At 37.5% G+C, this 72,089-nt stretch overlaps 1 protein-coding gene across 3 annotated transcripts; it reads left to right on the forward strand.

Annotated features, from left to right (window-relative positions):
- Positions 1-23,123: 23,123 nt before the first annotated feature.
- LOC132151944 (trinucleotide repeat-containing gene 6C protein-like) lies at positions 23,124-53,012 on the forward strand. Of its 3 annotated transcripts, XM_059560512.1 has the most exons (20): positions 23,124-23,148; positions 32,656-32,976; positions 36,603-38,801; positions 39,451-39,657; positions 40,315-40,472; positions 40,610-40,687; positions 40,803-40,860; positions 40,963-41,105; positions 41,222-41,368; positions 42,685-42,831; positions 44,606-44,725; positions 44,929-45,012; positions 45,160-45,403; positions 45,574-45,738; positions 46,381-46,569; positions 48,382-48,531; positions 49,970-50,185; positions 50,389-50,462; positions 51,108-51,247; positions 51,643-53,012. In XM_059560512.1, the coding sequence occupies exons 3-20, from the start codon at positions 36,815-36,817 to the stop codon at positions 52,028-52,030; spliced, it is 4,695 nt and encodes a 1,564-aa protein (XP_059416495.1). In that variant the 5' UTR covers positions 23,124-23,148; positions 32,656-32,976; positions 36,603-36,814; the 3' UTR covers positions 52,031-53,012. The 3 variants fall into 3 exon arrangements, with proteins under 3 accessions (XP_059416495.1, XP_059416494.1, XP_059416496.1); XM_059560511.1 differs by lacking the exons at positions 23,124-23,148; positions 32,656-32,976 and having other exon boundaries at positions 36,668-38,762; XM_059560513.1 differs by lacking the exons at positions 23,124-23,148; positions 32,656-32,976; positions 39,451-39,657 and having other exon boundaries at positions 36,668-38,762.
- The last annotated feature ends 19,077 nt before the right edge of the window (positions 53,013-72,089 follow it).

Genomic DNA, 72,089 nt, shown 5'->3' on the forward strand with positions numbered 1-72,089 from the left:
TATTGAATTTTGTTTTTTTGTTTTTCGTTCTGCTGCCTTTTTGGGACACTCTCGGAAGTTCAGTACAGTGTTACTTGGCTCTGTCAAAGCTCGACTTGTGAACAAAAAGGTAAGTTGATCCATCGTATCTGTCTCAAAACCTCGACTGACTCTTTAACATCTACACAGTATGACCAACCAATGTTGTCTAGGTAGGCAGCTCACTAGGTTACAAAAAAAAAAAGCTGCGAATTCAATTGAAGTCTAATCCGTTGGAGATATTTGTGTGTTGTGACATGACATAAAATCTGGACTGTCTGAATGCTTGTAAATTAATTTAGCAACGAGATTGACCATAGACACGCTTTTGTTAAGAATTTTTTTTTATATCAGTTTCTTAGATCTAGTCAAGATTCAACAGACGTCAGCTGTTTATAGTAACATACTCTGGGTCATTTGCCTTCCCTTGTGAAAATAAATAAATACATTCAATATTATTTGCTAAATACTTAAAAGCAGTTAGATTTTTTTTTCATGTAGAAATCATTTTATTCTTCAATCTATTTTTCTTTCTTGAAAATTATCTCATACTTGACTGATGCCATTGAGAAAATGAATATGGCAATTCACTTAAATTCATAACCCGTCTACCCTTTGAGTGTGTGCTGCTCAACCTTAATTATAAATCACACCAAAACGAGGAGCTCCTTTTTTCTAAATACACCAGATTCAGCGCGCCCCCCTTTCGTCTCGGTCTAGGAAACCAACACTGCAGGGGATTGGGGTCAAATCTTGGAGGCGTGAGACGCCAGTGTTCAGCTTGTGTCAAAAAGGGCAAGCAATACAGATGAGCGATCTAAAGGAGTTTATAAAATCAGAAAGATACTGGGCATTCCTTTTATTTCATGAGATTCCATGTGTATGTTGTGGCTTTCTATATGGTGTCAGCCCCACTTTATAGATGGACATAATTTACTATTGGCTTCTGTGGTGTGTGCAGACTGCCTCTGTCTTGCTCTATACAATTAGAGCACATTGTTCTTGTCTGCACAGATTTCAAAGGCTGGCTGTGGTGAACTGTCCTTTGCCGGGGTTCAGGTTGCATTTTTTTAACGGTAGAATTTGCCTGATTTATGGTGCCTTATCTATGCCTTTCCTGTGCATAGAATTTTGTATTATTTAATTATTATTATTATTAATATTATTATTATTTTAGTGGAGATATTTTTCTTCAGGCTTTTGGGTACTATCTAACCAAATTTCTGTAATTTCCAAAAATAAAATATCTCAAAGTTTAGACAGTGCTGACCTGACATCAAAAAACCCTGTCTGGTTATTAGATATGTAGTGTCTACCTGAATTGTTTTTTAGTCAAATTTTTAAGATAGTTTAAAAAGGAAATAACTCAAATTTAAAGAGGGAAAATTTACGAGATCTTTTCACCCATGTTTCTCTCATTACCTCATCATCATACTACAGTTCAGTCCAGTTCAGTTTAACATTGTACCATCTGATGTAAGAGGCTGAAATGCTCTTGTACATGTGAAAGGAGAATGGTGCGTCACACAGCAGGACAGGATGGGGTACGGGTTAGGGAAAGAACTGGAGAAGAAAGCATTTGTGAGTGTTGGCTGGTGTCCCAGAAAATGTCCCTGCTGTGTTGCAGGGTCCTTCCCCCAATCTTATGATAGCATTTTGCTATAGACTCTAGGTAGAGTAAAGCTTCATTTCTATGAGATTTTGATGTTGTGGATGGTTCTTGCTTGTGGATTATTGCATTTCAGATTACAAGTTTGGTTTAACCCTTGTTCTGTTTCCGTATTAATAGGTCAGAAAGCATAAATCTTAAAACACTAATTTAATGACTTCTGCTAATATTTTGAGAACTGATACTTCAAATATCCTTTTTAGAAAAAATATATTTAAAAAAATATATTTTATGTTTGTGTTCTCAGAGCCTAGGTAAACCAACATGAATAAATGCACCAAGCAACCATAGCAATGAAAGGTTGTGTCGGAAGAACACAAATATTAATATTTTATATTTTTATTTGTGGTTTCTATGTATAGTTATAGGACAGTTTTGTAAAAAAAATAAATAATAATAATTCTGCTTAGTTGTGCCAATAGCACAGATTTTAGTAGTGCAGTAGTTCCAACATTTTATTCTAAAAAAATATTTATTCCACAAAAGAATATTTACATAAATATAAAAGGCTGTTGTAAAATAATGGTTTCAAAGCAAAACATCACTGGTTGTGTTATAATTTTCAACATATTCTAATTTATATTAAAACTAGAATATAATTTCTAGCCAGTTTAACTCCCCAAAAACAAGGGATAGAAAGAATAAATGACACGTATTTGATTAACGAATTTCAGTGACAACACAGAATTGGCCTATTAGGGCAAGTAACAGTTTTGTTAATTGTCAGCCAGCCGTCATTACCATTCAGTCCTAATGAATGTGAATAATGGGGATTTGTTGTTTTGAGGAACCACAAAGAGAATGTACCTCTAAAATCACCATCATAAATTATGGCTTTAACACTCCAAGAAAGTTGTAGTTCAAGATGGTTCAAGGTTTCTATTGTTTTATGTTTTGCTATAATTTCAGGTTTCGAGAATTTAAACAGATTTCTAGCTACAGTAGTTGTACTGTCTTGTGGATTGATTCAGTACTGCTTGATCTCTCAGGTGTACTATTAAAAAGGAGTGTCTGGTTTTAAATTCTTGTTTGCTTTTATTGTGCATTGTACCCCTGACAGGCTGTCAGAAGCAGTTGTCTGTTCTACTGTGTGTGGCCCCTGTGCTAGCTGTCAGTGTAACCTTCACGATGAAAAGAAGAACCATTCGGGAATGATACTGACTCCATCTCCTGGAGCTGTGTTTTTGTATAGTGTCTTATCTGATTTCACTTTGATACATTTAATCAGAATAGAGCTGGCATTGATGTTTTGACAGTTTAGAAAAAGCTATTGTTCCTCTGTAGGACAATCCTGGCTTGTATATCTTCAATTCTGCTGTATGCCTGACTTCTTAAACATCACATGGTAAGCCTGGGAGACAATTTAAGGCCTAATCCCAATTCTATTTTATACCCCTTCCCCTGCCCCTCCGCCTACCCCTTCCCCTTGTCCCTTGAAACAGAGTGTCAAGGGGTAGGGGAGAAAATATTCCCCTAAGGATTGGGACACCACTACCATGACGTCACACATCATCATTCGTCGTCTAGCTCTTACAATACACACATATACTGGTGTGCATTAGAGCCTTTAATTATCGTTTTGTATTAATGAGCTGCTTACTGAACACATATCAGAAATCACGCAGCTCACACATCCAGGAGAAAATAAACTTTTATTAAATACTGTGTAAATACTGGATCGCTACATTATATTTTCCAGCGACGAGAGGATACAATCGCTGTTTTTAAGTAAACTCACTCTAAAAAGATAAACGCACAGATGCGAATACACGCAACTTCCATTTATCTCTCTCTCTCTCTTTCTCTCTCTCTCTCTCTCTCGAATAGGCAATATTTGAGAAAATGGTTTAGCGATTTCTAATTATTGGGGGGATTAACCCCCATCAATGTCTATGACAGTTATCGCCCTGATCAGACATATGCTGTGGCACTATCATGCAGTCTGTAATGATATGACGTTAGCAAATATTAGCGATTTTTTGCAAACATTAATTTGAGTAACATGACCATTAATATGAACTCACAATTGAATGTAACATAAAACAAATGATTGATTTTCTTTAAAATCTTTATTTATGCCAAAAAAGCTTACATTTATTTGTCTTTTTGTTCGCTGTAGCAGCCATGTTTGCCGAGATAGTTCATACCCCTTCGTTTGAAGTGTGGTCCCAAAAAAATCTTCGTTTGAAGGGCTATCTGGCCCTTCCTCTTACCCCTATCCCTTCAACCAAAAGAGAATCGAGAAAGGGGAAGGGCTAAGGGGTAGAATTGGGATTGGGCCTAAGGCTGTTTCTAATTTTAAAGGTGAGGTATTCACTGATTGGTCTCTATTTGGTTGTGAGTTAAGAATAGTTTACTCAAAATTTTAAGTATTACTTGCCTTTGTGTTATTCTAAGCTATTGGGAAACGCAACAAGAGAGGTTTAGCAGAATGTTGTCACTCTGAGAGCACTAAGAGTACTAATTAAAGTGAATGCTTAAAAAAATACTAAAGCACCATATATTCCAAATCTATTGTAGCTGAACAATAGCTTTTTTGTGGAAAATAGAATGAAAATTTAAATTGTTATTTACCAATAGTAAATGTGGTGTGTCCAAGACCAGGTCTGCTGAGACCAAGGCAGAGACGACGGCCTTATGATGCTGGCTGAATGGGTGCCCTAAGCAGGATTGTATTGTTGTGCCCCCCTTCCTTAAATATGATGAAAAAAAAAATACTACAGGGGTCAAAATAGATCTTTAATAAAATAAAAAAGAAAGAAATATATAGTATTATTTATAAATTACAATTGTAGCGCTCGATGGTTACCCATGTCTGTGACTTTATTAATACAGTTGTCTAATTTATTTTGTAGTCTCAAGCATTCAGAAATCATGCAAAAGAAAATTAAGCCGTTTTATTATGATAAAACCATGGTTTATTTTTGTAAGGGTTGTGATGTCCACATGTTTTTTGTTGAAGAAATTATAGGGACTGTGTCATCTATACCAAAAAGCTGCCCAAAAAATGAAAGATTAAGTCAATATTTGAATTAAATGTTTGGCCAATAGCCTAAACAAGGATTTGATCATCCTCTAAGTGTTAGAGCAGCAATTACCCTTTGGCTCCCTTTGCAGGCATTTGTAATAACATGTTATGTACATAAATTGTTTATTTTTTATTAGCCTACATTATGTATTTTAACAGTGTTATTAACCGATCATTATTTCCTCATTGTCTTTATTTAATGCATTTAATGCATAAAGTCATTTTAAAGGCTATTGATGGCTTAGATTTTTATAACCAAAAGAAATTATCATCTTAATACTTAATACTAAATTATTATTTGAAGTAACAAAACCATAGCTATTTTGCAGTTACCATGGCTAAAAGAACGATGATTTTTGGTGTTATTCGTGTTAGAACCATGGCTAAGGGGAACATTTCGTAAGGGAACATGGGAAGTCAGAGAGAATATTAGATGTGTTGGTGGTGGTGGTGAAATTATTTCTGACATTAAAACACGTTATTTGCCACATGCCACAAGGGCCAGCTGTATCGATATTCGTATTGTCAAATCTCTGTGACGATACATTTTCGTATCGATATTTTGAACACAGCACTAATAAGTAGTGCCTTAAATGAAATTCTACCTGTCACAGAATTGTGTGTGACTTCTCTTATAATTTTTTTATTTTTTTCTGTGTAAACTCCAAAAATAGATAAATCTATATCTAGGATCTCAATTAATGAAACTAATTTAAGTTCCAGTCTATGTTTTCATACAGTTAACTAACTTGTTATAGTAGTCTAAGCAGTTAATGCAACAAATCACAGATCATTAATTCAATGAGTTGAAGTCATGTTTCAAAGCAGTTCATTTGGAATCAGGTTGTAACGACCGAAATCTAACAGGTTGTGCCTATTCCCCCCAGTCCCACAGATCCTTAGCACTTATTGTACTGTAGAATTTACAGGATTTTACTGGCAAAAAAGTTGCCAATAAAATCCTGTAAAAATGATGTTAATTGCTGTAAAATGGATTACAGGAAATTACTGTAAAGCAAATTACAGTTAATTGCTGTATGTGGAATACAATTGTTTGTAGTATTTTTTACAGTAACATTGAATTTAACTTGTAGTTTATTTTACAGCAATATTTTGTAATTTCCCTAAAGTACAGTATTTACCTGGCAAAAAAGTTGCCAATAAAGTCCTGTAAATATATTTTACAGCATTTATTTGTGATTTCATTAAATTACAGTATTTAACTGGCAACTAAAGTTGCCAATAAAATCCTGTAAATACCCCTAAATACAATATGATGTTGTAATAATTTAACAATGAAACTGCTTTAAAGAATAATTTTAACAGTAAACTATAAAATACTGATATAAATGCATTATCATGAGCTCTATCTTAATACATTTACAAATGAATAAAAATGAATAAAGTCAATGATGTTGCAAATAAGTATTTATTAAAACTGGCAGAAAGACATTGCAAGGCTTTTACTGGTAAAATAAAAATTTCAGTCTTTCAACAGTTAAAATTTTATCATGAAAATAACATAGCATCACAAATAACTACAAATACATGTTAAAAAAAATAAGCCATATTCAGAGTAGAAGATTAACTTTCTATAAAAATGAAGGTCAATCAACAGAATTTGTATAATTTTTGTAAAAAAAAAAAAAAAAAAAAAGAAAATGATTAAAATAAAATGCTGGAATCAACATTAAATCACAAATTCTGTTGTTTGAGCTTATGTTCTATTAAATTAAGAATATTCCTGCAAAAGACAATTTAATAAATACATACTGAAAGTCCATCAACTTTCTGAGATGAGCACACAATGAGGGTTGTCCCTCTTCTCTGAGACTTTTCCACTTGTTTTGCCTCCATGCATCCGTCATGTATCCAGTGAGTGTTGTGATTCCAAGAAAACATCTGCACATAAAAACAAGCAAAAGCATCAGGATAAAGTTAAGCATTGAATGAAACTAGCTCAATAAAATAAATGTCAAAATGCCACTTATACAATACAATCAGCATTTACCAGTACTTAAAAGGTTACTCCACCCCAAAATGAAAATCTTGCCATTAATCACTTACCTCCATATCATTCCAAACCCGTAAAAGCTTCATTCGTCTTCGGAACACAATTTAAGATATTTTGGATGCAACTGGTAGGATTGTGACTGTCCCACTGAAAATACCACTGTCAAGGCCCAGAAAAGTATGAAAGACATCATCAGAATAGTCCATCAGTGGTTCAACCGTAACGTTATGAAGCGACGACAATGCTTTTTGTATGAAAAGAAAACAAAAATAACGATTTATTCAACAATTTGCCTCCTCTACGCATCAGTGTAGCACCATTTTGGAGTGTATCTGTTGGACACAAACTGCAGCTGCTGTGTCAGCTGGGTCACATGGACACACTTTCTATGTTCATTTCCGCTTTGATTTGAACAAAAACAAAAATAACGTCTTTGTTGAATAAAGTTGTTCTTTTTGTTTTCTTTGCATACAAAAAGTATTCTCGTAGCTTCGTAAAATTACAGTTGAGCCACTGATGGCAGATGGACCATTCTGACGATGCTTTTCATACTTTTCTGGGCTTAGACATTGTTAATTGTTTGGCTGTCAGTGGGACAGATGCAAGCCTCCCGGTTCTCTGTTAATCACGTTAACAGTGATTAATGACTAAATTGTCATTATGGGGTGGAGTAACTCTTTAAACTAAATAAGTAACCTTTTCCCCAAATGAAATTACTTAAGTAAAACTTGTTACCTTTGAAAAAATTCAAGTGTGCAAAAGATGCCTGCTCCTGGGACGCCAGACTGAAGTTGTAATAAGACTCCAAATCCAGCTACAAAGTTGAGGTATGAATTCACAACCATCTGACCCTCAAATAGTCAAAAGCCACTGGGTGGACCTGAAATTAAGAAATATAAGCAATAATGTAACCTACAATGCAGTATTTCAATATAAAATGTAATCTAAATTACAAGTTTATCAAATTATTTAAAGAATTAATACATTACCTAATAAAATCAGCTTCAGAGTCTTGAAGCATCAAACATTTCTCCACATCAGCTGCTATTCTTTGCACCTACAAGACATAAAGAAAATAATCTTGTGATTTCTTTAAAGCATTTACATAAATGAGACCAAAATTAACACCGAAAATGGCATATATTTTAGAATAAACAAACTATTATAAATTATATAAATTATAATTATAAATTATAATATTACATTGTAGAACTGTACCACCAATCAAATTAAATAATTTACAGTGCAAAATTACAACTGTGTAATGACATTAATGTTTTACATTAATTTTTGAAAATTCAATTAATAAATGTTGGAAAAATGCAATGATACTTTTTAAACGTGAAACTAATCCGCCATTAGGTGGCAGCGAATAACTTAATGAGTGAATCAACTGAGTCATTCATTGAACCGATCTGTTCAAAAAGCTGAATCATTCAGCAAAAACAACGCTTACTTTTTGTTTGAGGATGAGCAAAATAGTTTTGATTGGATCGTTGTTTGGAACTATTTTCGTTGGTGAAATAGAACAACAGTTAATATTGTGTCTAAAAAAGTAAGTAACTTGTTAACTAATTGTTTATTGAACTATGTATTTGCAATCGTGATACTCACGCAAACAGCTCACTTGTGATGCTAACGTTACTTATATCATATGTTATAAATAAACTCAACAGTTGAACATTTACCTCATGTATTTTCCGTGAGTTTATGTGTGTGGTTTAGCTTGTTTTGATGTTGAATGAAACGTTAATATAATCAGAATCAGTCTCGCGTTTCGATGCTTCCTCAGTCTTTTTTTTTTTTTTTTTTTTTTTTAAATCAGGCTAACTTGTCCAGTCGGGCATATAAAGATGTCTTTCACTTATTATAGTAAGGCGCACGTCAATATGGGACAGTTGAACACATATAAACAAATGAACGCATATAAACAAATGAAATTTCACATATTTTGCTGTTTGTCAGTTATTTCGACAGATAACGTTAGCATAGTTACTATGACAATCGTTCGCATTGGGCTTAATGATAAAAGTTAGGTAAACACTACTTTAAATGCTCTCAATAAGAAAATGTAACTTCCAAAAATCAAAAATTTGGCCTAACTATGCTATGATAGCAATTCCCAGTTTACTGCACAGAAGTTACCAAGGCCACTTCTCTAAATGTCAGGATAGGAGGCTATTGTGACATGATATCGCTTATACATTATAAGTATATACTCAACTAAATATAAAAAGGATATATTTCTCAAGTATAATTAAGTGAACTTACCAGTAATTATGAATAAATCCCCTTATCTTCAGTCATTCTCACGCTGCTCCAGTCGGCTGTGTTTCAGATTTGAATGATGCGCGCGCAATCCCATAATGCCACACTACAGTAAATTAGTGTAAAAAGCAGGGACTACAGTGACAACACCTGCTTCTTGTAAATGAATTACAGTTGACGTGGAAATATACTGTTAACAACTGTAAAACTTTATTTGACCCATAATGCATTGCGAATTACAGCTGCATCTTGTAAAATGTTTATACAGTAAAATTATGTACAATTTTGCTGTAGAAACTACAGCAATTTTTTACAGTGTAGGAAGTGCTAAGCTGCTCTTTAGTTGTTTGAGAAGGCATCTTGATGACCCAGTCAGTGCAGTGAACTGCAGAGGAGAGCTGCAGGTTGCTAAAACTCTATGGCAGGAAGGCCAAAGATTAAAGTTTTTTTCTTTCCCCTCTGCTGTGGCCTTCCAGAAGTCCTTTTGAGCACACAAGCCTCTGCTCACAGCCTCCACAGGTCTGGATATTAGCCAGCCCACTCCAAAACACACTACCTTTTAAGTGTGTTTTTTCGTATACCTCCCCATCTTGCCCCATCGGTGAAGAACGTGTGCGAAGGGAACTCGAGGGCATGGTGGAAAAATGAGGTTTCTGAGAGGATGGCTGCGGAGGGGTTCAAACTGAAATCCGAGCAGTGCAGCATTAAATGCAAAAAGCTGTGGAGTTACTACTGGAAGTTGAAAGACCAAAAACCAAAGGAATTGGAAATAGTTTGATATGATGGATGCCATTTATAGAAACAGACCAACGAGTTTGGGAAGAGAAGACATCATCGATATGGACACCTCTCCACTGAAGTAAATGATGGAGTCTGCCGGTAAGTTCTTATAGTTGTAAAGCAAAGTATTAAAGGAAAACGGAAAAACTCACTTTCAGGGTACAACTTTAGAGCAAGCCTATTGTTAGTTTGTTGTTTGCTAGCCAGTGTGGTAGCACCCAATTATGTGTAAGCTAGCAATACACTAGTTTATTAGCCAGTGTTGGATGAAGTACAGATACCATAATGAAATATTACTTCAGTAAAAGTACTCATTTGAAATATTTATTTGAGTAAAAGTGCATAAGTATTTAATTTTTATGTACTTAAATACTAAAACCAAAAGTACTAATCGATTCATCTCAAATTAGAATATTTATGCAATTTTATATCCATCCTACTGCTCAAGATAGCTATTAAGGAGAGACAGGTGTAATGATAGAGCTTTAGGTCTGAAATTAAGAAATGAAGATAGAGATGTGAGAATGTGTTGGGCTTAAAACATCTCACCATTTTAAAGCAATGTAGTGGAGCAAAGTTCAATATTATTCTTTGGAATGTAGTAGGCAATATGGCCTAAAAACAAACCCATTTGATTTACGATTTAAATATTTTTTTTCCCTCCCTAACTAAAATAAATATTCAGAATACAAAGAAATTGTTCAACACAAGTTTATCTTTATTTTGTTTTGATTTTACCTTCTGAGATTTGATTTGGATTCCCCCCTTGCAATCAGAAACAACAAGCCAAAAGACAAGATGGCAGGCCCTGCTATTGTAAACAGTAAAGATGTAAACATAACATAAAATGTAGCATAACATTCTTATCATACTGGATACAGTTTTTAGTAAGACTGTCAGGGGTCTAAAAAAAATCGATCAGTATATATATATATATATATAAGACTGCACGATATTGGGAAAAAATATTTTTCTGCAAAATATATTGCGATATGAAATCTAATCTAATTTTTTCTTACAAACAAAAATGAGGTGAGCACACTTACATTCTCATTTTTAATGATTTAAACATCAGAGTATTATTTAAATTAGAATAAATTATTTGTTTGTAACTTTAGGATGATATGGTTTGAATTGTTAACATATCAACTAACATGAACTTACCACGAGCATTACTTTTGTTGCTATATTTATTTATCTTTGTTTATCTTAGTTTATAAAAACACTGCTGTTCATTGTTTGGTAATGTTACTTCACAGTGCATTAACTATGTTAACAAATACTGTACATCTTTTGATTTCAACAATGAAGTCTATAGCCTAAATGTTGAAATTAACAATGTTGTAGAAGTGCAGTTTAGTAATAGTAAATGTTAAATAATGTAGTTAAGTAGTTTAATAAATAGAACATTATTGTAAAGTGTTACAGATTTTTTTTATACAGTCGTGGCCAAAAGTTTTGAGAATTACATAAATATTAGTTTTCAAAAAGTTTGCTGCTAAACTGCTTTTAGATCTTTGTTTCAGTTGTTTCTGTGATGTACTGAAATATAATTACAAGCACTTCATACGTTTCAAAGGCTTTTATCGACAATTACATGACATTTATGTCAGTATTTGCAGTGTTGGCCCTTCTTTTTCAGGACCTCTGCAATTCAACTGGGCATGCTCTCAATCAACTTCTGGGCCAAATCCTGACTGATAGCAACCCATTCTTTCATAATCACTTCTTGGAGTTTGTCAGAATTAGTGGGTTTTTGTTTGTCCACCCGCCTCTTGAGGATTGACCAAAAGTTCTCAATGGGATTAAGATCTGGGGAGTTTCCAGGCCATGGACCCAAAATTTCAACATTCTGGTCCTCGAGCCACTTAGTTATCACTTTTGCCTTATGGCACGGTGCTCCATCGTGCTGGAAAATGCATTGTTCTTCACCAAACTGGATTGTTGGAAGAAGTTGCTTTTGGAGGGTATTTTGGTACCACTCTTTATTCATGGCTTTGTTTTTGGGCAGAATTGTGAGTGAGCCCACTCCCTTTGATGAGAAGCAACCCCACACATGAATGGTGTCAGGATGCTTTACTGTTGGCATGACACAGGACTGATGGTAGCGCTCACCTTTTCTTCTCCGGACAAGCCTTTTTCCAGATGCCCCAAACAATCGGAAAGGGGCTTCATCGGAGAATATGACTTTGCCCCAGTCCTCAGCAGTCCATTCACTATACTTTCTGCAGAAGATCAATCTGTCCCTGATGTTTTTTTTTGGAGAGAAGTGGCTTCTTTGCTGCCCTTCTTGACACCAGGCCATCTTCCAAAAGTCTTCGCCTCACTGTGCGTGCAGATGCGCTCACACCTGCCTGCTGCCATTCCTGAGCAAGCTCTGCACTGGTGGCACTCCGATCCTGCAACTGAATCCTCTTTAGGAGACGATCCTGGCGCTTGCTAGACTTTCTTGGACGCCCTGAAGCCTTCTTTACAAGAATTGAACCTCTTTCCTTGAAGTTCTTGATGATCCTATAAATTGTTGATTTAGGTGCAATCTTAGTCGCCACAATATCCTTGCCTGTGAAGCCATTTTTATGCAACGCAATGATGGCTGCACGTGTTTCTTTGCAGGTCACCATGGTTAACAATGGAAGAACAATGATTTCAAGCATCATCGTCCTTTTAACATGTCAAGTCTGCCATTCTAACCCAATCAGCCTGACATAATGATCTCCAGCCTTGTGCTCGTCAACATTCTCACCTGAGTTAACAAGACGATTACTGAAATGATCTCAGCAGGTCCTTTAATGACAGCAATAAAATGCAGTGGAAAGGTTTTTTTGGGATTAAGTTCATTTTCATGGCAAAGAAGGACTATGCAATTCATCTGATCACTCTTCATAACATTCTGGAGTATATGCAAATTGCTATTATAAAACTTAAGCAGCAACTTTTCCAATTTCCAATATTTATGTAATTCTCAAAACTTTTGGCCACGACTGTACACCAATTCAGATGTCTAGTGAGTTCAGTGTTGGACAGGTCAGTTGTTTAAACCATTCATTAAATTGAATCGGTTCAAATGAATCTTTAGTTCGCGAATCAGACGTGTATGGCATGCGCTGTGTAATTATCTCTGCAGATTAGGATATCGCACAAGATTTGACAACACAGAAAACATTTCATCACTGGATAGTTTATTTATTTTTCTCTACACCATCGTGTGAATTGATTTTGATTAATATGCGCGAGGGAGAGAGAGCAAGACAGCACTCGTGTTGTTTGAAGATGGTGAAGGTGAGCGTGCGCTCGCGGCCGGGGCTCTCTCGCGCTCGCTCGCTCTCTCTGCTCATTCTTATATGCGCCCTGTTAAACTGTTTAAAATTGCTGTGCAATTAATCCGCAAATCACATTCGTCAAGGGCCGGGGAGTAGCTGGCCCGTACAGTTAATGAATAACGGATCAACTATGACAGCCTACATCGCACATCCTGTGATGTGACAATCGCGGATTCGTACATCGCGATATCAATGCTTAAACGACACATCGTGCAGCCCTAAATATATATATATATATATATATATATATATATATATATATAAGGATAACGTTAGTGCAGATGTCTCTGCTCACCTCATTTGATCTCAAGCTAGTGTCTACTACAGCGACTCACAAATCAGGCAACCAACTGGACCTCATCTACACGCGCTGTTGCTCTGTGGACAACTCTTCAGTTGCTCCACTGCACACCTCAGACCACTTCCTCATTACTGCTAACCTAGCACTTACTCCTGAAGTGCCTCACACTCCAACGCAGGTCACCTTTCGACGGAACCTACGCTCCCTCTCTCCATCTCGCCTATCTTCTGTGGTTTCATCCTCGCTTCCTGCTCTCTCTCAGTTCTCTGCTCTGGACACGAACAGCGCTACGGACACTCTTTGCTCCACTTTAACATCTTGCTTGGACAACTTTTGCCCACTGTTGTCTAGACCAGCACGCACCGCCCCATCTGCCCCCTGGCTGTCTGAGGTTCTCCGTGAACATCGCTCTAAACTCAGGGCTGCAGAGAGGAAATGGCAGAAATCAAGAAACTCTACAGACCTCAGTGTGTATCAGTCTCTCCTCTCTTCCTTCTGTGCAAATGTCTTCACGGCTAAAACATCCTACTACCACAACACAATTAACAGCTGTTGTGACGCTCGGACACTCTTCAAGACTTTCTCTTCTCTTCTTAATCCGCCGCCACCACCTCCTCCATCGACTCTTACAGCGGACGACTTTGCAGTTTTCTTCACAAATAAGACAAGATCCATCAGTGACCAATTCTCCACACCGCAGACTGAGGACAACTTCACAATGACCGACGCACACTCTTTCTCCAAACTTCTCCTGTCCAATCACCCTACTACTTGTCCACTTGATCCGATCCCCACTCACCTACTTCAAGCGATCTCTTCTTCAATCATACCTTCACTTACTCACGTTATCAACTCCTCTCTTCACTCTGGAACATTTCCCTCAGCATTCAAGCAGGCTCGGTTAAGCCCACTGCTCAAGAAACCATCTCTAAATCCAGCACTTCTTGAAAACTACAGACCGGTATCCCTTCTTCCATTCATTGCAAAGACACTTGAGCGAGCTGTGTTCAACCAGTTTTCTATGTTCCTTGTACAGAACAACCTCCTGGACAGCAACCAATCTGGCTTCAAAAGTGGCCACTCAACTGATACTGCTCTGCTCTCGGTTACTGAAGCCCTGCGACTAGCAAGAGCAGCTTCAAAATCCTCGGTACTCATCTTACTGGACCTTTCTGCTGCTTTTGACACTGTTAATCACCAGATTCTCCTGTCCACCCTCAGAAAGATGGGCATCTCTGGAACAGCACTCCTGTGGGTTAAGTCCTACCTCTCTGACAGATCCTTCAGTGTGTCTTGGAGGGGTGATGTTTCAAAGTCACACCACCTTGCTACTGGGGTTCCTCAAGGCTCAGTACTTGGACCACTTCTCTTCTCCATCTACATGACATCATTAGGATCTGTCATTCAGAAGCATGGCTTTTCTCATCACTGCTACGCTGATGACACCCAACTCTACCTCTCATTCCGACCAGATGACCCGACGGTAGCTGCTCGCATTTCAGCCTGTCTGAGTGACATCTCTAGCTGGATGAATGACCATCACCTTCAGCTTAACCTTACGAAGACAGAACTCCTGGTGATGACAGCTAACCCATTGCTTTATCACAACTTCTCTATACAGCTTGGCTCATCAACCATTACTCCTTCGAGGACAGCTAGAAGCCTAGGAGTTGTGATGGATCATCAGTTAAGCTTCACAGACCACATTGCTACAACTACCCGGTCCTGCAGGTTTGCCTTATACAACATTAGGAAGATTAGACCCTTCCTGTCAGAGCAAGCAACCCAACTTCTTGTCCAAGCTCTTGTTCTCTCCAGACTGGACTATTGTAATGCTCTATATATATATATTTTTTGGGATTGATCGTAATATAGTATAATTTGGACATTGCATTGGACTACTATAGCTGTCTACCCCTTATATATCTGCATGACTGACTTAAGTTGGCTCAAATAACAAGGATAAAAACACTTCACAATGCAATATTCCTGTCCGTTTTGCATTTAGGCCCTGGTAAAGATGCAGGGAGCTGATTAGAGGCAGCAGGAGTGGTTGGAGGATCATCATGACTGGAACTTTGAGATGATGCTGGAGGATGCCCGTAACGCAAGGCAGCATGAGGCTGAAGTCACTCTGCATCACACGGAGCAGTTTGCAAGTTTCGATCAGCCTTTCCTCTGCACACTCAGTCAGCTGGTGCAGATGTTGAGTAGTCACCTTGACGCTGTGCCACCATCCAGCCACTAGTGCTTTGCACACAGCACAGAACTTTACACTTTTTCTTTGCACAAAACAGTTTTTTCTGTTGTTGCACAAGCACATTGTATTTCAAGCATTTGTTTGACTGTTTTCAAATTAAAGTAATTTCCTGCCATCAGGTGTTAACAATGCCAGAGTGTATGGACCTTTTGTTTGCTACCTTGTTATAATCACCATTTGGGAGATTATGCTCTAAGATTTGTTAATGTGTTACTTTACATTTACAATAGCTGATCTTCAAAGATTTTTCTCTGTAATCTAATATGATTTTTAAACTAGTGATGGAAAAATCTTAATTTCTCTCTACATTTTATTGCAGAGCCAGAGACTAATAAGTCCTCACTTTTACAAAATATGAAGAGGCAGGGTAAAAGTAAACATGATTTATTTGTTCATTACAATATCAGTCAAAACAGGTAAACAAAACATAACCTAGAATTTACACAGGTTCTGCTTTTGCTACAACTGCCAAGACAAAAATATTTAACTGTTCAAATACCTCATCAGACCCACACATACACCCCCCCCCCCCTCCTCTGTACCGCTGCTACCACCACAGGCTCTGCTGCAGCAGGTTTGTCCCATTCATGTTGGTAATCCTCTTCATGACTTTCATAAAGATTGTGCAAAGCACAGCAAGTCAACACCATGGATTTCACCAGTTCAGTGCTGTTATCATTCCTCTTCAGAAGACACTGCAACCTCTTTTTGAGTCTCCCAAAAGCATTCTATGACCTCCCAAGACCTGCACATTTATAGGTCTATTGTTCTGCTGTCAGCTGGCCATTGTCAGGCAATGGTTTTAGGAGCCAATTCTGCAAAGGATAGGCTGAGTCCACTAGCACATAATAGCCAGCATTCACCCCACTGGTTTTCCTGGTACAAGCTGGATACAGTCTTCCACGCTCAACACCCACAATGTGGACAGTCTCAGATCTCGAGCATCATGCAAACTCCCAGCCATTCCCACAAATACACTCAATCCCACAAAATAATCATTTTCCTTCTGTACGGATGATTTTTCATGTTCAGCTTTTTCTGTTGAAGTATTCACAGTGGTACTCCTTTGGGGCTAAAATGGATATGTGTGACCCTTCAATGGCACCAACACACTGTGGAGGCCCCCATCGTTTCTTAAAGTAGGTCGCCATTTCTTTAATCTGTTCTGGAACTAACAATAAACAGGCAGTCTTGCAAAATTCCTGCACACACCACCACACTGTTGTTTTGATGACACCAAAAAGATGCCCAATATTTCTGTAGTCAGTGTTGGTTGCCAGCTTCCATAGTGCAACTATTTTCTTCAGGGGAACACACATTCGGAAGTTTGTGTACTACTTTTCCATTGCTGGATGCAGCTTGGCACAGCTTATGAGTAGTGGTGGAATGAGTACTAAGAAATTGTACTTAAGTAAAAGTATTGCTACTTAAGGAATAATTTACTTGAGTAAAAGTACTGAAAAACAATATGACTCAAGTAAGTAAAAAAGTAGTTTGCTGGAAGACTACTCAAGTTACTGTTGTATTAAATGTTATTTCACTGGCACTGGATTATTAATATTATATTATATATTATAATTATATTTATTACCTTGAAATGAATGGAAATGACCTTTTATAGCTGCAGCAATATACCTTTGTCCATATTACGGATTTCCTGCACATCATAAGTTATTACTTATACTGGGCCGTTTTGGACTTTCTGCTCGACTGCGCCTTCCGGCTTCGAGTTTTTTTGATCACTTCACAAAAAGTGTTTTGTGCTTCATTATGTCACATCATCTAGTTTTGAATATGAATAAATTGTCCGGTCATACACAAACTATCTTGTTTATATGTCCATGTGCTCTCACATCTAAAGCACGCACACAGAAGAAGTGATTTTAAACGCATCTGATTGACAGATAAATCATGGCTGATCTATTAGCCAGATGCAAGAAAAATGCATGCACTCTTATTTCAGTGTTGTTAATGTTGAGATTATTTTTAACTTCGTACATTTAGTTTAACTGCACTGAGGGTGATTTTCACCATTCAACTGAACTATGTGGATGTATTTTAGACACTTACATTGTTCTTGCTCCATCCATGAAATAACTTCTTCCTTCTATCAACTGAGTGTAATATCGACAGTATGACCCATTTCAGGAGCTGACAAAATTATGATTTAAAATCAGAGCATAGCTCACATTCACTAAAATACTGAAATGCTAATGATGCTGATTCAAAACAACAACGCAGGTGTCAAAGCAAAGTACAGTTTGAACTGGAAGTTTTGATTGGTTTTTAAAACAGTCTTAAGTGTCAATTTTTTTTAATTTAGATTTATACATCATTTGAAAACTGAAAAAATAAGCTTTCCATTGATGTATGGTTTATCAGGATCGGAAAATATTTGGCCGAGATACAACTACAGTAGCAAATTTACAAAATATCTTCGTGGAACATGATCTTTACTTAATATCCGAATGATTTTTGGCATAAAAGAAAAATAGATCATTTTGACCCATACAATGTTGTTTTGGCTATTGTTAAAAATATACCTCAGCGACTTAAGACTGGTTTTGTGGTCCAGTGTCATATATATATATATATAAAGATTAAATAAAAGTAAATCAACAAAAAGTAAATCAACTAAAGAAAGCTTAAAAAAGAAAATATGTGTTTCCCTGATGCTGTGGCAAAACCTAGAGATGGCTGTACTAACATGACCGCTCAGATATATTGATAAACTAAAACAGATTTGTAGGGAGGGATAGTCCAATATTGGTCAAGAGTCATGTAAGCAACTACAGAAATAAAAAGATTTCTAAACCTAAAAAATATTTATATTAATAAATATTGACAAATGGGCAAAATGTTTAATATATTACTATACAATTTTGTATATGTACAGCATATCATCACTGACAATGTAATTTTACATTTATTTGAGATGTTGAGCAAGTAAAATCTGGAATAAATTATAATCTGTGCCATTGAAAACAAATGGATGAGAATCAAAGAACACAGTATGTTTACATAAGTCCTAATGGGACTGAATCAGCTTGAGTGTCTGGAGCAGGTTATATTTTATCAACAAATGAACTTAGGCTTTGGAAAATTCCAGCGCACAAAGGGTGTGGGATATTTATAAAGCCGTTCAGTGTCCACCTCCACAAAATGTGCCGGGTAATTTCAATATGATCCTCTGCAGTTTCCTATCTCCTTTCTCTGGAGCTCTGTCAAAAGGCAGTGTGAAAGGCAATCGCTCAAACACCTGTGTTCTGATTGGACAGCAAAAGTGGGGATAAGTTTACTAGCCAATGGGAGGGGTTTGAGCCAGAGGGTAAATCAGGACAGCTGATTGTCATCTCTAAGCATTTGTCCAGCCACACCATGGCTCTCTGCCAGTGTGTTGTTTCTAAGTGCAATGCACTGTTGTCACTTGCAGTTTTACTGATTGACAGCTTTTCATTTATAAAACTGGCAACACAGCAGGACACCTTGGCCATTATTTTTGGTGACTTGTGTTTTTTGGTATTTTTTAGTGTCTGACTTGTGACTTATGTTTGCATTGTCAGAGGAATGGAGATATCGTTGTATGTTGTTGGGTGGAAAATGCATTTGGATTTTTTGGTCTTACATGGTCTTACATTTGGAAAGATGAGGATCATCTGTCCACTTGGTTTGGTCATGCTGCTTAAACAGTACATGAGTGAGATGAGTGATGTGAAAATACCCACTGGCACTGACAAAATGTGGACGGACCCCTTGAGCATGATCGTTTTTCAAATCAATGCACGCTAAAAGTTTTACCAAGGCCTTTACGATGATTTTGTATGGAATTTGGGTCACTGTTGAACTTAACTAGACTTACTTTAGAAACTGGTGCCCTCAAATTGGCCACAGGTTTCCAGATACATTAAATAAAGGCTTGATTAATCATTCACCCTCCTCCCAATTTTGCAGATACTTTTGTCCACAAGCCTTTGATTTCATTTTAAGATCTTGTATGGTCTCATGGGATGGGTCTTTCATCCTGACAGTTATTAACAATTCACTTGTGTCTGTCGTCTAGCTAAGAGAAGGTGAACATCACAAGGAGAGAACCAATTGATGGAAGAAAATAAAAAGCAAGAAGAGACAACGAAGGATACTGCGCAGAAACCGTTCAGTGTGTTTTAATTCTGTTTTAATTTTAGTTTTAATTTAATTCCTTTTTTTATGTAAAATTTTATGTAAACAAAGAAAGGAGGGTTAAAAAGAAAAAAAGGGGGCGTAGCTCGGGAAGTTGGGGCTCGGGTGCAGTCTGGACCAAAAAGACATATTATTCTTTTTAAGATAAGGCCAATATCATGATGGATAAGTATCCAATATTGACAGAAATTGATACATTTGAGAAAATCTATTTAATTTGGACATTAACTGATATGCTTCAGATTAGTGATGTGCGGGTCGGATTTTGTTCCAACCCGCGGGTCCCGCTTTTCTGAAATTATTTGGCCCGCCCCGCAAATAAAGTAAAATTTCTTTACGGATTTTGGCCCGCCCCGCAAATAAAGTAAAATTTCGCACTATTTATATATATATTTTTTAATATATATATATATATATATATATATATATATATATATATATATATATATATATATATATATATATATATATATATATATTAGTGCTGTCAATCGATTAAAAACTTTAACTAGATTAATCACACATTTTTTCTGTGATTAATCGCAATTAATTGCAATAAAAAAAGAAATGTTTTTGTACGTTTTTAATATATTTTTTAATGTAATAATTTCACAGTTAAATTTAAATACTTGTTTAAATGGCATCTTTTTATGAATGAAGGCCAGTATTACTGATATTAATACATCTACACGATGACCACGATGACCACAGGTCCGATTACGTGCCAGTGGTGGTAAATCACAACTTAAAACATTTTTTCATAAAAATATTAATTGCTAATGAACTTTAGTAATTGTACAAGGTGGCGCGAACACAGATTTTGGATAAAATATTTGTCATTGTTTGCAGACAGTAACACCATCCAAACAGTGAAACCACATAATAAATAACCGATCTACAAACATTTCTAAATTCATGTAAAACACACAATTTTTTTTATTATAATTGGTAAGTTAATCTATTTTATATAGTCTATTGTTAATTCTACAGTAGCCTATTTAATAGTGCATTCATTTAAATTAGTTAAGTTGTTTATTTGCTACACTTAGGACCTATATTTTTATTATTAAATATATCTATCTTATCTCTTATTAAAATAATGCTTATGTGTCTGACTGTACACCTTAACAGTAATAAACAAATCGCACTTTAAAATAAGGTTCATTAGTTAACTACATTAACATTAACTAATAATGAACTGCACGTATACAGCAATTGTTCATCTTTGTTCATGTTAATTTCCACATTTAATAATACTTTATTAAAATCTTGTTAATATTAGTTAATGCACTGAACTAACATGAACAAACAATGAACAGCTTTATTTCTATTAACTAACATAAACAAAGATGAATAAATACTGTAACAAATGTATTACTTACTCATTGTTAGTTCATGTTAGTTAATACACTAATGAACCTTATTGTAAAGTGTATGAATGTTGTTCTCCCGAGGCATGCTGTAACATATCTGACAAGCCACTGTGCGCAACAGAGAACACTCGCCGACAAATTGTGCTTGATACTCATTTCCGCTGACACTTTCCAGCCAAGCATTCGATTCCTCCCACTCTCGTCGGTACTTTTGCGTCCGCTTTCGTTTTAGCGCTGGACGCGGGGGGGTATCTGGAGCTCTCGACATTTGTCAGTAAAATAATGCCATTAAAATATATATTCCAAATATTTCATATAGGTTATAGGGAATTGCACGCAACATTTTTTTAAATTTTATTTTGTTTTTAATGACCCTCCCCAACCTGCCCCGCAAATAAAGTGCCAATTTTCTTTACCCGCCCCGACCCGACCCGCGGGGTCCGCGGGTTATGAGATGACCAGCGCATCACTATTACAGCTATACGGTTCAACCCTATCGTGTTTATTTAAATATCAGTTACAAAAGATTATGATTTTGCTTTAACAGTTTTTCATCTGTCAAGCTTCTTTCCTATCAAGAATTTGTTATTAGTGTTTGAATGGTGGTAAGATCTTTAGGGATTCAACAAATGCACAGTGAGTACTTCAGTATCTTCATTCCAAACCTTTCGGATGGGTGTTCTGAAGTTGGTGTTCTGTAGTTGAAAGGGCAGAAGAAAAGAACAGTATTTGTAGTAGTTCTGGAATGGCACCAGGGAATGTAAACTTGCACACTGGCCTTGCTCCCTTCTCTTACTCCTCTTCCCCCTAGCCTCCTCTCTGACAGAGGGCCGTTTGTAGTCTATTTCCACTCAATTAGCAGGCCACTGTTTGTGCCAATGCGATTCACTCCAGGCCCCTGCTGGGCCTCTTATCGAGATTACGAGGCAGGGTGTGTTTTAAGACTTGAAGTTGAGTTTCGTTTTTGGTTAGTGCTTGAGTCATGTTGTTATTTTGGGCTGGGTACAATTTTGAACCTAAAAAAAAATAATAATAAAAAATGTTTTGAGGCGTTATGTCTCACCAATTTCAAAAAACGCAAAACTAACTTTTGTTTTCACACTTGGTACCAAAGCAATGTAGGCTCTTGAACATATTATTTAAAAATCTTAAAATTTTAATAAAAACAATGACATGTCAAGTATTTCTTTAGTAAACAAAATCAGTAGATCAAATAATTTTATCAGCTTTCTTATTAATGACTAGTGTTGGAAATCGAGAAACCGTTCTTATTCAGAACAAATGTAAAAAATGTAGCACCACCTGTCAGCACTTTTGTACCAAATCGAGTCTGCCTTCATTGATACTGTTACTGGTATGGTAATGTTACTTTTTTATTTTAATGCTAGTATTGATTTTATTACCGAAGTACATTAACAGTACATTAATAAAGTAAATTGCAGGCTGTTAGTAGTATGGTGTATATATTTAAAAAGAAACACTCAGGAACACAACAGAAACACACTCTATAATTGCATATTGATCATGTCCATATTTCTGAACATGACACTAATAAGGTTGTTTCAAATAATGTATCCTTTTTTTGTGCATCCTTCTAGGATGCTGATAACTGTGGTGAATCTATGTTGATAATTGTGTATGCTTTTATTAATTTACACATTTAATACACACATTTATTTAATACACAAGTATTTATATATTTCTGATGATGAATTAAATGTAGTCTAAGCAAAAGTGAAATACACAATTGGAATACATAATTTATTAGCAGTTAAATGGCAGGGCAGCGTGCTACAAAAATATAGTATAAATATTAATTCTACTATGCAAATGACATGTAAATTACTACACTGAACAATTACAGTGAAATATATCATGGCTTTTGCTAATAATGCATCTCTTGCTTTCATTTACAGGTTACTGAACAGAAAACCAAAGGTAAGTACTCTTTAAATATTTTTAGTCTTTGAAAATACAATATTGTAATATTTCAACAGAAGAGTAATATAAGTGAGCAAAAATTTAATTTGGCTCACGTGTAGTAAGGTCAGCAGATATGGAGATCTCCCTCATTAGTCTGAAGATAGCTTTTGTCACTCTGATTTCATTCCTGTGCGATCTAATGCTTAGTGACACATGTATTATTTCATTAGCATATGTTCACTGGGGTGTAGGGAAACCCAGATGGGTAATACTGGGATGGAAGAGAATCTTCAGTATTAGCGGTTTGCAGGATTATATATATACATATATATATACAGTGGGCTTAAAGTTCTCCGGCACCGGATTTCCGGCGTGCAGTGTTTGGCTGCAGAAAAAAAATAAAAATCCTACATTAAAATAAAAAAAAATAATAATCTTGTTGATTGATTTCACTTTTGAGTCCATGAGTTCGCTACCATAGGTATGAGAGGAAAATAATTGTGTAAAATTATATTAAAATATTTTCACAGTCTAGTGAACCAAGTATCTGTATTTTGTCTCATCTCGTGAGCTAAAGTGTATTGTTACACCCCTAGTGTCAATAGTGTATGATACAGCTTTCATTCTTCAGGTCAATCGTGTATTCATGAAACAGAAAATCAGTTTGAATAAAGAAAGCAATAACTTTGCCATAGTATCCTTTCAAATGTTAAAGTTGTCACAGTCATTGCTGCCCCACCCGCCCCCTGAAAAAAGTTCAGGCTCAGGATTTTTTTTTTTTGCTTAAACCCCTGTGTATATATATATATATAGTTACTTGCTTTTTGAGAACTTAAGGTAAAATTTCAGACTTTAGTGAATATTTTACAGACAAAAACGGTCCGTTGTTAACTAAACTGAATTGGTAAATTCATATTTGAACTTGACAAACTCCACGTCGTATGTAACATGAGAGATAAAAAAAAAAAAAAAGTAACAATATAAAATTAAGATGAACAAGACATTAATAAACTTCTCCCACATGAACTTGATTGGTTAAGGATTTGGACTCGACTTGGACTTGACAAAATGGACTCGAACCCTACACTACCTATAGTTACCCAGCCCTAATAGTTTGGTATTAATATAGGGTTAACATATTCACAATGATATTCACATGGCATCACCTTGTTAAATTCTAAAATCTTTGGTGTTTACGTCCAACAAACTATTACAAACGTACCTCTTGTTGTTGTTGTCCTTGTTTTTGACACATCAGTATGTGTTACTGTAATGTTGTCTTGGCAGTATTAGAAGCTAATTAAATATATAGAACAGTTTTTGAATATTGTGGCTGTAAAAATTTTACGTTTTCATCTGTGCACTCGGGATATAACTGCTGATGGACATTATGGCATGAAGTGTTACTTATTGTCTCTGGGGATGTTTGAATTTATTGTTTGCTTGCATTGACAGATTTTGATGGTTATTTGGTGTGCCTGTCGCATCCTGAAATATCGATCTGTGTGCTTCATGCATATTTACATGAATGTGGAATGTCTATGATTATAGCTTAATTAACTGAGGAAACTTCTGTTAGATAATAGATATGGGCTACCAGAGATAGATAGAAGCAATCTTTTCTACTCGAGACCTCTCTTACAAGCTGGTGGCCCTAGCAGCAGTAAGCATGCCTGTGCTTTTGAACATTCAGTCTGATTTAAAAAGGTACATCTCCTCATAACATGCAAAATAATTTACTGTGTGAAAAGTGAAAATGTCTTTTTGGAAAGGTCAACCAATTTCTTAGTATGGCACAGCAAGGCCACAATAATAGAGTTCAGACTGAGGCATTTTCTGCCCCAATTATGCCCCGCTGTGGTGGAAATTTCCTGCAGTCAGTTGACTTTTTAATGGGTAATGGAAAACTTAAATGCATGCCTTTTGTATTTATTTTTTTTATTTCCTTTTGTAGCAGAATATTACAGTGTCACAAATGATAGCAGTGTTAATTCTCTGCTTGATAAAATACAATTCCTGATGCAATTAATTAGCAATTTCTCATCCAATGAACTGCATTAACTCACCATGAGGCTGATTTTCATGAATTGGAATCTATTAGCGGCTAATTTGCCTAAACAGAAAGGAACAAGGGTTTTCATTTATGACATTTATAAATACTCAAATTAATCATCAAAGTTTAGATTCTGTTATGTTGATTTATTATGGAGAACATTAATCAATTTAGTGGACTTAATTTATCTGTCATGCATATTGACATTACAACATTGCAGGGGCAACTGTCAGTGCCTTCACAGTAGTACAGTTTACAAATGTCCATTAGAAATAGTCAAAATGAATTCAGACTCCTTACAGGTGGACTAGTGGCAAGTTGTCGTGGCAATTTTCTTTTTCAATAAAAGTATGAGACAAAAGTATTTTGAAGATTTATTTTCTTGCAAAAAAAGGTCTATATTCATACAGCCATTCAGTGTTGGCTGTAGATTGCGACAGAGAAAATACCTTAACTCAATATTTATACCCAAATCAAATCAGGATGCTTCTACAATATCTCATCCAATCATAATGCATACTCAAGACGTGTTGATTTAAGGTGTCTAACTATGTCCCCACTAAATGCGTTTCTAAATATTTAATGCAAATAATCGTCTAAGATGCTAGGTATAAAATAGCATTTCTCATCTCACACTTGCTTGCGCGCGCGCGCACACACACACACACACACACACATTTCTTATTTATTTAGGTTCATTTAATTAGTTATATTAATCTGTGATCCTTCTCCTGGTTTTTCAAATACTGCAGACTGAAAGGCAGAAATATCTTATGTTTTACATTTTTTCTTTACTTAAAAAGGCAGATTAACTGGCCATATACTGTAATTGGAGTGAAGAAAAAAGATGAACTTCCTTCATTGTGTGTCCTGATGTTAAAGACTTGCCTTATGAAATTGTTGTCAAATAATTTTAGATTATTAATTTTTACAACTGGATTGATTTATCACCTGACGTGACACCCTAAATTGCAGGTTCAATTACCCAGTTAACCAAATGTTTATTTTTAGCTAACTTTAATTGGTGTTTCAAAAAATAATAATAATAATAATAATAATAATCGGTGCTTTCTCAAGCCCCTATTTTACCAACTGAATCCCCTCTTGAAATTTTCCAGGCATTTCCATTCAAAAAAAAAAAAAAAAAAAAACAAGCTCTGGCCTCTTAAACAGAAACCAGTAACTAGTCAAGCCAGATTAAATATATATATATATATATATATATATATATATATATATATATATATATATATATATATATATATATATATATTAGGGGTGTAACGGTTCACAAAATTCACGGTTCGGTTCGATACGATACACTGGTGTCACGGTTCGGTTCGGTACGGTTCGGTACGTTTTAGATACAGCAAAAAGAAAAAATTGGCAGATAAATTTCCTTGATTTTTAAAAAATGTTTTATTTATTAAAACTAACAAAGTATGTTTTTTTTTTTACATTGAACAATGATGGAGCTATTCTTTACCCATCTTCTATAGTGTTTTCTTAGCAGCATACGGTATAAAACAAAAACAGCTCCTTATAAAAAAATGAAAATGTTACATTATTGTAGTAGTTATGAACAAATACAAAGATGTAACTTTTTATATTGTAACAACGTACAGTTTTTCTATTACCGTGAGCTAACTAGAGCTAAGCTAGACTGTTTATTTTAATCTAACGGCTAGCAGGGTCCTAGCATCTATACGGCGCAAAAGAGCGGGCAGAGCGAGCACTCGCGTCCCATACACCGCACGACCGTGAGTGTCTCTGTGTGTGGAGAGTTATTAACAAACCTACCAACAGGAGGCAGTAGTGTCTGTTACTCTTTTAATTCGGAACTCAATATTCAAACTTACACAGGCAAGGCCATATCACAAGTCACTCCCCTACACATCTCTCTCCATGACGGTGACAGTCACCCTTTTTTATAACATGGCAGTAAATGAACCCGAATCAACTCAAATTAACTCAGACATGACTTGTATAACATTACTAATACAAGAACTCAACCATCTTGCTTAAATAACCCATAATTGAACGTTAAACAAATACCCATGATGCACCTGGCTGCCAGTGCTGACTTACGGGTCATTACAATATGGAACTCTATAACTCTTTATATTGAGTGTGTTTTTACTTAAATGGTTCTCTATAGGGCTTATGTTTTTTTGAACAAAGCAGGAATTACGGTCTGTCTGAAATGGGCTCGTGAAGGAATATTGTAACGGGGCTCAATTACATTAAGCATGTTCTTAAAACCTACGTTTTCCACTACAGAGTGGGCCTATCACACAGGACGCGGTATGCGCAGCGCTTGCTGCTGGGTTCAGCGTTGCCCTTCAGATACAACGCGATTTGCGCTGCGCTATGGCGTAGGCGGAGTTTTAAAAACTTTTAGCAGGAGCTCTATCATAGTCTGTTGTTACTTGAATGGAGATATGTCTACATGACACAGCTTTCCTGACGATGTCCCTATACTACCTCAAACTTGTATCGTACAGCTCAGGAAATTCTGACACACACAGTACTGTACTAGCCGTTCATTCATTTTGATTTCCGTGCTTGTTTTGGATCCTATTGGTCGCGCTGGTAATGAACTTTGACCGCGGCGTGCGCGCAAGCACACAAATGATGCGCACCGCTGCGCTTGCGCTTTTGGTTGACGCAGCAACAAAACGTCCTTGCGCGGAGCAAGCCATTGAGATGAATGTGTTTTATAGCGCAGTGCCGCGCATACCGCGTCCTGTGTGAAAGGCCCATAAAGGCGCTCGCTCACTTACAGGGAATCCAAAGTGCACCCAAACACCAGACCTGTTGGTTATTGGAGGATCTTCTATTTCTGGTCTGTTAAACGCATTGGCCATTTTGCAACGAGCCTTCAGCGCGTACTGAGTGAGCGAGCGCCTGACTGAGTAGCCTAACATAAACTTATAAGTTGGTGTTTTTTTCTTCTTCGGGGGTGTCGGGCATTGCCTGTTACGTCATTTGGGTTATTGGGCTACCTTGTTGAACGCATATCATTATATTTCACAATTTTTTTTTTATTTTCCAAATATAATTAATTAGTCCAACGAACCGTTCGGTCCATAATGCGTACCGCGTACCGAACCGAAAGCCTCGTACCGAACGGTTCAATATGAATACGCGTATCGTTACACCCCTAAAATATATATTTATATATATAATAAAAAAAAAAAATATATATATAATAAAAAAATATATATATATAATAAAAATATATATAGAAAAGTTGTATCAGTGTTTGAACTTTGGTTTCATTTCAGGCTTAAAACTAAGTAGAATGACTAAAATGCTGCCCAAAGTGTATTCTTGATAAATGTTACATTATAAAGAACATTCTCTTATCCTCGGCATTAACTCAAATGCGCTTTGTCAGCATTTCAGGCCTGTGTGCCAAATTTCCCATTTTCTCTTTTCATCATTAAACGAATAACATCCCAAGACAAATGCAAATGGAATTGGTATAATATGAGTATATATAAGGTGTTAATAATTCACTAATATTTACGGGAAGAAACGTATTATTAAGAGATTCTAGGATCTTTTCGTATTTGTTAAACTGACGGATGGAATTCTGGGTAATATAGAGGGTTCAAATGCAGCCAGACTAATGTTGTGACAATGAAAGAAGGAAACATATATAAACAATTAACACACACAAAAAAACATCATTATATCATGACCCTAACAATGATAAAGTATTTTTCTGCCAGTGTCCCTGATGATTCCCACCCCTAACACATAAGACGTATACAGTACATTATTTTTGTAATTTATTAAAGCGTCAGTTTCTTCTCCAGCTTCTGAGCACTTTGAAGAGAAGTGGTGCCAGATTTATTCTGGGATTAAGAGCTATCCATTACTGCTTGCTTATGTATATTTTTAGAGAGAGAGGTGGAGCTGTAGATGGAATAAAAAAATACAAAATTGAAGCAGATAGGAAGAGATTGAATGAGAGACACCCCACAGCAAATTGCCTGTCTGAGATTGCCAGTGTGAAGATCTTGTGGTCCCAGTGTCCATCTGCTTCCTCTAATGAATTCACAAGCATTTTGAACAATAGGGACAATGAAAAAGTCGAACTGTGCTGTGGGGGATGGAGTAGAGAAGGAGAGAGGGAAAGGGAAGGGGAGGAGGGGAAATGTGCGAAGAGAAGGGCACAGGAGAGAAAGCGACAGAAAAGAATGCTCTGCATCCTGATTGGCTGGAAGCATAGTCGATGGATAGGCACGCTGAGCAGAATGTAATCATAGATGTGCGTCACCATCTTCAGACAGCGGCCAGCAGTTCTGAGCAGCTTTCTGTTTTTAAATGACTCCAGGGGGATCTCTGTATTCAATTCACAACTGGAAAACATTAACTGAAGTTCTTTGCTTGGTTAGTAATTTGCTCCTGATCCCACACACTAACTGTGAGACAAAGTCAATTTATATATAAATTTATATATAATTTATATATGTATATATATATATATATATATATATATATATATATATATATATATATATATATATATATATATATATATATATATATATATATATATATATATATATATATATTCTGGTTCTGGTTATTCTGATTATCAAATGAAGGCATAAAACATTCATTTAATTTATCTTTTAATTATTGAAAATTAAGCAAACATTATTTTTCAATATATCGATATATACGATATGTCAAAATCCATATCGTGTTTAAAAAATATATCGATAAATTTTAAATAGTATGCGGGTGTAAGGTCCACGCACTCGGTCCAAGGAGGGTATCCGGTGCTGGCTGAAGGTTTCTTGCGTGTTCAGTCTTTTCAACGTGCAAAGTTATTCAATTTAGGTTAAACTCAAATCTGACTCCATTTTATTATGTAATCTGACTCCATTTTAATATGACCTCGAATTTGTCATACGAATTGGTTGCTTGACCATTTCCAATTATTCTTATTCTGACATCTGATTATTCTATTTATTCTTTAATATTATTGTAAAATTGTAATAATGTAATATTTTTATTGGTCATTCGGGAGCTCTTGTAACTTAACGATATCCCTTTGGCCTTAGCATATTTTACTGTCACATTCTCGTCAGTCTTGGTTATTAGACAGAGGTAATTGGCTAATACTTTAGATGGACGCTCCTATGCTTGCTCATTTTAAAAGTACTTTTAATTAGCCCCCATAGATTTGTACACATTCGAATAAAGCGACATTATTTCTAGCCAGAGGTCACAACCACTACTATAGGTATAAGCCGACCAACATTACTTTCCCTGATAGTAGTGTTGGTATGGTAATGCCATGGTTTCCCATGTACACTTAGCTAGAGTAATATTACAATGAACAGAGGTTAGGCTCACCCTATTTAGGTTGGTCAAACAACATCCAGTCCAATCTCAAAGGGAACAGAAGGTAATTTACATGAAAGACCCTGGAAAGGGGCACTCCCATTACAGTAAGCAAAATCTCTTAACTCCTAGGATCTGTACTATCTTTCAGTCTGCTTTTGCAAGATTGAGACCATTGTACCACTCGCCCTGAGACTATTCAAATGATACCAAACATAACTGAAAATATTACTTGCATTAATGTAGAACATTATACTATTGACCATTCTGAGTGAACCAAGTGGAGGGAGGATGGGTAATGAAGGGAATGAGAAGGAACTGATAACACATGGGAGAGAGATGTTTCCTGCACCTTCACTTTGTGGGGTTTCTCGAAGATGCCTATGTATATTTGCATTGTCTGTTTCTCAGGAGATCAAAGTATCTGAGTTTCTTTTATCCTTACACGGACGTCTTTTTGCCGGGTGCTGTTGCCATGGTGAATCATAATTTCAGAGCTCCACTGATCATGGATAGTTTCATATTTGTAGTGCACGCGCTAAACTATGAGGCAACCTACTCAAGTCGATTGAACTTACTCAGTTCAGCTGTTCTGAACCCGAAAACTCCCATCTCAGTGTAAGTCACCTCACCTCAGAGTTCAAGTTTCAACTCAGAGTTGGTTGAACCTCCTTATTAAAACTGGCCCTAGATGCGTTCACTCACTGATGAGTCTGTCACGTGACAACAAACAGTGCTGTGAGATCCAGTGTGAAGCGTACCATAGTTACATTTTACCATTGTATTGATGAGCTATATGTTTGGTTTTAACTGATTATCATGATCTAATTCTATGCTACTATGGAAGACCAATGGTTAATTTTAATAAAACGCATACATTTCACCATATAAAAATTAGGTTGTTATAATTACAGATGTTACTGATAAAGAACATAAATTTACATCTGCGTAAAGCTACAATTGTCAACTCAAGCTACTGTCAAATGTGGATTTCTAAGAGACAAAAATACATTATATAATTAATATTTCAGTCTGCACTGCAAACTGTGCTGAAGATACACATCATCAAAGTCAGGTAACACAAACCTGTTTCATGATTTGAAACAATATCACTCATTGGAACATGCAGATACCAAGATATTAATTTTTCTATGGTTACATTTATTTATAAGGAAACATGTAAAATGACTGGAAAACTGTAAAGAATTAAAAAAATGTGCAGTGTTTGTCGTGTTCTGACCATAAAGAGTAGTTTAAAAGCATAATTAATGTTCTGGTTTCTACAACTTTCACTTAGTTGTAGAAAATCTGCCTTTTAAACTTGAAAGAAATAATGATTTGAAATGTATTGTGATAATTATCAGTATCGACTGATATGAAACGTTTTATCGTGAATTTTTTTTTTTTTTTTGCCCATATCATCCAGCCCTACTTTCTAGTAAATTAAATAGGAAATAATTAACTCCAAAACTTTTACTGTATGGACAAAATCAGCTAACACAAAATATCTTATTTGAAAGTTAGTTGATGACAGAATTTATATCTTTTGGCGAACTATCCCTTTAACCAGTGCAACTGATACATTGAGTTGGTCACTTAATATTAAGAACTGGATCATTCTGTCATCAGCAAATTATTGAAAGCATTTTACAAAGTTGCTCAAATGCTTCTTTGAAATGATCATCAAAATGATTATTTCATAAAACAGATGGTAATGTTTCTTTCATGAATTCTCAAGAAACTGCATCTACACATGCTACTGTAGTCGTACTGTTCTTGACGTAAACAATATTGGATGACAGGCACAAAATGTAAAATCTGACTTCACAGCTCAAATTGTAAATTAATTATTTAGGCTTACCATAGTGAATCAGGGTAATGCCAAAATATGAATTTTTATGACCTGGTTTTTTATTTTTATTTTTATATACTCGTTTAACTGTTGAATTTTGTTCATTTTAATGAAGAAAAAAAAATTCTGTGGTGCAGCTTAAAAAAATAAGATGATTGCATTTTTATAGTAGTTTGATATATGGACACTTATTTCTATCACTTAATTTATCTAAATTTAAACCCTTTTCTTTAAATTTTCCCTTCTCTTGCAGTGCCAGACTCTGTTAAACCCAATCCCAGCATCCTTTCAAACCCCATTCTGACCCTGAACCAGACTGTACCTTCTTCTGCCACCATCAGCAATGGCAAGCGTAGCCCTTGTAATTCCCTTCAACAGCAGTTACCTCCTTTACAGCAGCCCAGTCCCCGACATGTGCCCAGAGAGGTTCCTCCACGCTTCCGACAGCAGGAGCAGAGGCAGCTACTGAAGAGGGGTCAACCTTTACCTACAGGCGCTCTGAACCCGACCTCTGCTTGCACTCAGTCCGGGGTCATCTCCCCTCCCGAGACGCCCACCAGCAAACGGCACACGGGTGAGAATCATGTTCTGTTTTTGAAGGGGAAACTAAGATATTTATTTTCATAGGCTTTTCACTGTGAATAGAGATGAATGTGGTATTTACTTTTTCTTAATAGAGAGATTGTATTCCTGTTTATGACCCAGCTGGGATGTAGAAGTGCAGAGGGGCTATTATTTAAAGGCAGAGGGTGGGATTGTGTCCCCCACCCTGCTACACCGTAACAAATCATGGCATTGACCTTAAGTCTCATTCTAAGCCCGAGGTCATGGGAGCGGCATGGTTGAGGGACTCTTGTCTCTAGTGTTTTTTGCAATTAATGTTGCACATTAGGACTTGGACTTGGACAGAGAGGAATCCCTGGGAACAGGGGCTCACCAGCTGTTTAATGCCTAGTAATGGCTTTGTCAACTCTTGAATCATTATCTTCACGGTTTCATATGCATTTCATTTTTTGCTAATTAATATTTTAGAAATATGTGCTTCTGAGATTCAAATACCATCAAAAATCCAAGTTAAGCAGAGAACAAGGTTTATTTGTTTATCTGAAATGGCCTTTTGAACTGCAAAAGCTAAGGTATAATTTTGGGATGTGCTTTCATAATTGATTAGTCAGTGGTTTCCCTTTAATAATAATTAGTAAATAAATCAGTCTTAGAGAAGTCCTACTGTATATGGTTTCATTTTTACATGAACTCGATCAGACACATTTCTTAGAGCATTTACATTAGATATATTGCTGTACTCAAAAGCAGACAACAGAATGTATGCAAAACAAGTTTTGAGAGCTGCTATTTCAGTGTGATTTTAATACCTTTTTGTCATTTAGTCTTAAGACATCTAAAGCAACAGAAATATGAGATGTTATATATAAATAATTTAACAATTCAAATCACAATTTTGGAATTTGTCAATATAAGTGCTGTATACTGTAGTCTTGCAGTTAATATTTATTGGTTATAGAACAGGCATTATTGAAAACAGTTATAAAGGCATGGACATGCCAGATATAGCTGGGGATTTGGATTGTAAAGTCAGTTCTGAGATGAGCTGGCTGAGGGGGCTCTATTTTTATATATCTTTTTTCTTTCACTCAGTCTATTTCTTACTCCTTTCTCTCAGTGCCCTTCTAAAAGAACACTGTGATCTGACTTTGACAAATGGAAAACATGACTACTGCCCTTTTAAAACATGTTTGCCATTCCACTATTTGGAAGAAGTGAGGCCTTTGGTCCAGAGAACAGTATTAGTATGAAAGGAAGTTATTTTCAGTCTTTTCCGTCATTGGAACTTTGGCTAGAGAAAATCTGGGACTGGAAAGCTGTAACTGTAGACTGAATTAAAGCAAATGTTTTAAGAAAATCTAAATTTTCTAGGTAAACATCAGTTTTTTTTTCTTCTTTGGGTTAGCTGTTATTTTCCAAAGTTTATAAATTCCCCTTTGTGGGCATTCACCAGGATGAAAAACAAAAATACAAGTAATTGTTCCGCAGATTAATGTTCAATTTGAGGCACTACAAGCAGATTCAGCATGCTGCATAAAGACTCAGAAGTAAGTTGCAGAAGTTAGTTGGTGTCAAATGGTCACAGCATCTTTCTCTCGCTTGCTTTTTTGAGGCTGTCTGTGCAGTCAAGTCAACAGTGTTGCCAGAAATTTTGTCCCCAGCTAAGCAAGCCAAAGGTGACAGTGGCAAGGAACCAAAACTCCAGTGGTGACCAAAATGGAAAAATAAAAAACCTTTGGAGAAACCAGGCTCAGTCAGGGAACCAGTTCTACTCTGATCAGACTAAAACAGCTTTAGTGCAACGCACGTCCGATTGAGCAGAGGACTCGTCTGGTTCTCGTGGTCTTGTGCCGATGGCCAGCAAGGTCTTCACAAGGGAACTGTCTCTAGGGTTCGTCTAGATGACATGATCTCCACTGGTAGGGCTGTAGAGGTATAGAAACTTCCACTTCCAGCGTCTTCTGTTTTGGTTTGTTTTGTCCAGTATGCTCAAGTAGCAAGATGAAAGGAAAAAGCCTCTGCCTTAAGTGAGGTCAATTTATTATGCATTTATTATTATAGCCTTTTTTTTCTCCCTGTAGGGAGAGAGAATGTGACTAATAACAAGAGCGAGCAAAGGAGAGTGTATAAGGAGAAAGTGAAAAAGGGAATGAAAGCAAGAGAGACAGAATTGTAGACAGCAGCCTTGTTCTCTTGGCTACATTTCAGCTCTGATAAAATGGCATCCCTATGAGTGTCTGGCTACAGGAGAATAACTTGCTGGATTGTCAGCTCCATCAAAAAATAAAAATAAAAACGGAAAGAAACACTGGGTTTCTTTCTTTGCCATGTTCAAAACCACTACTTTTGACATGGTGTTCAGCAAACATATCAGCTATTTTGTTGATTTGAAAAAGCTACACCTAAGATATCAGGTTATTCAAATCTTGCAGTTGTACCAATGGTAGCAAAAGTCAATCTAATTATATTTTAGCTTACCGTATTTTTCGGACTATAAGTCGCACCTGAGTATAAGTCGCATCAGTCCAAAAATACGTCATGATGAGGAAAAAAACATATGTAAGTCGCACTGGACTATAAGTTGCATTTATTTAGAAGCAAGAACCAAGAGAAAACATTACCGTCTACGGCCGCGAGAGGTTCTATTGGTTCATTTCTCTTGGTATATTTCTCTCGGTTCATGTCAAATTAATTTTGATAAATAAGTCGCACCTGACTATAAGTCGCAGAACCAGCCAAACTATGAAAAAAAGTGCGACTTATAGTCTGGAAAATACAGTAGTTGTTTCTTTGTTGATCATGCTAAGTTAAGCAGGCCTATGTGATAAGGATACACAAAAAGAGGAGATAAGTGTAAAGATGGAAGAACTGCATTCTGAGGGACTGAATAGTATTGTGGCCAGGCAATATCATAAACCCCTGTTTGAGCTGATACAGAAATTTTTTTTAATGTTTTGGTTTTATTTAAGTAAATGAACACTGTTCTACCTCAGTTTTTAAATTAATTTAAAAAAGAATACACTAGTTGCTTAAGAAGGCACTCAGCAAGGAAACTGATAAAAATGTACATGCTAATAAATAAACATTAGCTTAGTCATGGGCACCATATTTAATTTATGCAGTAAATCATATAGCTGCCACATGCCCCTTTAAGGGGGTGGATAATACATGTGTGTACAGTTTCTAAGGAATGCTCTGAGTGGTTGTGGAGAGTGCGTTTGCTTTTGCATTGTAGATCAGTGCCCTCTTTCTGCTCTCTACCATAATTTACACACCATCGATTACCTGCTGGCTCATGATTTATTATAGCTGGAATGAAGTAAAGCTGAGAGTGGGTGAGAGAGAGAAACTTGCACATTGGTTTAGTATGCATCCTCTTGAATATCCGTGGAACATGTTGGTGAAGCTTAATTTTTGTGGGGACTTGGCAAACCACAAGGAATGATAGATGATTAATTCTAGTAAATGAACGCTGCTCCCCCTCAGTTTCCCTTTCATTAAAGGAGATGCTAAAATGAAAAAAAAATAATAATAATTATATATAAGAGATATTTTAAGATAAATTTTAGACATTTTTATCTATTTTTGCTTTGAATACAATGTATTGTAAATGTATCCTGTGTATTTGTTTTACAGGACTTCCCCCTCAAAGTGGACAGGGAGACCAGCATGAGAATTGTCTTTGGAGCATCCCAGTCAGCAAAAGCAACAGCAGCAACCGGGATAAAGTGATTATTAACTGTAACAATACCAACACTTGGCCTTCCAATACATACGGCAAGACACCAGAATGCACCTTGGATGCTGAACGCGCATCAGAGGTTGTCGGCAACAGTAGCAGCACTATTATGGCTACAGGAGCTAGCCAGCAGGGTCATTACCCAATCAGCAAAGCCAGCATTAATCTATCTTCTAGTAGTGTCTCTAGTCAAAGTGGCCCTACCAGGGGCTGGGTCTTAGAGGAAAAGATTGACTTGTCCATTGGCAGTAGAGGGCAGTCCAACTGGGGTGCCTCTAATCTGAACCTAAATCCTAGTGCCAACCCTGCTGCTTGGCCAGCTCTTGGACACGAGGGAGCTGGGGTAGGATCAGGCCCAAGTAGCATGGTTTGCTCAAATCCACTTTCGCCTAGTATGTGTGGCCAAGGAGGAGTGGCACCACCTCACGGCACTAATGGAAATGGTAGCATTGGTTGCGTCAGTGGAAACCTTGTAGGGGACTGTGCATGGGGCAGCCCGGATATCCCAGAACAGCATCAGTCACCCACAAATGTATCTTTCAACATTAAACCTCCTAACCTTAAAACTGATGGACCAAATAACACTAAACCAGAGCCAATGAGTCCAGTGAACAGCTGGAGAGAAAATCTTAGTCAGTCACCTACTGAGCCTGCCAGCGAAGATGGAACTGCCTTCTGGGGCATAGGAGATGCCAAAAAGGGAGACTCAAAGGACTCAGGCTGGGATTCTGCAGGTGTCTCCTCTTGGGGGCAAGGAGGACCTAGCAGTAGTGGTGGCTGGGGTGACTGGGGCAAGCAACCAAGCACTGAAGGTACAGGATGGGATGTTAATGATGGTCCTTCCCAGGAACATATGCGTTCCTGGGGCCCTGATACTCCAGCTAGTGAGGGCAGCAGGGATAGTAGTGAAGGCCACCCAAGAAGAAGAGAGAGGTCCTCAAGTGATGATTTGGCCACTTTGCTCCCGAGGCAGGACTTGGACCCACGTGTCCTTTGTAACACAGGCTGGGGACAGACACCAGTTCGCCAAAACACTGTTTGGGAAATGGAAGAAAGTCCAGACAAAAAGAATGGTGCAGGGAAAGAGGTCTGGGGGTCTTCCTCCAACGCACCTTCAACTGGACCTGCACCACCTCCTTCTGGATGTGCCAGTCCCAACTTCAGAGCACCTCCTAGAATGGAGACAAGCAAGAGTGAGGGACCTTGTAGAGCTATGCCAAATGCAGGCTGGGTAGAATCAGTCCCAGCCTCTGCTCAGCCTAACAGTGGATGGGAGGAACCACCTGCAAATAAAAAGGTTTCTAATGGATCAGTATGTGGCTGGGGTGATCGTATTGCTGAAGTTCCCAATACCAATGGCTGTAATAGCCAATCTTGCCCTGAAGAAAAGTCCCATAGCTGGGATGATGGTACTTCTCAGACGAAAAAACAAGGTTGGGGTGATGGAAACAAAACTTCCTCAGGATGGGGAAGTACTGGCAATGGGAATAGTGGAGAGTGGAGTGACCCTTCAGAAGTGCAGAAGAACGGCTCTGGAAGTTCCTCTTGGGAACCTGACAACAGAAACTGGAAAGAAACCCAGAGAGAATGGGGTAAAGCAGCACCAGCACAGTGTGGTAGTTGGGGTGATGCTCAACATTCCAATGGTTCAGCCCAAGGTTGGGGTGGAAAACTTCAGACATCCACATCTGGCAACGGTGGAGCTGGAGGCATAGGGTCATGGGTTGGTCCAAATTCTGTGAAACAGAACAACCCTAGCTGCGCATCAGGAGGCCGACAGGATCCGGGAGATGAGACCACAGGCTGGGAAGATCCTTCTCCTTCTATTCGTCGCAAAATGGAAATTGATGATGGGACCTCCACCTGGGGTGACCCCAGTGCTTACAGTAAGAGTGTAAACATGTGGGACAGGAATAGCTCCCAAAATCATCCGGGAACCGGCAAGAGTGATAGCCTCACTGGTTCAAACAATAATAGCAATCCTCACCGACATCACAGCCAAGGTCCTACTCAGAACCATGTCAGTGGTAGCAACAACAATGGCTCACCAAATCAAGGTGAATCTCCTCTCAACAGAATGTTCATAGTAAACCCTGGTAAGAGAATGCGTATATTTTTCTCTTAATTTTAGCTAATTTTAGTCCTCTGTACTTCTGACAAACATTAATAAAATATGCTTTGATTGTCGAAGTCAAGGTTAGTGCCATATCTGTTGTCCACTGTCCAAAAAAAAAAAAAAAAAAAAAACTCCACCAGTTAAGATGATTGCAGCTTTTTGCTGCACCTTCCCTGCCAGCTGGTTCAGGTTTGAGCCAAGAATTACGCCTAGGTGCCCTGTTATCATCCTGTTTTGTGTGTCTGCCCATCTCTTGCAACACTGGGGGATAATTAAAGATATTGAAATTTAAAGTTAGATTTATTTCATATTTCCGAGAGCTTGATCCATGATATCTTTATTTATCTACAAGTGTCAAGAGAGTGCCATCTTCAGTGTCAGTTTGAAATATAAGTTTTCAGTTAGTAATAATTTGATCACTTTATTTGATTCAGTGCACTTACGCGGTTAAGCTTTTTTTGTATTATACAAAGTAAGACAGTTATTATTTGGACATAAAAAGACAATTTTATTTTCTGTATTTTAATTACCGTATTTTTCGGACTATAAGTCGCACCTGACTATAAGTCGCAGGACCAGCCAAACTATGAAAAAAAGTGCGACTTATAGTCCGGAAAAAACCGGACCAGGCTGGGGAGAGCTCCCTAATGTACAGCCAAACACAGAACCCACTTCATGGGGTGAGCCAGCCAATTCTAACACTTCTGTGGACAATGGAACTTCAGCTTGGGGCCAGCCCTCTAGGGGCTATGGGGGATTAGGTGAAGGTGGCCATGACTCCAATGGATCTTATGGCAGAGGAAATGCACTTGCTGGATCAGGCTCCTGTCAGGAATGTAATGAAATTAAAGAATTTTTTTCATATTAAAGCACTAGCTATTATAGAGGTTTGGACATTGCTAGAAACAAAGACATTGCTCATACATAAATTTGCTGTATTCAAATATGTAATTTATATTCCTTTTTGTTGCCATTTATTGATAAAGTTAAACTACACTGACCTCTGGTGGTTGAATTAATCGAGCACTGATCGCATTACCTCACTTTAAATTTGAAGTTAGTATTTTTTTTTTTTTTTAGTTATTCGTATTATAAAATATAAATTTTGTGGCTCTCTGGGATTAAAAAAATAATAATAATAATTGCTCTTTTTACTTGGAAATGCTCAACCAGTGGCATGGGTTTGGGACAGTGCTATCAGTTTGTCCAACAAGTGACAGAAAGTGGTATTATTTGGCAGGCTTGTGTGAAAACTGCCATTAAGTTTGCAGTTTAGTTTGGTGACCCTGCTGCCACAAAAATTGCATACTTCACCTTTAAGGTTTTTCTGTGGATCATACTTGATAAACAACATGTAACAATATATTTTGTATTGGGAAGACCAAATGTAATAGTTTAGTCAACCATGTTGGTCATCCACTAATGGGGACATAAAATGTATATGGAGGTTACGGCCCTGATTATGAGCAGTCTGACCATTTGTGTTTCGCCAGGTCCCAAATCTATGCAAGATGACTGGGGATCAGGAGGGGAAGAGACTGGCATGAATACTGGCAAATGGGATGCTGACGATGCTGACATGTGGAGCAGTCCTACATCCCAAGACTCCACTTGTAACTCCTGGGATCAATCCAAGAAGGGCCCACAAAGGGTAGGACATTTAAAGCCATGAAGATGTTGTGTAATGACACATGCTTACAGTGTGGTTAAGAAACTATTAACATTTTATTTTTGTTTATGACTACTATAAATATCATATGTAATATTGCTGTTGTTTGTTCATTGCAGGGCAAGGTCTCCAACAAGCAGGATGATGTTTGGATTATGACCAGACTTATCAAGCAGCTTACAGATATGGGGTTTCCAGTATGTTAAAACCCAAAAAATTTACTCTGAAAAGACTCATTGCTTAAATCATTAAAAAGATATGTCAAATAAATGCTGTTTAACATAACAATTATTTTTATTTTACCTGGTACAGAAGGATCCTGCAGAAGAAGCCCTAAAGAGCAACAATATGAATCTGGATCAGGCCATGAGTACGTAGTACACTTTGAAGTTAACCCATAACAGCAGACAGACATGCAGTGAGTCATATGATCTTGGTTTAGAACACTGATTATGTATTTGCCTTTCTTCAGGCGCTTTGTTGGAGAAGAAAAGCGAACTGGACAAATGGGGGATGGGCATGTCAGACTACAGTAATGGAATGAAGTCCATAGTGTGCCGACCCACAAACCTCTCCAAAGACCCCTCACTGGATCGTTCCCCCTTCTTGGACAAGGTATAGCTTTATCTCAGACTTTTTTTCCTATAAATTTTCTGGACTGGGAGTAGAGAGAAATTTGATCTAGGTATATTTTACTACTAGTTTTTGCAAAGTATTTTTTGGTCTCTCAGGATGGAAGGCTGTCAGATGATGCTTCATCTTCACCGTTTATGCCTTCTCCTGGCCTCAAGCTCCCACTGGCCAATAGCAGCCTCCCTAACCATGGATTAGTTGGAATCTCCTCTGGCTTGTCCATGCAAAACTTGAACAACAGACAGGTGAGTGTTATAAAATATCTGCAAAGGGCGTAGCACGCAAGAGTTTTACATTTAGATGCACTTTTGAAGCTGCAAAGTCTGGTATAATGCCCCCGCCCCCTTTTCTTGGAAAAGTTTCATTAAAAAGGCTGGAGTGAATATTAAGGGAAATTAATTTTTTTTGTCATTTACAATTAAAGATATTGTCACAGAGCTACCCTCTGCTCTTGTGACCCCTTGTTAGCCCTTTCAACAAACACATGTACACACATTGGGTTTGTAAAAGACTCTTTATTTACCTTGAAGTACCAGCAACAGGAGAGATGGATTAGCCACAAAAATGTATACCTACAACTATACTGTTGTGTTTCAGACTGGCCACCTGAGCACTAACTCAGAGGACATTTAAAGTTTGCTACAAACTGTTGATTATCGCATGGATCAGCATATATGGGGGCGGCCATCTTGATTTGAGTAAAAGACTGGAATGGACTTTTCTCATGCTTTTTATACCTGTACTGTGTTGCATCATGGGGAATGGGAGATACCAAGTATGGTGGGAAAAGAGGGGGAATTGGTTTGATGTCATTGATGTTTATTTCCTCTAATTACTATTGAAGTTTATGTATGGAAGCTTGTACTGTTATTTAAATTTGTGTGGTGAAGGAACTGGTTACTTGATCACATACTATTGTGACTTGGAATGTATTACATGTTTATGGTCTTAATTACTTTCCCATGTGATTATTGCTGAGAAATGGTTGTACCCAGGTGTATAAATTCTCACAGAATTGAGTGATCAGGAGGGCTAAGACTGTTGGTAGTGAATGCAGTATCTGCTGAGTACTCTGATTGAAGGTACCGACCTGATACAAGGTTCTTGTGTTTTTATATTGAAGTTTTTTTTTCCCTCTTTTTGAATTTTTCATGCCTTGGCACCTGTGAGCACCCTGCACTTTGCTGGCTTGGGAGAACCTAAAATAAATACTTTAATGGCATTTAACGACCTCCATGCGTTATTCTGAAGAACAGTGAATGGTCCTTGTGACAGATATGTAAACACTGAACTATGATTGACTCTTCCGTTTACATTTTATTTATATCAAATTAAAATATATTTATTTATTTTAGTCTGAAATTGGCAAGAGAATTTGACATTGTGTTTAGGTCAATGTTAAAAGCACATTAATTATTTTAAGAGACTGCATTGTAAGAGAGATTTTGGTAAATTTGAGCTGAAATTGCTGAAATTTCCTGTTAAGTGCATCCAGCCATTTAGAGTGTATAAAAGCATTTAATTTGTATTGATCTCCACCCCCACTCTCTTTGTTTTCTAGATGCAAAATGGAATGTTCGGCACTAACGGAGCAGCACAAACTCGGGTCATGCAGCAGCAGGCCCCGCCCCCTCAGCCACCAGTGCCACCACTTAGCTCCGCCCAGCCTAATCTACGTGCTCAAGTGCCTCAGCTTTTCACCCCTCAGGTACAAGTTGCATCTATTATTTCAAATTCCAGTTTGACTGCATCTGTGACAAATTAACTTATCCATTAAGGGGCCGTATTTGCCCTCTTAAATTTTAAGTGCTAATTTTTCTAACCTTATCAAATGTATGTAGCAATAAATAATGTATTTAAGATAATTTAGTCTCTCTACTTTTAATGAAGATTGTTTGTTGAACATGTGCAACTTACTTTCAGTTTCATTTGTGGCATTTTGCACATCTTTTCATGATCACATAGCTATCTGATCAAAGAAAACACTTGAAGTGACCAGGTGTGGACAGGCCCTAAAAGGCAGTAGTGTCATTATTTAGCTTAAGTCAGTTCACTGTGATAACACTGTGAAGTTAGTCAGCTATAAGCAGTTTTACAAAATGTAGCAATGTTGTTATTCGGCTCAGAGTCAGTTCAGTGTTGATTAAATTCAATTTAATACCAATGTCGATGTTGCAAGATGTGAGTCAGCTGTAAAGCAGCTCTACAGACAACAATAGTGCCATCATCCAGGTTAATTCAGTTCATGCAGTCATATTGATAAATTACTGAAAGTTAAGTGTCTTCCCGACCCCAACTAAGCAAGCCAGATGCCAAGGAGCCCAAACTCCATCAATAATAAGACCAGAAGAAAGATAAGACACTAAAGGGCTGTTACTTAGTGATATTTCACCCAAAAATTTACTCATCCTAATCTTGTAAATAAAAGAAGATATTTTGAAGCATATGGGTAACCAAACAGTTAAAGTTCCCCATCATCTTCAATGTTATGGGAAAAAAAATATTGTTCTTCTGTGGCATAGTTTGTAATAATTTTCATTAGGGGTGCACGGTATATATCGGCCAATGATTAATGCGCACCTCGTCAGTAAAGCCGGTTATCTAATTCCATCAGCTGCTGTTAACACACGGAGCCATTGTTAACTTGCAAGCTGTGCAAATCGACGTTCATTATCAGCTTTGATTTGCACAGCTTGTCAGTTAACAACAGCTCCATGTAGTAACAGCTGCTCTATGTGAAATCACACACCTGATGGTATTTACCGCTGATTAGATACCTGGCTTTACTGACTAGATATGCATTAATCATCAGCCGATATATATCGTGCACCCCTAATTTTCACTGTACAATATATTGTGGCGGGGTGAAGTAGGACACGACACGAGGATGAGGGTAAGTTCCCCGAAGAGTGGATTTTATTAACAGAATCGGTGAATGAACGGGCAATGCTGTGAGGTGGTTTGGGTGCTCGGTGCTCGGCGTCTTGTCTTGGAAGTGCTCTAGTGCAGTGTGGGTCCGTGCTCTCCTGTGGCGTTGGGGCTGGCGGTCACACGCTGCTTTCTAAGGGCAGAGGAAAAGACAGTGTTAGCCGAGTCTCGTGGAGACATCTCTCACCTCTGTGCCCGCTTGCGGGGTTTATATGTGCATTAGCTGATGGCACGCAGGTGTGGCCGCTCAGCCCTTGGTGAGTAGGCGTAGGTGTGTCTGCGCCGTTGCCAGGGCGACGCTGATGAGCGCTCGGGACACGTGTCACAATATGCAGTATTGAATGTAAATGTAACTTAAAGGGGTAGTTTGTCCAAAAATGAAAATTTGTTCATTTTCATTAGGTGTCACTGATGTGAAATTAATTAGGTAGATTTAGTATTTTATATGTCATTAATAAAAGCAATTTTGTGAAATTGACCAATAGGTCAGATTTCCTTGCTTTCACTATAACACAGAATTCTCTTTTCGGCTTGTTTTTTGCTTTTTTCTATAGGTTCAAGCACAACTCTTACAGTTTGCGGCAAAAAACATTGGACTGAATCCTGCACTTTTAACCTCACCAATAAATCCTCAGCAAATGACCCTGCTGTACCAACTACAACAACTGCAAGTGGTGAGTCAAATAGTTCACTCTGCTGTTTCCATATGAATACCAATGATTGTCATCTACCTACTGGCCTATCTGCAGGGAGCGAGATGCTATTGCTTTCTGTTCTGATAATGATCCTCTGGCCTTTCTTTCTCTATTTTTATTTCTTTATATTTCTCTGCATGTTCCTCTCTTTCTCACCTTGCATCTTTTTCTCTTTCTGTCAGGCATATCAGCGTTTGCGGATTCAGCAGCAAATGATGCAGGCTCAGCGTAATGTCTCTGGTCCCATCAAACAACAAGAGCAGCAAGTACGACATACTCCAATTTTACTGGCCCTGATATTTATACAGTCATTTATATCCTAAAGTATTAGTTCATAGTTATCTTTTGATGACTATGACAAATAATCCTCCATATACAATGAAAATGATTATCGTTTTCATCCTTTCACACAGGTTGCACGTACAATCGCAAACATGCAGCAGCAGATCCAGCAGCACCAGCGTCAGCTGACCCAGGCCCTGCTTATGAAACAGCAGCAGCCTCCATCTTCCTCTCACACTGGCCTGTACCCAAACCTTGGCAAGGCCAGCCTGGACACTTTTATGGGTCACCCTCAGACTTCAGGCCTCTCTGTCTCAGACCTGCAGACCAAAGAGCAGCAGTCTTCTCCAAACTCCTTCAGCCCTTATACACTCTGTAAGAGAACAAGCCTCATGTGGGCACGCTTATGCTTGTGTGTGTGTGTGTGTTCGGTGTGTGTGTTCGGTGTGTGTGTGTGTGTGTGTGTGTTCTGTGTGTGTGTTCGGTGTGTGTGTTGTGTGTTGTGTGTGAATTAATCTCCTTGTCTCTTTGTTGCCCCCCTGTAGCTGGTTTGAACCCGAACATGAATGTAAACTGTATGGAGGTGGGAAGTCTATCTCTTAAAGACCCCCCTCAGCCTCAGTCCCGGCTCTCACAGTGGACTCATTCAAACTCCATAGATTCCCTGTCAGCTAGCACTCAGCACATGGAGGCAAACCACAATAAGCACGGTATTAATTTATTTGATTATTGCTCCAGGCATATTATGGGCTTGATTTTGTGCTGAGACATACATATTTTTTCTAATCTAATCTTTAATGTCAAGATGTCCTCTCGGTCTAACATCTTATAAAAGACTTCTGCGTCCACAAATAACATTCCATTCAATGAAAACACAGCAATATCTTTAATCAAACATCAAACTCCAGACACTGAGTCACAACTTCTGTCGCTGAGATCTGTGTATTTCAAAAGGACAGACAAAACTCTCTTTCAAGTTAAGTGCGTGCAGACATTCCAGAGTTATTTTTACTCTGAGTCAGCAGGGCCTTTTAAAATATTATCCTTCCTTGGCATTTGTTCTCAATAAACCTTGCCTGAACAGTAAGTCCAGCCAACCCGCAGCAATTTACTGGGGTGAGTTCATCTGAGGACAAAAACTCAAGCCTGTAATCTTGAATTGTATTATTCCTATTGTATCTTTGAAGATGGATTTTTTTTAGAGAGGCAAAATAGCTGTTTAGAAATTGGGCATCTTAATATACTGTATATCTGAGTTTGTTGCTTAGTCTCTAAATGTTTTATTTAAATGATGTTTTTGATTTAAACATCCTCTAAATATACAGATTAAACAGATTGCTCTTTTGTTTCAGGTTCAATATCTTCTGCTCAGTACCATGTGCCTGTCAGAAAGAGCACCATGGAAGATTCCTTCAGCCCATACAATCTGATGTCAAGATCTGAATCCCCCACCAGCACCTTGGTGTCTCCAGACAGCTGGACACAGGGCAAAAGTCCCAATGAGAAAATATCTAGTAACTCCAGTGTCAACTGGCCTCCTGGTGAGCTTCAGTGGCATATTATAATAAAAAATAAATAAGAAATATTGCCATTGGTCTTAGTGATTGTAGACCCAGCATCGTCAACCTGTGGTACAAATGCTAGCATTGGCACCCAAAGGCATAAACACTGGCACACAAGCAATAGCAAAAGAGGTATTTAATTTGAATAAAGTCCCTCAAACCCTCATACCAACTTGCATGCATAGCTTGATTCCTCACAGTTTATTAAATTAGAAGCTTTAAATACTTACAAAGTGTGAGAAGTAACAAGCACTAGTAAACAAATGTGCACTAGATTTCAGGTACATAAATATAATAATTCAGTTTAAATTAGCACTGCAAAGTGTTCACTGTATAAGTTAAATATAGTGTTTTCTTTGGGTAACACTTTATTTTAAGGTTTCCTTGTTACGTGTTATATGTATGTACTATTATAATAAAAATTAATTATGGATAATTACATGCAAGTAACCCTAATCCTAACCCTATAGTAAGTACCTGTAGTTAATTAATATTACTCAGTACTTAAATGTATAATTACACTGTAACAAGGACACCTTAAAATAAAGTGTAACCCATCTTTGTTAAAGTTGTGTTTATTTGTTTGATTAACATTAATGACAGATAGGGTTGCACAATTAATTGAAATGAAATTGCAAAGGCAATAAAGCAGATTAGGCAGAAGCTGCGATTGTCGTGCATATTTCAGTGAAGCACGGTTCTGTGATCAGCAGTAAATTTCCATGCAAAGGCCAGAGGGCGCTCTCGCGCTGGAAATCCAAATATGCCCCGAAGAAGGAAATGCCTATCACTGCAGCTGAATAAATATAATACTTAACTGCTTTCATTGATTCAGCGTGACTAATAAACACACAACTATGGCAATAAATGGTTTATCTGAGTTCTTCTTATTATAATTTTCATCATAATAAAGTATATCTATAATGAAATGCTAATCGACATAGCCTTTATCAATGCTTAGAATACAATGAAATATTGTGTGCCTTAATTATTCTGTTTAAGAAGCCACATCATCTCAAAAGTATTTATTTTGAACACTCAACTGATGTTATGAAGTGAATTTGGAGTTAAAACATGTTATTAAATGTGGTATTTTCACATGCTCTAAGATGGAGTAGCATTTACCACACAGAGCCGTAGTTCACTGTGATGATACGCAAACAGCTGTCATAATCGAGAACGATTTAGTCGATTTCATAATCCTACAATTATATCATCTGCGATTATGAACACGATTTTGCATGGCTTGTCAGAGAACTATTGCTCCGCGTAGTAAATGCTGCTCCACCTGAAAGCAGGTGATGGAGATTTACTGCTAATCACAGAACCGGCTTTACTGACATGACAATCACAATTAATCACGTTCGATTAATCGTGCAACCCTAGTAGCAAATAATTATTGGCTGCTGTCCCTCTAAGACCTAATGCACGGATCCAATATACTGTTACACATGCGATTTCTTTCTCTTCTGTTTGCGTTCACTTAAGTCATAACAGACTATTGTGAGACTCCTTTTCTTGCACTTGAATGTTTAAATTTGCAAGCCTTAGACACAAGTTCAAATGATATACTTTCACTCTATGATGGCAACTAATCCGCAAAGCACATGCATACCAAGCCATAGAGCCTGGTCTGAACATATCATGGCCATGTTTTTTATGTGTATGGGATGACACAGTGATTAAACAGAAAAATTAAAGATGGAACTACATGACCAAAAGGTTGCAGACCCCTGTTATATACTTTGAATTTTACTCTGGAAAACCAATTTTGTTCTTGCTTTCTCTCAGAATTCTGCCCTGGGGTGCCATGGAAAGGTCTGCAGAACATTGACCCCGAGAATGACCCCAACATGACCCCAGGAAGCGTTCCAAGTGGCCCCACCATTAACACTGGCATACAGGATGTGAATCGCTACCTGTTACGTGACAGGACTGGAGGTAAGGGATGTTTGATGGGTTATGACATAAGTTATAACAGACCAACAGAGCTTGTTCATTTAAATTTTGATTTCATTTTTACTGCTAAATGAGAGTTGAACTGTCTTGCTTATTAATTAAAGCTATAACAGAAATCACTATTTCAAGGATCATTACACAGTAAATGTATTTCCCTGTTTCTCCCTGCCCCTTTTGCTGTCTGTTTGGGACAAATACCCATAATAGCCTTATCCCCATCTCAGAATGGGACTATGTCTTCCTCGAGTGAGTGGATAGTCAGTGCCTGTAACTCGTTTGGTCTGTCATCTCAGAACGAAAGGGATGCTAACAATCCAGGTACAGCCCTCAATCCTAAATGGCCCTGCCCCAAACTAGACCTACTAATATCCTTATTTGGCCCCTGTCCTTACACCTAGACAGGTCCCTCATCAAGTGTGTGTTCTCCTAAAACCCACATTCTCTTTTGTTCTGTTATACTTCTTGCTATTTTAAATGTTGATCATTGTCAGAAACTACAAACTAATTGTAATTTTTGTGTGTGTGTATATATATATATATATATATATATATATGCATATATCTGAGGCCATTCAGAGCATGTAGCATTTGAAAAGGTCAGTGAGATACTTTGTAAGAGTGAATATTTTAATGTTTAAAACATTAAAGGTTGCAGTATACAAGCATACATTTATAATAATCGTATAATAAACATGAACAATATTATAAAAAATGTTGGTCACTTATGAAAAGCTGAACACTTCATTTCTTACATCATTCTGTTGAATCAAGTCTCTCTAAACACACAGTTTCCCTGATTTCCCATTTCGATAATACTGGTCATACTGTCAACATTTTTAGCTATTTACTACTAAGGTTTAGGATCAGTAATAATTTTTTTTATGTTTCTTAATTAATATCTTTGGTTTAAGTAGTCTGCTTTTATTTGTTTAAAAATACACCAAAACAAAACAGTAATATTGTGAAATATACTACAAACTGTTTTCTAATTTTATGTAAAAAAAAACTTAATCTTTCTCAAAACAGGAATAAATAACGTGATGGCAAAGCTGTATTTTCAGCAGCCATTAGTACAGTCTTCAGTGTCTCAGCATTCTAGTATGCTGTTTTGGTGCTCAATAAATAAATCTTATTAATAAAATAATACTTATGCTGTTTAATATATTTGTGGAAACTGATAAAAAAATTCAGCATTCTTTGATGAATATAAATGTAAAAAGAACTGCATTTATTTGAAATAAATTGCCATTTGAATGGTCTTTCTCTACCCCACTGTCCCTGTTTGCATAACCCCAAGCAGAAACAAATTTCTGTTGTCATTTTGTTTTAACCAATCCTTAGAGGGAACAGTGGGTGGTGACTGTACCTACTGCTGTTATTAATTTGTCCTTCTCTTTCTTTGTCTCCTCCTTTTCTTCAGGTAAACTTTTGGAAATGAAGTCTACTTGGTCCACTGGACCCATCTCCCACACACAGGCCTCTTTATCTCATGAGTTATGGAAGGTTTCCCCAGGGACACGTAACTCCAGTGCTCCCTCACGCCCCCCTCCAGGCCTGACCAACACCAAGGCCTCCTCCACCTGGGGAGGAAACTCTCTTGGCCTCAGCCAGGGCTGGAACAGCTCTTACTCCTCAGGTAAATCCTCAGTACACCTGTGTGGTAAAAAGCATGCCAACCAGTTGCTTACGATGTTCTGCTGTAGTGTGACCGACCAGTCAGACTCTGTCTCAAGTTGTGTGTTTAGATTTGCAAATGTATAAAAGTCGAGAATTTAGTGGAAAATATGCTGAGCTGTGACATGTCTTTCCAGACCTGTCTATTTGTACTTTTTATTATAGAAGGAGGAACTTGGAGCACTGACAGTTCCAACAGAGGAAGCAGCTGGCTGGTGCTGAGAAACCTCACTCCTCAGGTGCATAGCGCAAATAATTTATATTACTGTAAAAACGAATATTACTTATTTCGATTCATATCGCATGAAAATACAGAACTATACAGTATGTCACTTTTTATGTAACAAAAGTGTTTTATGAAACATTATGCACTATACTGTTTGCTATTTAATTGTTTTGCAACGTAAATAATAAAAAAATGTAAATACTTTTTCTTTACTGTTGCAAAATGTCTTGCTGTTTTTTCAGCATCTCTTATGAGTATAAAAGTTTTGACACAGCGAACCTCAACAATATCAGTTTCAAAACACTGCCAACCGTTTTCTAAGAATGAGTTTACAGTGGCATCCATGTATCATTTTTCAGCATTGAAATATGAGCTTTTTAGCTATACAGGGATATAAGAGAGGATTTTAGAACACATTGTTTTTATTTGTCTCTAACTCACCACCTAGCAGCGAGACACAGAATTATGTGTGTATAATATGTTCATAATCGTAAAAAGGGCATTTCAAAACCCTTTACATTCTGTGCAGGTCTTTTTCACTATTCCGTGCATGTTTTTGCAAGAACAGATACTCACTGAACAGCACTTTAGCACTGGAATATGTCTAACATAATCTAACATAACATAATTTAATAATTGATGTATGTGTGTGCATCAGATTGATGGTTCCACCCTGCGGACTCTGTGCATGCAGCACGGCCCTCTCATTACCTTCCATCTGAACCTGACACAGGGCATTGCTGCTGTACGTTACAGCTCTAAGGAGGAGGCTGCCAAAGCCCAAAAATCCCTGCACATGTAAGACTACAAGCTCTTCTACATCAAACATCTCTGAGGCGTTGTCCCAAATGGCAACCTAAACCCCACGGAATCCACACTTTTGTAACATAATGCCGCTTTGACTGTTGGTTAAAAGTCTGCTAAGGAGCCCTACTTTACAGTCATGTGCATGTGGCTGGTCTTGTAAGTGTGCCATTTGTGACAGGACCTGAGAGGATGTTCAAGAACAGATTTATAGTTATATTTACGATTTAGAGTGTTAGCTGTATGCCTTTTTTTTTCTAAATTCAAGTCCTATATTTTTTGAAAACCTTCTAGATAAATGTGCATTGTCTTTCTCACTTCAAGCTGATTTTATGTATTATCCATCAGAAATGCTTGAATCCCTTCCAATTGTTTGTCTACCTCTCAAGGTGTGTGCTGGGTAACACTACCATCCTGGCAGAGTTTGCCAGTGAGGACGATGTGAACCGCTTCTTTGCACAGGGCCAGTCCCTCACCCCCACCACCAGCTGGCAGGCCAGCCAAGCACCAGGCTCCAATCAACCCCGGCTGGACAACCCTGCTGCCAGCCACCCCACAGGCCTCTGGAGCAGGGGTGGAGGAGGTAGAGGTACCAAGACAGTCTGTAGTACCGGGAACAGCAACAGCGGACATGGAGGCAACCTGCTGTGGGGCAGTGGGCCACAGTACTCCAGTTTCTGGGCTCCCCAAAATGAAGACGATGCCAGGGTAATTGGCAGCCCCATCCCAATGAACACTCTGCTCCCGGGAGACCTGCTGAGCGGAGAGAGCATGTAAGATGTATCAGACATCATAGACCAACAAAGTCAAGAGACCTAATGGATTAAAACCCAAGCAAATCAATCAGATAATCACTTTTTGTGGAGCTATAATGGAGGTTTAAGGTGAAACAAAGCTGCAAACCTTCCACTGCTGTTTATTTGTCCTGTTTTTCTTTTGTTTTTTTTTTGACGTCAGACTGTTTGTTGTGTTTGTGGATTTTGTTCTTAGTGTTCAAAAAACTTGAGAAGCAAGAATCAATAGAAGCAGAAGCCTTTTGATGCATTTTTATTTCCAAAGGATGTTTTTGCTCAAAAGTGTAGTTCAGGAGAAGCCATCAACGAGGTAGCCATCTGAACGCGACCCAGGCACAGTGAGACCTCACGACACTCTATAACGACACTGTTCTGATGATTGAAATTATCCTGGTACTATTTGGTTTTAAACTTTGCAGTTTCTTCAGAACTTCTTTTAGCCATAAGTGCTCTCTCTCCAGGTCCTCCTTAAAAACTTATTTTATAAAACAAAAAAAACCTTTGTATCTTGCACAGTTCTGTTTCTGAGCCAAGCGAATAGGCCAGAGCAAATGAGAAGAACACTCCTAGCAGTGGCCTGTCAGCATGACGAATCACCAATGATCTTTTTTCTTCAATTCTTTTAGTTTTACAAAAGGGAGCTGCACTGCTCTATGATTTCTATTTACTCAAGCCAGTCGTTGTTTTGTTTTTTAATATGTGTATGGTTGAAAAAAATAAGCTGAATTTTAAGCTTTGATGTAGATGAATGAATGTCAGTGTCTGCTGGAATTTGACCAAGCATCTGTGCACGAGTACATAACCACTGTCAAAAACACTCAGTGGAGGCTTTTTTTTATACCTAATGGACTTAAGTGCTGAATCAATCAGAAGTTATTCAGTTACTATGTTATGTATCTGATCTGCCATTGTATTGAGAGACAACCGAGACAAGAAACTCATTCTGATGCATTGTGCAATAGAAGGCAGAGTAGAGGTCTTCTCGGGTCCTAAAAACTGTACCCGACCCGAATCGACCCGAATCACTACTTACCCGAACCCGACATGCATACATTATTTATTTTTAAAGAAAAACCCGACCCGAGACAGACCCGATAAAATTAGACCCGAGTCCGACCCGACCTGACGGCATTTCCTTTAGAACCCGACTGGACCCGAACGTAAACGGCATTTACATGTGCACAGCCTGCAACCATGCGTTTCTCAAAAATGCACTTAACATAGACGCGGCAGTAGGAGTAGCCTACGCGCTGAAGTGCTGAAATGTCAATCACACATGTAACCCATTACGTCCTTTAAAAGTTGGCATAATGTTATTTACCGGACCATACGATGATTAACATTAGAACCACCACAGGATAAAATTTACCGATGGCTGTTTCTCAAATATAACTTTTCAGATTACAGAATAACAGATTTTCAATAAAATATACAAAGTCTCCCAGTCATTGATTTTGACTAAACACCGATGACGACCCTGGATGTTTCTGTTCTACATATTCGTTTTCCCTCACCTTTTTCGCAATGTCTGTTATCGCCTCCATGCTTTTCTGACAGTGTCGCGTATTTTTCAAATTGATTGACAGGCCTGGCTTAACGACAATTCAAATACCGGTACTTGCATTTAGTCAAACATCCATCCACATGATGGCGCACTAGTTCTTGGCAAAGGGAGGGGGGTTGGTTAATGTGGAACTGAGTAAATAAATGCGTTGCGAGGCAACCGTGCTTATAGCCCGTTGCACGTAGAAGCGCTGATTTGCTCTCACACTTAGAAAAAATGAGAGAACGGTGTCATAGTTGTTTTAAATAATGCAATTTTGTTAAATGCCCAACATAGTTTAAAAGAATTCGGGTCTTCTCGGGTCCATTTGGAAAAGGCATATTTATTTTAAATTACCCGAGACCACTAATACCGAATCCGACCCGTGTCCGAGGTACTCGTTGGAGTTTTGGACCCGAACCCGCTCGGGTCTCGGGTCGGACCTCGGGTTTTCGGATCCAAGTGGACCCGTGAAGACCTCTAAGGCAGAGACCCTTTCTTCAGTCCACACTGAAGCTTACTGAAACTTAAGACTCCTCTTTTTTTTTCTCTCTCTCTGGAAGATTTTGGAAGAATTTAACCTTAAAACTGATTTTCCCACCTCGCCTCTGTTTGTCTGGCTTGCTGGCGGTTCGGAATTTGCGTGGAAAGGAGGAACTGTTAAATGTGTTTGACGTCACTCCATACAGTTTTAAACTCAGCATGTGTGGGATAACACAGTCTCCCAGCCACTTCTTCACTGAACAGAATCCAGAGCGGAGGCACATGACATGGGAATCAGGCACAATTCCAAATACAATGGGTTTCTCTTAATGCAGTACAGAGTAAGAGCACTTTGCATTTGGTACAAACATAAAATACATCTGTGCGTTCTATGTCTCTTCTTAAATGGGGTATTATCATAGCACTTATTACAGTTATGCTCATTCTGTGAAGCCAATAAATCAGATAATGGAGTGTATAGTTAAAAAAAAAAAAGCAAAACAAAACCACCAACTTTTGGTGAAAAAACTTCTTAGAGCAACTTTTAACCTTTTTTTATTTTTTATTTTTTTACCTTACTGGTATTCAGAAAAATGTATTTGTTTGTCATCCATCTCTGTTCCAGAAAATTGAGTGCAAACAAAAAAAAAATCATAATGAAGGGAAGAACAAACTCTACAATCCTACGAAACTTGCAATGTATGTTTTTTGTGTCTGTACTTTTCCCCCCTCTCTATCAAAGTGAATGTCATTGTTACTCAAATGAAAGTCAAATGTCTTTATCTGTCTGAAGGAGGCACCCCGATTTGGTTGGATTTGAAAAGGAGGATGTGTGTTGTGTTAGTGCCTCAATGTGGGAACTGAAAGGCAAACTCTCTCCGCACACCTAGTACAATGGAATGCAACAAAGGATATTAATGACGTCCTTTGACGCATTAATTGATGCGTCCTTGTAGTAATTTGGGTACGGATCTTCGAATGTCTCCCCGTTCCTTCTCTGGATAACATCACACCTCTCATGCGTCGTTCCCTACTCCTTCCCTCGCGTGGTCTTGTGTGATGTTTTTCACTGGAGTTTGAGACTGAATGGAATTGCCAGTGTTGTGAACTTGCCATGCAGTGATCTATAACTGCCTTGCAGTGCTCATATGCAGATACACTTTAAAAGAGGTGCCTCTGTATAGCCTTCCTGTAAGGAATGCAAACAAAAATCAATGATGTGGGCCATATTTGTTTTTGTTGTTAACAGTGTTCTTAGTTAATTTAGATTAAGGCCTCTTTTGTTGATGTGCATGTGTGACCTCACCCTGGGTTTCCCACCTCTTACTCAGCTGCTAGCATCCTCTTTCTCTTATGTGGCCTCAGTGAAGCCAACCCTGTTATCGAGACAAGCCGCCCATACTTGAAAAAACCCTGTCCAAGCAGTGTTTCTATGGACATACTCTTTCTGCCACTGGTTCTTTAACTATAGCACATGCCATGCAGTCACTATGCAAAGTTAGAGAAGATGGGCAAGTAATGTCCGTCCTGTGCCAATCTGTGGCTTTGAAAGAAAGTTGGAAATATCTCACAGTCCTACCGTAATACTTTCTTACATACTCAAGGCCATTGTCATCCTTGTAAACCAGTTACCAAAAAAAAGCCATTTTTGGAGGTCTGTGTTAATTCTGCTGAATTTGATCAATCTCATTTCAGTATAATCTCAGGGCACGACAAGATTAACTAAATTTATGTTTATTGAAAGCCGATCATTTTGGAGATTTATCATTAGTAAGCTTTACATATCAAATGATGTGTATGAAGCTTACAAAATGTACATTAAAGAAACGCAAGAGGATATTTATCAGTGGGGCAATAAATTTACGAGGGTGGCTAGTTTCAATTTTCTCAATCCTTTTGAACAGGGACTGCTGCAGAGCCAATAGTTTGTTTATTCAGTAAATGGGACCTGTGTATCTTACCTCTCTGCTGCTGGTTGTGTTGAATTCCCCCTTATGCTCTCATGTGCCAATATATACATAGATATATGTACAGTACACTGTGGCATCTCTGACTTCACATCTTAAATTCCAATGTGTGTCGTTTTGTTGGCGAGCACTTCTGTTGGGTGGCACTTTGATGATTGTTGTGTGTTTGAGGTGGGATTGGATACAAAAGGGTTGAGGATATTCGTCAGATATTTTTCACCTCATGCTGATTATTTGTGATAAATCTTGTTACTGTCATTGGAAGAATCCTTACAGCATTGGGGATTATGGTATGCTAATGGCATACTTTTTTTGAATACCAAAAAAATTAATAGCATTTTAATATCTTTTTTTTATTATTTTTATTTTTTATAAAAGTTTGACAAAGCACGTGAAAAATGAAGGGAAAAGATCTATAACATTTAAAAATGCACTTCTTGCTGATATTATCTCCTGTTTGCTAGTCACGTTCTGAAGGTTGACAGCAAGCTGGAGTGCCTTTTGTGAATGCTGTTTTAACTGTTTGTTTGTGTATATATATATATATATATATAAAAAAGGGGGGGGGGGGCCCGAACTGTACATTTCCATCTCAGTCTCAGTTAGTTTTGGGCCTTTATGCTGTATACCGTATTTTCCGGACTATAAGTCGCACTTTTTTTCATAGTTTGGCTGGTCCTGCGACTTATAGTCAGGTGCGACTTATCAAAATTAATTTGACATGAACCAAGAGAAATGAACCACGAGAAAACATTACCTTCTCCAGCCACGAGATGGCGCTTTATGCTGTTTAGTGCTCCTGTCGTCTACCCTTGAAAACATAGAGCACCCTCTCGCGGCTGCACACTGTTGCCTGTGTATGTAACTGCCTTGTTCCAAACTCAGTCGCCGCTGGCTGACAGTGAACCACAATGTGGCTGTAATTCCAAACAGTCAAAGTCTCCGGTGAAACCAGCATAGGTAGACTACAGCTAAACATTATCCTGTATATTATCACACTCATTATGTGGAAAAATGGTATCAGATCTCTGATTCCTTCCCTTGTGAAACTACTGGGTGAAATATAATTTGAAATAAGCAATAGACCTTGATCCTTACAGTGTGTCATTCAAGAGAATTTGCCTAAAGGAAAAAAACGAAAGAGAGATTAATGATAGATATGAACCAAATAGTCTTAATGGAGTAGCATGTTGAAAATGAAATGACACAGGACATACATGCAGTATTTGTGTATACCTATGTTGAAACCCATAATTATGAACCATGTTTTTGTCTCTGTGCAAAGAATGAAAAATCATAAACATATCAAAAGATATATCTTCACCGATACTTGAATTAAAGTGCGCCAATTTTAAAATGTGAATTTATATTTTCTTCAATTTTTGTTTGGGTCTGACACTTTCAAGTTATTTGATAACATGCTCACAAGGTTAAACATTCTTCACGAAAAAAAAAGTGTGTGCGCTCTCTAATCACTGCTTCTTGTCACTGGGCGACTGTCTGCAATTATGATTTATTCAGTATGTTGTACTGTCTGTTATTTGTGTGTGCCTGTGTTTTAAAGATTGTTCCAACATGGTTACTATCTAGCATTGCACTGAGTGTCTTTGTTCCCTTGCTCAACAATATATGAAGAGTTCAGATGCAAAAGCCTGTAAGTGCCGTCTGAAATTTTCATCTAAAATTAGGATTTTTATCAAGCTCCTATGCTTAGGTTGAGTCACTTTACTTTAATTGCAATGTGCAGGTCCTTTTCCAGGCTATTAAAGTGAAATAACTGAACATAAATTTAGGAGCCTGATAAAAATCCTAATTTTAGATGAAAATTTCAGATGGCACTTAGAGGCTTTTGCATCTGAACTCATTCACATATATATATATATATATATATATATATATATATATATATATATATATATATATATATATATATATATATAATATAAAGAAAAACTGAAAACTGCAAGGGAGATGACAATTCATGTGCTAATGTTTACTCAAGGATTTTGATTTATTTTCATCTTAAAATGTTTAAAACCTGTAAAATTTTATTTTCATAGTGGTTTTACTGTGGATTTATTCCCACATGAGTTATCATTTTGTAGAGTGTTCATCATTTCAATTGCATTATTAAACAAAAAAAAAATATTTTTAAATCTGTCGTTTACAAATGATTGAATTGCAAAAAAAACATCTTCCATTAAAAAAAAAAAAGAAAAAAAAACCTTTTCAAGTGAAGGCGTATACTACTTGCTGAACTCTGGGATTTTTTTTCAGTGTTGCATTGTATTTTGCTTATTACATTATAGTTCTTGTTGGTTGAACTTATGCCTACATTTCTTTTAATTTTAGTTTCTGCAAAAGCTTGTCTCTGTCTTGCACTCTGACAATGGACTTGGATATTTCCTCAGGATGATTAGGGGTCCAGAGTTCCAGTTCCACTGTTATGATCATGAGAATTTAACAAATTGATCAATGAAAGAGAGAAAAAAAGATGCTGATGGAAATCCAGCTCTAAGCACTTGAAGGTTATGGATTTAAAAAATATATCTTTTTTGAATTTTAATCCGTAGCAGACACACATTTACCAAATATTAAATTTGTAGTGAACCTATGTACTATATTTCTTGAATTGGAGTACTTTCCATATTAAATATGTTTGTATCTGTCTCTTTATGTGCAAATACAGTTTTGTTTAGGTTGTGAAAAGACCTACCACTGTTTGATTTTACCTTTCCTGATGATTCTTAATGAGGTCCAGTAAAAGATGCTTGATATTCCATCCTCTTGTCTTTACTTTTTTTTTTTTTATTCAATAGAGGCCTGTATACAAAGGCCTGTGAATTGTAGATAAACACACAATTTGAATTCTTACTAGAGTTTCTTACAAGGTTTTGAGTGTGGGATGAATTCCATCTAGGTTTAACACTAGATGCAGAAATAAAATGTTGTAAAAGGATTAAGAATCTGAGGGGACAGTATTTCTGGACGCTATTCTTACAAGGATACAAAGATATTTTTGGTGGGGTGGGCAAAGGGGATGACTGGCGGGGATTTAAAGTTTCTTTGTACAAGTTTTTGAATCAGCAGATATTAAAATGTCAGCACCATGCTCTTTGTCTCTTAACCAAGGAGCATCATCATCAACCAAGCACTGGATTTATTCAAATCTCTTGACAATTGGTGTTTAAATGGAAATGATGCTTTGTGAAAGGGAATTTAACTGTTTCTCTTTATTGTTCAGATATTAAGAACATGACTGTAATGAGATTTAACAATGTTGCTGGCTTTTAAATGTTTTTTTTTTTCATTCTTTTTTCCCTTGCCCTTAAAATGGATAGTTGACACACAAATGAAAATCCTGTCATCGTTTACTTACCCTCAAATAGTTCCAAATCTGTATGAGTTTCTTTCTTCTGGTAAATACAAAAGAATATGTTTTGAAAAATGTTGGGAACCAAACAGTTGCTGGTAGTAATTGACTTCTATAGTTCCATTTTTCTTCTTCTTCTTCTTCTACACTCGCTATACAGTAGAGGTCAATGGCTACCAACAGCTGTTTGGTGACCAACATTCTTCAAAATATGTTGTGCATTCAACAGAAGTAAGAAATTCCTTCAAGTTTGGAACAGCATGAATGATAACATTTTCATTTTTGTGTGAAATATCCTTTTAATAGAATGTGATCATTGAGGAAGTCTTTCCATGTGGTATGGAGATTATTTTAGTCTATATTAATAAACAGCATTTTTCTCCTGATCTGTGGTTTTGTTTTGTTTTGTTTTGTTTTGTTGGTGTTTTTTTTTTTTTTTTTTTTCTTTTTTCATTTACGTTGTGAGCCAATATTTCATTTACCCCAAATTTAGTCAACATTTTTTTTTTCTTGGAACTCGGTGCCCTCTGTATGCTGGCTGGCATGGCAGTCATTTTGAACTTATACTGAAATGTGAGTTTGGCTATATATTACTTAAGGCAATGTAATACATTTTGGTATTTACATACATGACTTTGTTAGCGGTCAGAGAATATATATATATATATATATATATATATATATATATATATATTAGGGGTGTAACGGTTCACAAAATTCACGGTTCGGTTCGATACAATACACTGGTGTCACGGTTCGGTACGTTTTAGATACAGCAAAAAGAAAAAAATTGGCAGATAAATTTCCTTGATTTTTAAAAAAAAATTTATTTATTAAAACTAACAAAGTATTTTTTACATTGAATAATGATGGAGCTATTCTTTACCCATCTTCTATGGTGTTTTCTTAGCAGCATACTGTATAAAACAAAAACAGCTCCTTATAAAAAAAAATGTTATATTATTGTAGTAGTTATGAACAAATACAAAGATGTAACTTTTTATATGGAACTCTATAACTCTTTATATTGAGTGTGTTTTTACTCAATTGGTTCTCTATAGGGCGTATGTTTTTTGGAACAAAGCAGGAATTACGGTCTGTCTGAAATGGGCTCGTGAAGGAATCTTGTAACGGGGCTCAATTACATTAAGCATGTTCTTAAAACCTACGTTTTCCACTACAGAGTAAGGCGCTCGCTCACTCAGTACGCGCTGAAGGCTCGTTGCAAAATGGGCAAATGGCTAATGCGTTTAACAGACCAGAAATAGAAGATCCTCCAATAACCAACAGGTCGGGTGTTTGGGTGCACTTTGGATTCCCTGTAAGCTATAATGGTGATGATAGAATCAATGGTAAATAGTAAGGTCTCATATCCGCGGCTATAACGTAAATGTAGCCTTACCAATCGCCGTGGTAATGGCTTTTGCCCTGTTTGAATCCGTTGGAAATGTCTGTCTAAATGCTGCGGGGATAGTTTGTTGCATGTATGGTTCTCCTTTTTTCCGTCTTTTACCAGATACTGACACACTAAGGTGATATCGGCGTAAAATGAGTTGACATGTTTCAAGTATTCCCGCTGGTGTTTTTTTTTTTTTTTGTATTCCCGCTGGTGTACCCTAGATGAGACATATCGTTGTTTTTTTATCCACCACTCTCTTGCCATCACCATTATAGCTTACAGGGAATCCAAAGTGCACCCAAACACCAGACCTGTTGGTTATTGGAGGATCTTCTATTTCTGGTCTGTTAAACAGTAACGTGCGGTGAAATCTTGTCATGGGTAGGCTGTGACCTATCAATGTGTGGAATATATGTTCATATATTCATTCAGTTAATTTAGCAACCCAAGTTCATTTTAGGCATCATCAGATCTGCCTGCATTCAGCAAAGTCAGTCATGTGAGGCTAATGCACAATCAAATATAATAATCAAATTAATGGACACATCTATCTTATGACTTATACAACAAACAAATGTTTTGTGCGGGACACAGAGAAGGAGGCGGCGCGGCAGCCTAGTCACTCCATCAAAATGCGCAAACGCGCACAGACAGCCACGGCGCGCACACACACACACTTTTGGTCTGGTGACGGCGCACCAGGCTACAGTCAGAAAACATTGCTTCAGCAGTACAGCTTTAAAGTACAAAAATAGCTTATTCGCTCCTACAAACTGCTAGGCGCACACACCGACACGCAAGTATACTAGTATTCGGGAAGCGCGCGGATTGAGTGAGAGCGAGTAGATCACGTGACATGAAGCAAGCTCGGTCTCTGCCTCAATGTTTACGATTCAAGACAGCATGAGAACTGACTGCGCATGCGCAAATCTACATAAACTACGTTCTATGGACCAAAGAGGCACCGCTCACCTCTGCCTCAATGGCCATGGCTTTTGAATTTCCTGCATGAAACAACGGTTTTTAGGAGCAAACAATGGCAAAATGAGTATATTATGTGTATTCCTGAAAATTTTTGTTACAAAAAATAATATTTGGAATAAAATTAATGCAATTAATAATGTGGTGAATTAATAAAGCTCTTGGAATTAATAAACGTAATGTCAACATTTCCTTTGGTGAGGCACTGCCTACCCTGCCTACCCTGACCGCACGTCCCTGCTGTTAAACGCATTGGCCATTTTGCAACGAGCCTTCAGCGCGTACTGAGTGAGCGCGCGCCTGACTGAGTAGCCTGACATAAACATATAAGTTTTTTTCTTCTTCGGGGGTGTCAGGGGCGATGCCTGTTACGTCGTTTGGGTTATTGGGCTACCTTGTTGAACGCATATCATTATATTTCACAATTTTTTATTTATTTTCCAAATATAATTAATTAGTCCAACGAACCGTTCGGTCCATAATGCGTACCGCGTACAGAACCGAGAGCCTCTTACCGAACGGTTCAATACGAATACGCGTATCGTTACACCCCTAATATATATATATATATATATATATATATATATATATATATATATATATATATATATATATATATATATATATATATATATATATATCAGAGGTGGAAAGAGTACAAAAATATTCTACTCAAGTAAAAGTACCATTACATTAATGAAATTTTACTTAAGTACAAGTAAAAGTACCAGTCTAAAAAATCAACTCAAGTAAAAGTAAAAAGTAGCTCATTTAAAATTTACTCAGAGTAAAAATTACTTAGTTACACTTTAACAGTGGGAGGGAGTCAAAAATGGGACAGGCCAAGGGTGTCAAACTCAGTTCCCGGAGGGCCACAGTCCTGCACAGTTTAGATATAACCCTAATTAAACACACCTGATCCAGCTAATCTAATCATTTAGGTTTATTTGAAAACTACATGATATGTGTGCTGGAGCAGGGTTAGAACTAAACTCTGCAGGGCTACGGCCCTCCAGGAACTGAGTTTGACACCCCTGGGATAGGTCTATTAATCTCAAACTAGTTGTTTTTAATTAAAGGAATCAGTTATTTAGAATAATAAAACATTTGGGCTGTTATCTGGCAAATCAGTATCAACAAACTCATCTTTTCAATACAGAGGAAATGCAAAAGCTTCATCGGACGTGGCATTTAGATGTATTACACACTGTTTAGTGCAGGACAAGAATGCCTTTAACCTGCAGTTACAAATGCATGAATAATGTTTTGATATGCCAGACATAAAATGTTGAATACTCATTTGAAATTATAAAAACTTAATTATAAAAAAAAAAAAATCTAAAGATACTTTAAATGTGAAATTAAAATGGCCAGTATGTGTCAGCAAGTCACTATTAATAAGTGAGTCATTGCGATTGAACCAAATCATTTAAACGGTTGATTCATTCAGAAACGAAACACTGTCATGTTGCTCAGAGATGCAAAATTTTGCTTTGGTGGCTGTGTTTGGAATAAATTTTTGTTGTAGAAATAGAGCAAAAACCGGCAATATGGTGTCTAAAACGCAAGTCTCTTAGTTTACTGTCCTGATAGAGTTCCATCCTGGTGTCTGCACCACTAACGCCTGTTTTGTCCGTCTGCATCTTTCTTGTGATTTTAGCGTCAGTTTGCCCTCCTGCCCATTATTTACTGACATAGCTTCCAGGGAGCGATTTTTTTTTTTACTCAGTAATTAATGTGTTTTAAAATGTAGCGAAGTACAATACTTCAAACAAAATATACTTAAGTAAAAGTAAAATTACAGATTAAAAAAAATACTTAAAAAAGTAGAAGTACACAAAAAAGCTACTCAATTACAGTAACGCGAGTAAATGTAATTCATTACTTTCCACCTCTGATATATATATATATATATATATATATATATATATATATATATATATATATATATATATATATAGTGATATAGTGATATTTTTTTTAGTTATTTTTTCCAAAATTACTAGTCATGTCTTTATGTAAAAATATTTTAATGTGGAAAACTTTACTGAGGACACCTGTAAATTATGTAGCTTAATGGCACATGCAGAAAGTTAATGTGCTTTCTTTGATCATTCTGTTTCAGTTTTGCATTGCCTTTAGCTTAGAACATTTACTAAATTATTAACATGTAACCTCTAAACCTACTGCCAAGGAACAGGGATATAGGATAAATATGAAAAACTACTATAACCTTTCTACATTTTTTTCTTAAGAACAGTTTAGAATATACAGTGGGTACGGAAAGTATTCAGACCCCCTTAAATTTTCCAGTCTTTGTTATATTGCAGCCATTTGCTAAAATCATTTAAGTTCATTTTTTTCCTCATTAATGTACACAGAGCACCCCATATTGACAGAAAAACACAGAATTGGTGACATTTTTGCAGATTTATAAAAAAAAAAAACCTGAAATATCACATGGTCCTAAGCATTCAGACCCTTTGCTGTGACACTCACATATTTAACTCAGGTGCTGTCCATTTCTTCTGATTATCCTTGAGATGGTTCTACACCTTCATTTGAGTCCAGCTGTGTTTGAGTATACTGATTGGACTTGATTAGAAAGCCACACACCTGTCTATGACTCCTAACCCTTAAGGTTGTTGGTTCAATGACTCCTAGTCCTAACCCTAAGGTTGTTGGTTCAATGACTCCTAACCCTAAGGTTTCTGGTTCACGTCTCGGGCTGGCAATACCACGACTGAGGTAAGGTAAGGTAAGGTAAGTTAAACTTTTATTCTCCCAGTAGGGAAATTTGTCTTGGGCTATCACCCATGCTGCAACCATACAATACACACATTAGTCAAATACAATTCTCAAAATACACAAAATATTAATACATAAAATTACAGCTCCATACTTCCTCTATTTAACAACTTCACAGACACTGGGATAAAAGAGTTTTTAAATCTATTTAATCTGCAGCGAGGAACCCTGAACCTCCTGCCAGAAGGCAACAACTCATACTCTCTATTCAAAACATGGGAAAAATCAGACAATCCTCTCAGCGTGTCTTACAGTGCATGTTCGTACGTAGTTTGCAGTTGTGTCCATTCATTCATTCCTATAATTTTCCAAGCAGTATGTATCATTCGTATCAGCTTTGATCTCGATTGCACAGATAGGTTCCCAAACCATACTGTGGTACAGTATTTGATTAAACTCTCAATTACTGCCTGGTAAAAAATTACCATAATGTTTTTATCAACCCCATGAACTCTCAGACGACGTAAAAAATGTAATATTTGTTGTATCTTACTACAGAGATTATCCACATGTATATGCCATGTTAGTGAATCATCAAAAAAGACCCTAAGATATTTATATGATGAGACCTGTGCTACATTTTGTTTGTGGATGCTCAGAGGCCTGTGATCACCCACTCCTCTAGGATCAAACACCATTTCCTTGGTCTTACCTATGTTTAGAGCTAGGTGGTTGTTATCACACCAATTTTCAAATCTTCTAATCTCTGAAAAATATTCGGACAGGTCTCCATCCTTTTTTAATAATTCTAAGGTTGCAGTATCATCTGAGAATTTAATAATATAATTATTGGGGTAGCACCTTCTGCACTCATCCGTATACATAGTGAACAACACCGGTGAACTAACACAACCCTGAGGGGCTCCAGTACTCAAAGTTCTAACTTCAGAGAGTGTTCCATTGACACTAATCTGCTGCCTACGGTTGGTTAAAAAAAAAGTTATACCTTTTTGGGGAAAGGGATAATAACAGATCTCTTCCAGATAGAGGGGACTGTGTGTGTGTGTCTACAGACTTCTGGTAGATGGGACACCAGGCTTCTGCTAGTTCTTTACTACACGATTGCAGTAGCCGTCCAGAAATACCATCAGGCCCAGAAGCCTTGCCAGAACAAACATGTGAGAATAGTCTCTCCACTGTATGTTGATCAATAATTATTTTAGAAGTGTCCAGTCCAGATAAAACTTCCAATGCATTACCCTGTTCCCGTGTAAAATCTTTTCCTTCAAAGGACCTCTACATCCCTGAAAGACAGCAGAGACCAGGACAACTAGAGCCCCAGATACAGATCCCCTGTAAAGACCTTGTCTCAGAGGAGCACCAGGACAAGACCACAGGAAACAGATGATTCTTCTGCACAATCTGACTTTGCTGCAGCCTGGAATTGAACTACTGATTTCGTCTGGTCAGAGGAGAACTGGCCCCCCAACTGAGCCTGGTTTCTCCCAAGGTTTTTTTCTCCATTCTGTCACCGATGGAGTTTCGGTTCCTTGCCGCTGTCGCCTCTGGCTTGCTTAGTTGGGGACACTTCATTTACAGCGATATCGTTGACTTGATTGCAAATAAATGCACAGACACTATTTAACTGAACTAACTTATGTCACTAAGAGATGACATAACTGAATCCAATTATGAACTGCCTTTAACTATCATTTTTGCATTATTGGCACTGTTTTCCTAATGAATGTTGTTCAGTTGCTTTGACGCAATGTATTTTGTTTAAAGCGCTATATAAATAAAGGTGACTTTGACTTTGACTTCAAACCTACAATAAAAAGTGTTCAACTCATTTGCCTTTACACTCATCCATGACATTGATCAACCTTTTTGCTGGAGCCATATTTGTCATAGTTTTCATAGAGCCACATATTTTCCTAATATTCATATTTGAACAGTGCCCTTCAAATTTCTCTTTCTCCTTCCTCCTAGCTGCACTTAGTTTATGGTTAAGTTCCTTCTGTACATCTTTCATAGCTACCAAGTCCCCTCTCCTGAATGCTCTTTTCTTCTGTACTCTACACTCTTTAAAGATATAAGATTTATTGTTTGGATATATAGTTATTGTTTTAATCACATTATCTTTACAAAAATGTATATAGTCTGTTATAGTCTCTGCAGCCTCCTCCAAATCCAAACTTTGAAAAAGGTCCCAGTTGGTACAGGAGAAGGATCCCTTTAAAGTTTCAATTCCATCATTATTCCACACATACACTGTTTTAGTTTGTGGTTTGCTGCTTTTAAGCAGAGATTTATATGTAGGCATTAAATGGACAGCATTATGATCAGAGGAGCCTAACGGCGGTTTAACCTTAGCTATATAAGCATTCGTAACATTTCCATAACATTTGTCCAAGATGTTTTTGCCTCTAGTGTTACAGTCCACATACTGATAAAAACCAGTCAACACAGCTTCAAGCGCACAATGGTTAAAATCTCCTAAAATAAGACCGGATGCTTCAGGAGTGCGTTGTAGTTGTTTGTGAACACAGTCTGATGTAAGTTTAGCTGCATTCGCAGCATTTCCACTGGGTGGAATATAAACAGTACATAATAAAATATTCCCAAACTCACGTGGAAGATAAAAAGGCCTCAGACTTAGGCATAATAGTTCAATGTCAGAGTTACAAACCCACTCTCTCACAGAGAATTGCGAGCATCACTTTTGGTTAATATAGACACAAATGCCCCCACCCTTGATCTTGCCTGAGTTGTCGTTCCTATCCGCCCGTACCAGAGAAAAGCCTTCAAGGGCAACCAACGAGTCAGGCACGTCCTCTCGTAACCACGTCTTGGTGAACACAAGCAGGCATGAGTCCCGATACTCGTATCGCACTCTGGTGTTAACTCTGAGCTCCTCGACTTTATTTCTCAATGAGCGGGTGTTACAAAGAAGCACTGAGGGAAGTGGTTGTTCTTCTGCTCTTCTCCGTACTCTCTGCCACACACCACCACACTTTCCCCTCTTCCGTATCCGTGACCAACGGCTAGGCCGGAACAGTAAAAGTTGGTCTCTGGTATAGCGTAAAACCGCCTCTGACACGAGTTCCTGATTCACCTGCATAGTGTTGCATGTAATCATCCATATCATCGGCAAAATCAAACCAAATCAGCAACAAGTCTCTTAGTAAAAACAGCATCGTGTGACATCCAAGCACCACATCTAACGGAATTACGTACAAACAATGAATAAATAATAAAAACCGATAAAACGAAATACATTAAACAAAAAAAAACAAAAAAACACAGAGCAGCACAAGGTAGCCCGGGTCGCAATAGGGCAGCACCACCGGAAATAGTATCACCTTTAAGCAAGGCACCGAACCCCAAACTGCTCCCCGGGCGCCGCAGCATATGTGGCTGACCACTGCTCCGGATGTGTGTTCACAGTGTGTGTGTGTTCACTGCTGTGTGTGTGCACTTTGGATGGGTTAAATGCAGAGCACAAATTCTGAGTATGGGTCACCATACTTGGCTGAATGTCACATCATTGTCACTATATAAGACCTTACAGCTCACAGTGCATGTCAGCGCAAATGAGGATCATGAGGTCAAAGGATCTGCCTGAAGAGGCAGAGATCAGGCCAAGGACCCTTCCTAGAGCTGGCCGTCCGGCCAAACTGAGCTATCGGGGGAGAAGAGCCTTGGTGAGAGAGGTAAAGAAGAACCCAAATATCACTGTGGCTGAGCTCAATCAATCAGTTAATTTTGATAAATAAGTCGCACCTGACTATAAGTCGCAGGACCAGCCAAACTATGAAAAAAAGTGTGACTTATAGTCCGGAAAATACAGTGTATATATATATATATATATATATATATATTACTTTGATGATGTTATTTATCAAAATTAACTGATTAAATTCACTGAAAATGCAAAAAACAGGAGTTAAAAAAATGTGAGCTTAATTTTAAAATTATCAGTCATTTATTTTTGTTAAAGGAGCAGTCCAGTAATAATTTAATTGATGAATAATTTTTTTTTTGTCAACAACAGCTACATAATTTGTACATACATTTGCTCCATTTCTCATAAAATGAAAAAAAAAAAAAAAAAAACAAAGTCAATATCCGGCCAAAAGAGATGAGCAGATATAATATGTATGAATTTTTAAAACGGTGGATGGTGTTAAAGAAACCTATTTTGTTACGTTTTCTGTGCGCACAGACGCCTCCTGAATCATCCTTTGCGTCTTATCACACTTGAATGGACAGATACACCCAAAATTATTTTTGGGCTAGTCTTCATGTAAACACAAATGGTTTGGTATAACGTGAATATAACAGTTGGGAGAATATCAGATGCTTATTGGTATATTGGATATGTGCATTACTGTAGGTCTTAAATTGACATCAGCCTAATATACCTGCTGTTCACCTATCGCCCTAATAGGTCTACTGAGGATGCTGTCTCCCATCTCCTCAATGCCACTCTCACCCACACTGACAGCAATAAGGGAAATTATGTGAGGCTGCTGTTAATAGATTATAGCTCAGCCTTCAACACTATAGTCCCCCATAATCTGGTCTCCAAGCTCCGAAACCTCAGACTGAATGCCCCACTCTGTGACTGGATTCTTGATTTTCTATCATATTCAATCATCAGACCTCGGGTAGTGAGGGTGGGTCAGACCACCTCCAACATCATCGCCATGAGTACAGGAGCCCCACAAGGATGTGTTTTGAGCCCGCTGCTTTACTCTCTCTACACATATGACTGCGTGTCCTCTCACACGGATGTTTGCGGATGATACAGTGGTGATGGGCCTTGATGCTCAGCCCAGGATTGTAAAGCCCTGCAAAGAGTAGTGTGCTCCGCATCTCCAGAACATTTCTCGCCTCTTTGCAAGATCACACCAGGAGATATAAATCTAGGGCTGTTAAGATCCTCAAAGACTCCACCCACCCTGGAAACCCACTGTTTAATCTGCTAGTCAGACAGATGCTTCCGCAGTATGATGGCAAAAACGGAGAGGCACAGAAAGAGTTTCTTCCCTCACTCTATCAGACTACTAAACATGGATATTAAACACACTGCACTTTAGAGACTCTGGTAGTGTAGAGTTACCCAATAACTCTCTGCACACTGCACTTTTTTTTAGATAAGCTAGCTATGCAACTCATCCTCACTGCACATTGTTTACATCTCTACACATCATCTGTGTAGCGGTTTCTGTGTAGCATCTCTACACATCATCTGTGTAGCCTAGTAGTTTAATATATTGTGTATATTTCATTATTTATATTTAACTTTCTCATATGTTTTTGCAAAATCTAAAAATAATATGCCATACCTACATTTCACTGCTTGTTGTATGTCATATAGCTTGTAATAAAATCTTTAATATTATGGAGGCCACTGTGTGTGTGTGTGTGTGTGTGTGTGTGTGTGTGTGTGTGTGTGTGTATATATATATATATATATATATATATTATTGTTGTTGTTGTTGTATAGATTTGCTGTTAAAATTAACGCTGGTGGTGTATGCTATTTACAATGTTCGGCAAATTTTCGCAGGCGCAATCCATTATTTCAATAAAATTTGAAACTTCTGTGTTAGTTTTTTTGTATTATGATCAGAACCAATTAAAGGACGAATCTTCCGTGTGTTTTAAATTACCCTGGTCGCTGTAAACAGATGTACTTTATTGATCCAGAAAAAAAATCCAGTGGCAAAACCGCAACAACAAAAAAGACAAACTATACAAACTATAAACGAACTATAATTACTGAAATATAATTCACGCGCATCCATATTCACCTCCCATCACTTGAGATCAGCACTTGAAATAGCGGCCACGTGACGAGGATCAGTGAAAGGAGCCGGATGCCTCTCATTTTCCTCCACATGCTGTCTGCGCTTCGCTCGGTCACAGTGAACTTTGGCAAAGCGCTCTGTGGATGCAGGCAGGAGTCGCTCCTCTTGGGCACTGCTGGCACGCGCTCTGGATGCGAAACCACAGCAAGCTACAATGACGCACCACAAATTAACGCCTACGCATTTCACACTGCTTTATTTTTAGTCTTGCGTGGTTTAACTATGGTAAGATAAACACTATGGCAGAGATGTTGTAAATAACCTGATCATTACGCTTTATTATGTTATCGCATTCTGTTTGGTGACACACCGGGTATCCAGTTTGAGCAAAATAACGTCAGGCAAGACACTGGATGATAATAATTTAATAAAAAACACAAAACAGCATAAAGGAATTTCAGAAAGAAACGATGTTTCTCTTGCAGGTGACTGTTTGAGGATGAAGCCAGATGCTCCTGGGAAAGACAGGCTTGTTTAAAAATCTAACGTGAAGTGTGACTTACTGTGGATTTACAGTTATTAAAACATCCTGTAATGAAATATGGAACACCACCACATTTGGAAGCAGTGCCCCAGCATGACCCCCCCCCCCCCTTAAAATACTCTAGACACGTCCCTGGGAATAATTGATGACAATCAATTTAATTAGTAAAATATAATGCATACCTGAGGTGGTAATGCTGTTGCCAGTTTTTTTCTATTTTTGTCCCACCATTAAAATAGTTCCAAAAACTTGCCAAAGCAGAATTAACTGTTGTGTCATACAGACATTGAAAAGTCCTAGTGCTGTTGGACTGTTATATCAGTGCTCTTAGATTACTTCTTAACCAGTTCAAATGTAAAACTGTAACTAATCGATCAATAGTAAACAACAGCAGAACCCTTAAGTGATTATTAGGAGTTGTTTGTTGTGTAACTTTTCTGATTCACATGAGATGCTGTTGCTCTGTAATAGCTCTGCTACTATTCACATAAACCATGTTTTAGACATGACCTTTGTGCTTGGATTTCTTGCAGCTCAGAAGGGACTTAGAATATGTGGGCTTACAATTATATGTAAAAAATAAAAATATCTAGGTAACAACACACAGAATTGAGAATCAAGCATATGTAAACATTTATTTGAATAATTCAGCTATAATTTTGTCTTGAGTGTAATTGTACCCATTTTTTATCTATTTAAAACATGACATTGCACTTAAGTATATTCTTCTAAATTATATTATAAGAAGTATATTTAAAGTGTACTTCTGTTTCACAAGGGACATCTAAAATCTAACATCAAATATGTAGCCTGTCTCCTTTCTCCTTTAATTGTTTTGAAGAGACGGCCCATTAGTGTGCCGTTGCTCACCATCTGCTCCTTATCGCTCATTCTACAAGCTGAGAGAGGTTCTGTCTATGAAAGGATGAAAGGAATAATAAAAAAGCGACAGAAAAGAGGGCCATGTGCATATACACAACCCCATGTGTCCCAGTGGCCAATTAACATATAACAATCACATACATTGTGTGTGTCCCTCTCTGTGTTTCTTGACATTCAGTGATGAAAGTTGGCCAAATATATCTGTATGTGGCATTGTTTCTGTTTTCAGGTACACACAGCGAGTCATTATCCAATATCTATTACTTTTTCTATTTTCAATGTAATTCCCTCATCTCTGCCTCGCAC

This window comes from Carassius carassius, chromosome 10, assembly GCF_963082965.1.
Source record: "Carassius carassius chromosome 10, fCarCar2.1, whole genome shotgun sequence".
NCBI classification, from domain to species: Eukaryota; Metazoa; Chordata; class Actinopteri; order Cypriniformes; family Cyprinidae; genus Carassius; species Carassius carassius.

Bases quoted from the DNA above. Each gene is read 5' to 3' on its own strand.
- LOC132151944 (XM_059560512.1), top strand. From the start codon at position 36,815: ATGGCTACAGGAGCTAGCCAGCAGGGTCATTACCCAATCAGCAAAGCC. The intron at 44,726-44,928 runs GTGAGTCAAATA...TCTTTCTGTCAG, and splicing joins AACTACAACAACTGCAAGTG to GCATATCAGCGTTTGCGGAT. The intron at 45,013-45,159 runs GTACGACATACT...CCTTTCACACAG, and splicing joins TCAAACAACAAGAGCAGCAA to GTTGCACGTACAATCGCAAA.